The 72089-nt window shown below is 33.8% G+C and overlaps 1 long non-coding RNA gene across 1 annotated transcript; it reads right to left on the bottom strand.

Annotated features, from left to right (window-relative positions):
* Nucleotides 1-27501: 27501 nt before the first annotated feature.
* LOC119864402 lies at nucleotides 27502-43715 on the bottom strand. Its single transcript, XR_005373832.1, has 3 exons — nucleotides 43572-43715; nucleotides 35778-35892; nucleotides 27502-27547 (listed from the first exon to the last, which is right to left on the bottom strand). It is a non-coding gene; the product is annotated as an uncharacterized LOC119864402 (long non-coding RNA).
* Between the last annotated feature and the right edge of the window lie 28374 nt (nucleotides 43716-72089).

Here is a 72089-nt window from a genome sequence, read left to right on the forward strand (position 1 = left end):
CGAAGACAGGATGAGAGTAAATGATGCACTTCATGGGGTTGCATTACTTCTTCAGTACAATTCGCTGCGCTTAAAAGAGAGACAGAGAGACACAGAGAGAGACAGAGGGAGAAAAGTAATTTGGTAAATGGACTCTAGTGGCCTCAAAGAGTTAATGTGCTTCTTCCTGCTGGAAACAGTGAGCCATTTATATGTAGGCAATCCCTTTTCTCCTCCTGAGTTACATCAATGCTGCAGGAGACATTTTAAAATGGATCTTCACAGACTCCAGGGATGGCGGGAGAGGCTTTTATTCATTGTCAGTAGTAACTAGAAAATGAGTTTGTAATTTTTTTCTTATCTCCCTCCCCCCCCCCCCCACCTTGGTGTCACTCTGAGAAGGTGGTTTGAAAGTCCTGCTTTCTTACATTTGGAATCACTGTTATGGAGAGATTACCTCCTTGGCGTTCTTAGGCCAACCACACGACGACTTGAGGGGTTAGCAAATATGTTCTATAATAGAAATAAAGAACAACAGAAAGAGCTGATATGTCCTTCAAACATTTTGATAGATTTCCATTTGTCAGCTTCTCTCTGGTCCATATTACCAGTTCAGTTCTCATTGTTTAATATCGGTTTCTGGATATTTTCAACATATTTTTGCTTAGGTTGTTCTTTTAAAAATTATATCAGCTTTCTCTTTAGTCATAATTTAAATGAATATTAAATGCATCGCAACCTTTTTTAATTATAATTTTCTCTCACAAATTCATCATGCGTTATAAGATTCTGATAAATATGCTTTTGTGGTTTTTGCATTCTTTCCAAAGTATCTTTTCCCAGGGCCACCTCTTTTGGATTCCTTTATTTTCACAATATGTACATGTCTAAGTGTTTCCACAGTAAGTATTTTTTAAAACATTAAACATTTGCCCGCTTTTTTTTTTTTTTTTCAAATTCCAGGATATGATTTCACAAATCTTTTCCTTTACTGAGCACAAATCTGAGATATACTTTCTCCCTACCGAACAAGTTTCAACCCTGCAAAGGAAATTTTATCTAGAAGAAAAACATTTGATATTTTATTTTCTCTTCATGCCCTAGAGGTATATTTCAACATTCACAAAATACCTGACTATCCTTATTTTCCCTAATGTCTCTCCAGGCAGGATCTGCTGTGTCAGCTAAAACACTCACAGCTTTTCGCTTCCTGGGCTATCATATCTGTGCAATATTGAGGCCTCCCCCTCCTTATTTGGTTTCTAGTTTCAGTAAACGTTATCCTAACATTTTAAATCCTCAGTCATTTCCCTGACTCAACCATATCACTAGTATTTCAATAATATCATGCTTATCCCTGATACTCATATTCATACTTATCATCGATAAAGCTTTGATGTAATAAATCCTTGATATAATATCATACTTATCCATGCTATGAGATATAATCAAAAATGAAAGCAGAAATTTAAGATACAGAATAAAATATATTACTTGCCAATTTTCCACAGTAACTTTTCATCATTACTCCAAAATTACTTTTTAATGCAAAGAGTAGTTTCAATCACATTGAGGCCCACATGATTCAGATACTATCATAATCACAATTAGATTACATTACTGCAATCAGGAATGGAGATCATTAAGAGAAAGAATATAAATTGCTTTAGTTTTACAAGTACTGAGCTAGCAAAATTATAATTAATCTCCATTTATAATCTTTTCTTTCATAGAACTGCAAAGCATGCTACTTTTTTTAGGCCATCAATACAAATTAGAACTAAGTAATAAAGCCCTAACTACTACTACTGTGCTGCTCACAATTGAAGAAACTTTCACATTATGTATGAAGGCTTTTGATACCAACAGTGCCCTTAGAGTAGATTGTTTCAATGCCATAAGCCCAACTATTACAAGGTGCTGTATAAAAACCAGAGTGCTGCAGAAACTCTCTCTCCTTTCAGAATAATCAATTTGTGCATTCCATTTCTTAAATGAGATGATGCTACTCATGTGAGATGAAGAATTACTGAATTTGCAGTCACAGTGAACATAATCATTCTGGGCATCCCAAATTTTAAATATAGTCTTTTAAAAGTATAGGAAACAATAATATTAAAAATAAATAAAATAAAAAAATCGAGACCCTCAAAATGCAATCAATTCTAATTATTTTAATTGTTGTGTATTTTTTAAATGGATGAAGTTGTGTAATCCCTTGGTATTCCTTCCATAGTCTTATATATACCTTTTGGTTATTAGTCCTCAAAGCTCACTTTAAAATATACTAGAATATAGAGTATAGATGATAACAAATGTAGATTACCTAATATTATACAGGTTCACAAAACTTTCTCCACAATTCGGAAATCAAAACAGTTATAAAAATCAGATGATTTTTTGGGGACCATTTGGTGACTAATTGAACCCACATGAAGTCAAGTTGACATGAATTTATTTGGCATCAAGAGCCATGTGAATATTCTTATGACCCTGCTCCAGATCCCAATAAATAATTAAATAATATATGGTACACATACACCACATAACCTTTTCTAAATGGGAAAGATAGTTTTCTAAAAGGTATCTTGGAAGCATTTTAGGTAAACGGAATTATGGCCTCAGTGGCTACGTACAGGTAGGATACATAACCGAGACAAAACTGTCAGTGATAGTTGTTTTTTTTTTTTTTGGCCTGTTGCCTAGTTTCTTCTTTTGACACAGTCTTGCTCTCAGCCTCTCCCAGTTGGCTTTTCATCATCTTGTTAGGAATGGGGCCCAGCAATTCGGCCATGATTCTGATCTGCTCAGCCTTTGAAGCAACTGATAGGAACTGGGTAGCTGGAGCTTTGGTTGGACACCACCAGCATTGAATCTGCACATCCATTTACCCAACTAACCAGTGACCCCAGGGGGCTGCACAGATATTTTGATTTGTTTGTGTGCCACGACTCTGAAGATGTTGGGAAGTGTTGTTTTGGGTATCAAGTTTCTTCGAACCTTCTCCTAATTTTCACAAGCCAGGTACAGGCTGTTGATAACAGTGCCTGACATCATAAACAATGATTATTTGCTGAATATTGAATTTATAAAATGTTACTATTATTACTATTAAAATGTTTGCATTTTTTAATAGACACATAAATTTTAATTTCGGGAAACAAAGTGTAAGCCTGATCCTAAACACAGCCATTTAAATATAAGAAAGAAAAATAGGTCTAATGTTCTGCATTTGTAACAAATCTATTAATGGTAGAAAAATATGGCTGCATAGGTTTTTCTTGTTTGTTTTTTTTTGTGTGTTTTTTGGGGTTTTTTTTTTGCAGGATAGATTTTAGAAGTCATAACTTGTAAAACACCTTGACAGTTGACAAACCTTGCAAATTCCAGGAATTTGTAACGATCCTTTGTAAAAATAAGAATGAGGAAAAATAATAAGAGAAATACTTAGGTAGTCAACCCTCCTGGGTTCCCTACCTCCTCGGAGCTTTATACTATCACTTTCTATTACTCAATAAACCTTGCTTTGCTGCCCCCCACCCCCACCTCAAAAGGGTGCTTGGATGGTTAAGCATCTGCCTTCAGCTCAGGTCGTGATCTCAGAGTCCTGGGATCAAGTCCCACATCCGCCTCCTTGCTCATCAGGGAGCCTCGGCCTACCTCTCCCCCTGCTTGTGTGCTCTCTCTTTCTCTCTCTGTCAAATACATCAATAAAATGTTTAAAAAGAGAAAAAAAAGAGAGAAATATTTAGGCATACTATTTTAAATATAAAAAGAGAATAAAAAACAGAATAAAAAGCTTCACTTACAAATAATTGTTTTAGTTTAAATTGTTAAAAAGATGGATTTTAGATGGCTTTACACTGTACCTAATTTAATTAAACAACACGCACACTGCTGCCCAAGTCATATTTTTACTGTATATGTGAAATAGTCATAATTTTAAAAAACAAAATAACTATACTTAGATGCAATGAAATTAGTTTTTAGTGCTAATAAACTCACGCTCTGCAGTGATAATATTCTATGGCTGTCTGCTAGGAATTTTTAGCAAAATCCAAGCTTTCCAGAAATTTTCCTTGTCTGAAGGGAAAGAAAATCAAGACAGAAAAAGAAGTATGATCTCACCTCATCAATAATTATTGGAGAAATTATGGGTGTTTTCTAAGATATCCTATAAATGAGACAATAAAGCATCAAACAAATCATATTATTTGTAAAGAGTAAATCATCTCTCTTAGCTACAAGCTTAAACAATTATGAGTATAATGCATCGGTAGTGTATTCTCTCTCCCATCATTAATTATTTAATTAACCTCTGTGAATCAGATGATTGTAGGATACTCATATGAAAAGAGACACAGTAAAGAGCACAAACTAAATCTGTTGCAAAATACTATAAAAGAATAAGAAAATGTTATTACAGTTAATAGGAGGGGATTTGCTTCTGACAACAGTCAATAGAGAATATTCTGTGTGCGCACACGTGTGTGTGTGTGTGTGTGTGTGTTCTCTGAAGGCTAAATTTCTTAAACAAATATTTTAGCTTCTCTAATAGTTACTCTCAATCTGCATTTATATTCGTATAGCATAAGTTCTAACTAAATTAGTTTTCTTGCCAAGTGTGCTTGGAGGAAACCATGAAGGCCAACTGCATCAGGCCATGAATAGTATTTATCTTTGGGAACACTGGGGAAAAATCTTGTGTTAGCAGTTGGAATGAATTGGATGGTGAATGAAAGGTGAGAAGCAAAGCTTAAGCATAGAGGCGAGAAAAATAAAGACCTGACGTGGGAAGAGAAAGGAAAGGCTAAGGGAGGGTAAAGGATAACGTGTTGAAGAAAGTACTCCCATCCCCCAGAGAATAAGGAAGAGGGGCAAGTTGGAAAGCGAGCAGCAAAGTCCTGTATTGTTTTAAGTCTGTGAACACTTAGAAATGTAGTTCCATTACAGAATTAGGGAAGTGGTCCTGGGAACTTTCCTTGAAATATAAGAGAATAAAAGTGTTTTACTCTTTTTCTCCCTCTTAAAAAAAAAAAAAAAAAAAAAAAAGTCCCATTTTTCTTGATATAACATATAATAAAAACAAACAAAAAAATGTAGTAAGAAAAACACCCTAAAACCAAACCGAAATTTTGTGATATCCTCGCTGGGTATAATTAAATATGGAACAAAATGATAGTAAATGTTGGGAGCTGTGCACATCTCCTAAGACTCTATCAGAATTGAGCTCTCAAAATGGAAAGGCTGTGATGTAGGTCCAATCCCAATGACTTTTTTTTTTTTTTTTCAGAGTCAGGAGAACCAGAGATGTGACGAACAGCTCTCTGCAGAGCTCCAGTCAACAGTACAGGATTTCAGCAGAAAAGTTCCTGCGGGAGAAATTATGATTTCTGAACCATACCCGGGAAGCATGAGGGTCGTGAGAGACACAGCAGATGGTGCAGAGGAGTGTGTTTGTGTGTGTGTGATAATTAGACCAAAATGAAAACAACCAGTGACTTAAATAATCTTTCTATGCATCCTACCTGCATCATGAGGACAAAATTGAGCAAAAAATATGCTCCTCATACAAAGGAAGCAATGGCTTTCAGGAGTGAGGAATGAGAAAACCAAACCTATGTTAAAATTGGCTCCCCCCAACCCACCCTCAGCTGTGCAACAGTCATTAATGTTGCTGCCCAAAGATCGCCCGCACAGCACACATTTGTACTTCTCAACTCACTATAGTGACTTGGAGCCACGTGACCTGTTCCAGTGGATAAATTATGAATGTCAGTCATGAAAGATTTTTTAATTGCCCCAGAGATTACTTGTGGGGATCACTCTTCTCTTCCAAAGTACTGGGCAATGTCCTCTATAGTTTTCCATCTATTTTGATCATAGAGCAAGGAGGGTAACAGTATAAAAACAAGCTGCGGATGAGCTGCAATTGTTATATATCGTAAAATTAAGAGCTTTCGTTGTGTAATTTGGGTATTCCTTTTTACTACTTCCCAATTTAGCCTCTCCCAACTGGCACAACCTCTTTCTCCAAACTCAAATATGAGTAATAATCTGAGGAAAGGAAGCATTGTGATGAGAGGAGAAAAAAAGAAAAGGGACAAAAGCAACAAAAGCAAATCAATGCCTAGTCACATAAAAGGGAAAGCTCAAGGAAACTGAAGGAAAGCGACAAGAGGTAATTCCTAATTCCACAGACACCTAAAACAAGTAGAGATAATATGCTTTCTCTAAATCTTTTTTTAAGTGCAAACAATACATAAATTCAGACCAATATTATAAGCCCACCAAAGGAGATAAAAAATAGAAAAAGATATAAAACATTGTAGAAACAAACAAAAAAATCATACAAAAGAGTCCAGTGAAGCAGGAATATTTGAAAGCAGGAGTTTAAAAACGTTTTCAGGAAAGGGCCAGGAATTGTCAGTCTTTTAAATATAACCATTCTAGAAGATATAGAGCATATCACATTACAGTATTAATTTGTAATTTTCCTGTTCAATAAATATGTGGAGCAAAACTTCAGAGGAAAGTTGAGCTATTGTACATCTACTTTTGTGAATGTGATATTAAAATACTTGCCCAGTATTCACTGGACTGTTATTTGTGTTATTATTTTATATATTATTATTGCTTAATAAATAATTTCCCATATATTTCATGTATATACTATTTATTCCTAATGGGTGACTGGCTTTCACATTTTTTTTTTTTTTACTTTTAAATAGTGCTTTGAAGAGTAACTTTTAAGTTCATGACACCCAATCTGTCCTTTATCCTTTTCATGTGTTATTTTACATCCTTTCTCAGAAATGGTGGCCTCCTTCTAATGCGTGGAGTCTTCTTTTATACTTTCTTCTAGGAGTTTTATTGCTTTAGATTTTACTTGGGATCCATAATCTATTTTGGGCATTTTTGTTTGTTTTCATTTTTTTAGACTTTAAGAGTGGCTTTAGTTTCACAGCAAAGTTCAGCAGCAAGTGCAAAGACCCGCACATATCCACAGCCTCCTCATATGCACGGCCTCCTCACTGTCAAGATCCAGCACCAGAGTGGTACGTTCGTTACAACCAATGATCCAATCAATGGATTTTGATACATCATTATCACCTGAAGTCATAGTTTAGAGTTTGATCTCAGTGCACTTCATGGGTTTTAACAAACCCCTGTATATGTGTAATGACATACATCAACCATTATGCTACCATACAGAGTAATTTCGCTCCCTAAAAATCCTGTGCTTCATTTATCTCTCTTTGACCCCTAAACCTTGGCAAATACTGATCTTTTTACTTCATCCCTAGTTTCGCTTTTTCTAGAACAGCACAGAGTTGGAATCATCACTATGTAGCCTTTCCGGATTGGCTTCTTTCATTTAGTAATAAACATTTCAATTTCCTCCATGTATTTTCATAGCTTAATAGCTTATTTCTTTTCTGTGCTAAATGATATTCTACTGTCTGGATGTAGTTTGTTCACCTACTGCAGGATATCTTCGTTGCTTACAAATTTTGGCAACTATAGATAAAACTGCTGGAAATATTTGTGTGCAGATTTTCTGTGTGATATTTACCAACTTATTTGGGTAAATACCAAGGAGTACCAATTACTGGATCTTATTGTCACTCATTTTTTTCCCCACAACTTTACAGTGGTGTGATTTAAATACCATAAATACCATAACATTTCCCCTTTATAGCTTTATATTTCAATGAATTTTAGTAGATTTATAGGGTTGTGAACTTACCATCGCAACCGACTTTTAGAATATTTCCACCACAGTAAAATTTTCTTCTTCCAATCCCTAATTCCAGGCTATGTCTGTACTGACTTGCCTTTTCTGGAAATATTATACAAATTAACTTAATATGTTGTCTTTTATGTCTGGCTTCTTTTATGATATATATATATATTTTTTTTTTTCTTTTTTAAAATCTCTTTATTTGGACAAGAGAAAGAGAGAGGGTGTGTGCACGTGGTGGAGGGGGAGGGCAAAGGGAGAGGGAGAGAGAGTCTATTATAAAATTTAAATTAAATTAATGAACATACAGTATACTATTAGTTTCAGAGATAGAGTTCAGTGATTCATTAGTCTCATATAATATCAGTGCTCATTATATCACATGCCATCCTCAATGTCCATCACCCAGTATCCCATTCCTCCACCTACCTCCTCTCCAGGAATCTTCAGTTTTTTCCTAAGATTAAGAGTCTCACTCTCTGATTTCATCTTATTTTATTTATTCCTCTCTTCCCCTATGATCCTAAGTTTTGTTTCTGAAATTCCACATATGAGTGAGATCTGATTTATTTATTTCTTAGCATAATCCTTTCTAGTTCCATCCACATCATTGTAAATGGCAAGATTTCATTTCTGACGGCTGAGTAGTATTCCATTGTATATGCATACACCACATCATCTTTATCCATGCATCTGTTGTTGGACATCTGGGCTCTTTCCATACTTTGACTATTGTGGATATATCTGCTATAAATATTAGGGTGCAGGTGCCCCTTCAGATCACTACATTTATATCTTTGAGTAGATACCCAGTAGTACAATTGCTGGGTTATAGGGTAGCTCCATTTTCAACTTTTTGAGGAATCTCCATATGTTTTCCAGAGTGGCCGCACCAGCCTGCCTTCCCACCAACAGTGTAAGTGGGTTCCCCTTTCTCTGCACCCTCACCAACATCTGTCATTTCCTAACTTGTTAATTTTATCCATTCTGACCAACATGAGGTGACATCTCACTGTGGTCTTGATTTGTATTTCCCTGATGCTGAGTGATGTGGAGTATTTTTTTCATGTGTCTATTGGCTATCTGGATGTTTTCTTTGGAGAAATGTCTGTTCATGTCTTCTGTCCATTTCTTGATTAGATTATTTGTTCTTTGGGTGTTTAGTTTGATCAGTTCCTTATAGATTTTGGATACTAGCCCTTTATCTGATAAGACTTTTGCAAATATCTTCTCCCATTCTGTTGGTTGTCTTTTGGTTTTGTTGATTATTTCCTTTGTTGTGCAAAAGTTGTTTTATATTGTTGAAACCCCATCTGTTCATGTTGGCCTTTGATTCCCTTGCCTTTGGAGACTATCTAGCAAGAAGTTGCTCCAGCTGGGGTCTAAAAGTTTGCTTCCTGTGTTTTTCTCTAGGATTTTGATGGATTCCTGTCTCACATTTAGGTCATTCATCCATTTTGAGTCTATTTTTGTGTAAGGTGTAAGAAAGTGGTCCGGTTTCACTCTTCTGCATGTGGCTGTCCCAATTTTCCAACACCATTTATTGAAGAGACTGTCTTATTTCCATTGGATATTCTTTCCTGCTTTCTCAAAGATTACTTGATCATAGGGTTTAGGGTCTAATTCTGGGTTCCTTATTCTGTTCCATTGATCTGTGTGTTTGTTTTTGTGCCAGCACCATACTGTCTTGATGATTAAAACTTTGTAGTACAGTTTGATGTCAGGAATTATGATGTGACTAGCTTTGGTTTCCTTTTTCAACATTCTTTTGGCTATTCATGGTCTTTTCTGGCCCCACACAAATTTTAGGATTATTTGTTCCGGCTCTGTGAAAAAAAGTTAATAGTATTTTGATATGGATTGCATTGAACGTGTAGATTGCGCTAGGTAGCATAGACATTTTAACAGTATTTGTTCTTCCAGTCCATGAACATGGGGCATTTTTCCCATTTTGTGTCTTCCTCAAATTTCTCTCTTGAGTGTTCTATAGTTTTCTGAGTACAGATCCTTTGCCTCTTGGGTTAGGTTTATCTGTAGGTATCTTATGGTTTTTGGTGCAGTTGTACATGGGATTGACTCCTTAATTTTTCTTTCTTCTGTCTCATTGTTAGTATAAAGAAATGCAACTGATTTATGTGCATTGATTTTATATCCTGCCACTTTGCTGAATTCCTGTATGAGTTCTAGAAATTTCGGGGTGGAGTCTCTTGGGTTTTCCACAGAGTATCACGTCATCTGTGAAGAGTGAGAGTTTGACTTCTTTGTGTGTTTGTATGCCTTTTATTTCTTTTTGTTGTCTGATTGCTGAAGTTAGGACTTCCAGTATTATGTTGGACTACCATAGTGAGAGTGGACATCCCTGCTCTTGGCTTTAGGGGAAAAGTTCTCAGTTTTTCTCCTTTGAGAATGATATTTGTTGTGGGCTTTTCATATATGATTTTTATGATTTGAGGTATGTTCCCTCTATCCTACACTGTGAAGAGTTTTAAACCAGAAAGGATGCTGGATTTCGTCAAATACTTTTTCTTCATCTATTGAGATGATCATACAGTTCTTGTCCTTTCTTTTATTAATGTGGTACATCTCATTGATTTATTTGTGGATGTTGAACCAACTTTGCAGGCCAGGAATAAATTCCACTTGGTCGTGGTGAATAATCCTTTTAATGTACTATTGGATCTTATTGGCTAGTATCTTGGTGAGAATTTTTGCATCCATGTTCATCAGGGATATTGGCTTGTAATTTTCCTTTTTAGAGGGGTCTTTGTATGGTTTGAGGATTAAGGTAATGCTGGCCCCATAGAAAGAGTTTGGAATTTTCTTCAAATACACAACATAACCTTACTACTAAAGGAACTTGAGAAAGAACAGCAAATAAAGCCTAACCCAGCAGGAGAAGAGAATTAATAAAGATTAGAGCAGAAATCATTGAAACAGAAACCAAGAGGACAGTAAAACAGATCAACGAAAGTAGGAGCTGATTCTCTGGAAGAATTAATAAGATTAAGAAACCCCTGGCCAGACTTATCAAAAAGAAAAGAGGAAGGACTAAAATAAATAAAATCTTGAATGAAAGAGGAAACATCACAACCAACACAGAAGAAATACAAACAATTATAAGAACATATTATGAGCAACTATATGCCAACCAATTGGGCAATCTGGAAGAAGTGGATGCATTCCTAGGAATATATAAACTACTGAATCTGAAACATGGAGAAATAGAAAACCTGAGCATAACCATAACGAGTAAGGAAATTAAAGCAGTAATCAAAAATCTCCCAACAAACAAGAGCCCAGGGCCAGATGCCTTCCCAGGGGAATTCAACCAAACATTTAAAGAAGAATTAATACCCATTCTTCTGAAGCTGTTTTAAAAAACAGGGAGAGCAAGTCTTAAGCAAACTTTGCACTGAGTGTACAGCCCACCTCAGGGCTCAATGTCACACTCTGAGATCATGAGTCAGGCACTTAACCAACTGAGCCACGCAGGTGCCCCTATTGTTTTTGAAGTCCATCTATATTATAGGATATTTAAGTAACTCATTCTTTTCCATTGCTATTATTCCATGGTGTGGATATGCCACACTTTATCCATTTATCCACTTTCCATTGCTATTATTCCATGGTGTGGATATGCCACACTTTATCCATGGTGTGGATATGCCACACTTTATCCAATATGCCCTATTGTTTTTGAAGTCCATCTATATTATAGGATATTTAAGTAACTCATTCCTTTCCATTGCTATTATTCCATGGTGTGGATATGCCACACTTTATCCATTTATAAATAGTAGTTTTATCTTGGGACTAATATATATAATTCATAGACAAATGTTCTTAATTATCTTGAATATATAATCCATTTTCAGTATTTTTTGTGCATGGTGTGAGGTGTCATAGTGTATTCTCTTCCCTCTGTATATCAGTTAGTCCAGTACCCTTTGTGTAAAGACTATTCTTTCCAAATTGAATTAATTTGGCCTCTTTGTCACAATATTATCACAATTGATGATACTTATTTAGGTCTACTTCTGGACTTCTATTCTGTACTATCAATATATAGGTCTATATTATGCCAATGACACAGTTTATTGATTACTGTAGTTTATGATATATCTTGGTATTAGGTATTTAGGTACTCTTATTGTACTCTTCTTTTGTAAAATAGAGTTAGCTATTCTAGATTAATTTCATTTTCACAAATATTATAATTTAAGCTTGTAAATTCTACTGAAAAGAAAACACTGCTAAGATTTTAACTGGAATTCGGTTGAATAAACTGTTCAGTTTATTACCATTCACATCTTAACTGTATGGAGTCTTTTCAGTCCATCAGCCTAGTATATCTCTCAATTAGTTATTTTCTCCCATCAGTGTTTTGAGTATCATTGTACAAATATTATACATATTTTGCTTCATCTATTCCTGACTATTTCAGGTTCCGGATGCTATTTTAATGGTATTTTTATTTCAATGTCCAATTGTTAGCTCATACATAGAAATTTTATTGATTTTTGAATATTGACCTTATATTATTGCCTTTAGTACATTAGTACTAACATTATTAGTTCTTTTTTTAAAAGTTTTATTTATTTATTCATGAGAGACAGAGAGAGAGAGAGAGAGAGAGAGAGAGGCAGAGACACAGGTAGAGGGAGAAGCAGGCTCCATGCAGGGAGACCGATGCGGAACTCGAACACAGGACTCCAGGATCACACCCCAGGCCTAAGGCAGGCGCTAAACCACTGAGCAACACAGGGATCCCACATTATTAGTTCTAACAGCTATTTGGTAGATGCCTTAGAATTTTCTATGCAAATACTTATGTTCTATGTGAAAAAAGTCAACTGTGTTTATTCTTTTTCAGTCTTATGGGGTTTTATTTCTTTGTCCTGCCTTACTGCAAAGGCTAGGAACTACAGTGAAATGTTTAACAGAAGTGCTGATCTGAGGGAAAAAGCATTCATAATTTTATCATTAAATATGACATAAATTATTTTTTGTAAATCTTAGTAAAAAGTTGAAGTTCCCTTTTATTCCTATTTCTCTGAGTGTCTATATTACAAATGAAAAATTTTATTAAATGCTTTGACTACATATATTGATATGGTCTTTTTTTTCTGATTTATTCTGCTAATATGTTAAATTGCATTGTTCAGTTGTTACAATAAACTAATTTGTCTATTAGAATAGGTTTAGTTTTATCAGAAATCCATAAAGATAGAAGGAACAAAGATTTTTTCATATGCTTCATACCCAGTTTCCTCTATTACTAATATATTACACTGATATAAAACATTTGTCCTAATTAAGGAGCCAATATTGATACACTGTTATCTACTAAGGTCTACATTTTACTCATATTTCTTTCTTATTAGCTAATATCCTTTTTTCTGTTCCGAGATTCTATCCAGAATACCACATTACATATTATCCTCATATTCCTTTAAATCTTCTTGGCTGTGTTAGTTTCTCAAATTTTCCTTATCTGATTAAATTTGCAGTTTGAGGAACACTGGCAAGATATTTTGGAGAATATTCCTCAGTTGGGATTTATTTATGTTTTTCTCATGTTAAATGGAATTATGAACTTTTGGGTGGAAGACCACAGAGGTAAAATGCCATTTCATCACATAATATTAAAGGTATATACTATCGACATGACTTATCACTGTTGATGTGAAGCTTAACCACCTGACTGAAATACTATTTGTTATGTTTCTCCACTGTTAATTTGCTATTCTCTCCCTTTCCATATTTTACCTTTTGAAAGGAAGTCACAATACATGGCTATCTCCTAACGGCCATCTCCTTTAAAGCCACAATACATAGCCATTTCCTATACACACACAAACACACACACACACACACACACATATATTATACAAATCAAATAGACTCTTTTTATTTTATTTTTTAAAGCTTTTATTTATTTATTCATGAAAGACACAGAGAGAGGCAGAGACATAGGCAGAGGGAGAAGCAGGCTCCATGCAAGAAGCCCCATGTGGGACTAGATCCCGGAACTCCGGGATCATGACCTGAGCCCAAGGCTGATGCTCAACCACAGAGCCACCCAGGTGCCCCTGGACTCTTTTTTTTTTTTTTTTTTAACATGTAATTTCCTTAGAGGGAAAGAGTACATGTGCAAGCAGGGAGAGGGACAGAGGGACATAGAATTTCAAGCAGACTTGGCTCAGCCCTGAGCTTGAGCCAGACAGAGAGTGATCCCACGACCTCTAGGTCACAACCTGGCTGAAATTGAGAGTCCAAGGCCCAGCAACTGACCCACCCAGGGGCCCCTGGACTCTTTTGCCTAGGAGATTTATTTTTTTCCACAATTATTTACTATCGGGATGTACTCATTGATATTTATTTTATAGGTATTTTTCATCAATCATTTGTAATTTTTTTTCAAATAGATCCGATACTTATTACTAATAATTTCATTTTAATTTCTCCATTGCAACTGTATTTTTTTTAAGATTTTATTTATTTATTTGACGGACTTTGTATGCACATGCACAAGCAGGGGCAGCAGCAGAGAGAAAGGGGAGAAGCAGGCTCTCTCTGATGCAGGGCTTGATCCCAGGACCCTGAGCCAAAAGCAGACACTTAACTGAGTTCCCCAGGAACCCCTGTATGTTTTTTATTTAAATTTCAAATTCAGGGATGCCTGGGTGGCTCAGCGGTTGAGATCTGTTTTCGGCTCAGGGCATGATCCCAGAATCCTGGGATCGAGTCCCACACTTGGCTCCCTGTGGGAAGCCTGCTTCTCCCTCTGCCTATGTCTCTGCCTCTCTCCGTATGTTTCATGAATAAATAAATAAAATATTAATAAAATAAAATAAATTTCAAATCCAAATGGCACATTGGTGGTATATATGAAAGCACTGATTATTGTATATTGATCATGTGTCCTATGTCCTTGCTATCCTCTTTTACTGTCTCAGGAGACTATTATTATTAGATTTTGGAGGATCCACTAGGGGACAGCTATGTTACCTGCGAATAAAGTCTGTTTTCCTCCTTCCTTCCAGTGAGTACACATTTTATTTCTTTTTCTTGTTTCATTATACTAGTTAGGGCTTCTAAAAGTGGTGAAGGAGATCATCCATGCCTTCATTCTTATTGTAAGGAGGTGTCCAGTCTCTCACCCTTAAGTAGAAATTATAGATTTTCTGTAGCTGTTCTTTTTCATGTTGAGAAAATTCCCTATTCCTAGTATGTTGAGAGTTTTTTTTACCGTGTACAGGTACTGGATTTTGTTAAATACTTGTTCTGTATCAATTTATATGATTATAAGATTTTTCTTCTTTAATATATTGGTGCGATGATTTTTCAGTTATTGAACTCTTCTCATTCTTTTTGCATTTTGTAGATTTTTATTTATTTTTGCACACCTAAAATTTAATTTGGTTGTATGAATATGTTTATACACAGTTGTATTCAATTTGCTAATATTTGGTTGGAGATCATTATATCAATGTATATAGGAGAATTTGGTCTGTAGTTTACTTGTCCGGAAATGTCTATCTGCTTTTTAAATTAGGCTTATGCTGTCCTCATGAATGAGTAAAGAAGTGTGTCCTCTGTGACTATTTTCTGGTCAAGTTCTAGTGTAATGAACATTACTCTTTCCTTAAGTATTTAATAGAAATGTATATGTATATATTCACATATGTAAGAAAATGTACATACATATATTGCTGAATTCAATTTACTAATATTTTGTTCATGATTTTTTTGTTCTATATTACTGAGGAATATTAGTCTGTAATTTCCATTTATTGTAATATTTTTGAGCAATGCTGGCCTTATTAAGATAGTTTTAAATTCATAAAATAAGTTATTCCCTTTTTTCTGTTTTCTAAAAGACCTTGTGTAAGATCATTACTATATCTTTTTAAAAAATGTTTGATTATACCAATGAAGCTATTTGGATCTGGAGTTTTCTGGTAATTACATATTCAGTTTCTTTATATGCTATAGGGATATTCATGATTTTTATTGCTTTTTGTGTCTGTTTTTATAATTTAAGTCTTAAAAATGTATCCATTTCTTCAAAGTTATTAAATATATTTACATAAATATGTTTTATAATGTTCCTTTAATGTCCTTTAAATATATATAAGATCTGTAGTGATGTGTCCCTTTTCTCTTCTGATATTGGAGATTTTAATCTACTCTCTTTCCACTTTCTTTTTTTATTACATTAGCTATAAGTTTATTAATTTTATTGATGCATTTTGAAAGCATTTTGAATCATCCTGTGGTTTTATTTTTCTTACTGGTTGTTTCAGTTTCTATCCCATTGATTTTCTATTTATTATTTTCTTCCTTTTATTTAATTGGGGCTTAATTCACTCTTATTTTGCTATGTCTTTAAAGGGAAGCTTAGATCATTGACTTTATAATTTATTTTTTCTCAAAAAATATTTGAAGTATTAATTTTTCTATAAGCATTGCTTAGCTACAAACAACAAATTTTGAATGATTCTATTTTAATTTTCATTCAGATCAATATGTGTTCTGATTTATCTGTGACTTCTTCATTGTTCCATGTAGTATTTGGAAATTTGTTTTTAATTTTCAAATGTTTTTATATTTTCCAAGTAGCTTACTGTAATTAATTTTGATTTTCTTTGCTTTGTACTTAGAGGATATTGTCTACTTTATTTAAATATTTATAAATTTATGAAGATATTTTATGATACAACAGTCTATTTTAGGGAATATTTCAGGTGGACTAGAAAAGAATTGTTGTTCTGAAATTCTATAAATGCTAGTTAGATCAAGCTGCTTGAGAGTTTTGTTAATATCTTCTATATGTTTATCAATTTTCTCTTTACTTGTTTACCTCTAGATTAGCCTTACCCCAAGGATAGTTTGCCCCCACTCCTATGTGTAATCCTTCTGGGGTATCTATTCAAGTGACTATTATCCAACAAGATCTCTTTACTCTGAATGATGAAGAACCTAAATCTTTTCTTGTGGTTTCGGGTTCAGAGAACTGTTTGGCTTACAGCTCCCAGATAGTTGTATTTCCTCAAAAGTTTTTCTTTACACAGCCTTACGAAGTTTCATCCTATGAACTCACACAAATTCATCTTCAACCAATGAGGACTAGAGGGAACAACTCTACATATTTTTGGAGCTTTTATTTACATTGCTTTCTTTGCATCAGCATTGAACCCTGAAAAGTAAATACTCACAGCCTCTCCAATATCTGACTTCTGCCCTTTCATCTCATCAAGAATGATGGTCTCTATTAAGTTATTCCCAACCAGCACTGCAGTTGAAATCAACTTTATGCAGGAAGCCATTGCAATTACAAGGCTTCTATCATTTGTTTTCCTTTCTGCCAATGATCATAGCCCTGTGCTGCTTTTAATTCAGTGTCTAAAAGAGTTATTTTTAATATTTTGTTCAGCTTTATAATTGTTTGCAAATAGGGAGTAAGTCTTGCTCTTATTACTCTCTCTAATTTGGAAGAAGTTCTGTAACTGCTCCTGTTGAATGAAATATATCCAACATCTATCTTCCATCTAACCTGATGCTGTTTATAAACCTCATGCATTTAATTATCTTTTTCCACTTTGATATCTCTACTTAACTATTTTTAAGATCCAGTTGATTGCTTAATTAGTTGTTAAATTATGTTAGAAAACAATTCTAAATTATGGAAAGGGTAAACAAGGGTACTAATATTGGATGTTCTCTTGAGTGTGTTTCATAATATTGCTAAAACAAAAAAAATCACATGCTAGATATGGTGGTGACAAGCAAAGATTTTTAATTTTTATTTAGTTGAGGGTTTAAAAAAGAAGTTTGAGGCTACTCCTTTTTCCAAGGTTGGGCATTGATATTGTACATAAATTAGCTCAAGAAAACATAGATTTTAGAACATGATATTTGAATCATTAAAACAACTGAGCAGAGTCACTGCAGGGCATATAGGAAGAAATGTAGTGGTATATAATAAACTACAGTTATTCAGTCAAGAATTCTCAAGTTTTTTTCTTTTTTTTTTCCTTTTAGTTTCAATAGTAGTGTTAATTTAGGGGAAAACAAGGATTAATATAGTTAACTAAAAAACACTTTGATTTTAAAGGGAAAGTGAGATTAGAGAAATTACCCAATAACTGCATTACTCTGAAGGCCTCGGTGATTTCTTTATAAAATCCTCACTTTAAAGGACGCATGAAAAATGAGTCCCTGGGGAATCAGAGAGTGTTGAACACATATATCAAAATTGCTTCAAAGTAATTTAAGTAGATGAATAAAATTAAAAGTAATACCTAAGTATATCTCTAATTAGCCACAAAGAACTATGTGATATTGACAGTTTCCCCACCATAAACCCATGCCCTTCCCTTAAACATTCTCTAAGTATAAAGGGACAGTATTTAGATTAAGGAGATCATTTATTTATTTTTTTTGCATAGTTAATTGATTTCATAATAGATGACTTGGCTTTTCTGGCCATAGTGCTTTATTCTATTAATTTTGATAAAAACTTTGAGAATATAAATAATAATACATTATATATATTTTGAAAATAATAATACATTATATATATTTTGACTTTTCAAGTTTGATGATTTAATAAAATGATAAACAGGTTTACAAGTATCTAACACTGTATAAGTAGCTAAGAATTTGGATACTGAGTATGGTACAGATTTTAACTTGCTCATTTCCCCCAACTGAGTTTACACGTACAAATGCCTTTTCAACTGTTTAAATTATATTTTCTTCTTGCATGTATTCCATAAATGATACTATAATTATTCATTTATTATTAAAATACAAAAATTGCACTGATTTATGTCTGTAGAAACTCTGAAGTTCTCAAGACAGCAGTTCTGTCTTAATATTTTTCCCTTAGATAATTAACACTGTGACTGACAGTTTTTTTTAAATGTTGGATTAATGAATGCACCTATGAATGAATTAGTGAATGAATTCATAAACGTATTGTTATTGAGTGCTTTCCATATGCCAGACATTTAATCAAATTTAATTCAATAAATATTGTTGAGAATGTTTTATGCTATAGAAGCTATTCTAAGTGTTGTAGTAAGAAACATCTAGTAAACAAAAGAAGTCAGATAATTTTAAGATCTAATTCAAATAAAGAAGGGTCATTTTGTCCAACAAACCAGAATGTGTTCTTGCTAGATTAACAAAATATAGAAAAGTAATTCAGATGGAAAAAAAAATAAATTCTTATCAAATTTCTAGAACCAAAAATATATTTAGCTTTAGAATAAAATAGAATTCTTCAAGAGAAAATTGATTTGAAAACAAAATATGATTCCAAAAATATACATTAAAAATAAGATAAGCAAAAGACTAAGGCAAATTTACAGCCTGTATAATAAAGATCTCACATCATTGATAATTGATCACGTCATGCAAATTGAATGAAATCTACTAAAACAGGGACAAAAACATTTTCAAATGGTATGGATATGAGATTAAAGCAAAAATATAACTGGTAAATAAACTAGTGAAAAATTTTCAACTTAAAATCAAATATGTAAATTAAAACAAATAATGCTATTTTTAACACTAGCAAAATTTTGGAGGTAAAAAAGCTCTTAATTGTCCAATGCTGCCAAAGATGTAAAAAAATCTGCAACATTTGCAATGCATTTGGTATTATAAATTATTATGCTTTACAAAGAAATTTTGCATTTAAAAAAAAGAAAGAAATTTTGCATTTTGAACAAAAATAAAAGATATACATCACGTGATTCTCTAAAACCACTTATGGAGATTTTACTAGAAAATGAATTATACTTTATAATTTATTATAAATTTATCATTTATAATTATAATAAATTAGAAAAGCACATGTGATTGGGAAGATTAGAATGATAAAGGAATCATGTTACATACACATGAGGAACTATTTATTGGCTCATATATCATAGTATTAAAAACTGAGCTTCAGCATCAGATTCTCCTTATTTGAATCACAAATGAAGCATAATTATCAGTCTGACTTTATATATTTTTGGAACATTTCTGTGTTTATTCCATTGTGAAATTTGGATACAAAGTCATATATATATATTTGTGCGTGTGTGTGTGTATACACACACACACACACTCACATAAATGTACATGTGTTTGCCCATATAGTTGTGTAAATTCTAGGATTGCGAGATGGAGTTTCTCTGAATTAACTCCCTTAACTTTTTGATCAATAAACACCTTTTATATTTTTACACTATGCCAGATGCTCAGGATTCAAAGATGAATAAGAGACTGTCCTTTTCCTTAAGGGAAAGATGATTTGACAGCGTACATTCAGTGAAGAAGTGTACTTCCGTCAAGGGGACTTGGTGAGGAGAAGGGAGGGAGGAGTCAATTTTACCTGAGATATTGTTACTCTTCTATCAATGTGGAAGCTTTTTTTTTTTTTTTTTTTTTTTTCCGGTAACCTATATAAAACTTAACTTTCAAATCTTGTTAAAAAGAATACCTATTCCTAATTAGTTTAGGAGTTATGGTAGATTATCCACTGAAAGATTAATTACATGCTTTCCAGTGAAGTATTATAAGCCATAAGTTGAAAGTTGGACCAGATGCATTTCAGCCCTGAAAACTCATTAACCATCTGACCATGTTGCACATATGGTAACAAAGTGAAGAATGTATCCAGTCAAACACACATAAACACTTCTTCATCATCATAGGACAACTGCCTCTTAATGTCTGCCAGTAATCTTATGATTTCTCATACCTACAAATAACTAGTTTAGGAGCAGAGACGCTAGGAAGAGAAAGGTTTCAAATGGTGGACCTGTAAGCCCACACTAAGTATGTAGAAGTCCAGACTGCTGTCTGTACTCCTCTTTTGTTACAAAATTTGCCATTTATCTCTCTTAATCTCCAACCTGAAATGAGCTTTGGATTGGAAACATGAAATTCCACATTGGGAATGGACAACTTCTCTGTTGGGGAAATCACCTGCACTGATTTCATTGGCCAAATTATTTTAATGCCTAAATGTTACAGCTATTAGTTTACCTGAGAAGGACTGCCCTCCCCTCTCCCTCTTGGTCAGGTACCGAACTTCAGGGACATCCCAAATCTTCACAATTCCTGCTCAACATGATACAACCCCCGACAAAGGAAACATTCTTTGCAGTTCTTCCCTAGTCACAAGATGGCAAACAGCCTCACCAGCCTGAACCTTGTGATAAATGGGGTGGCTTCATGGAAAGTATTTGCCAGTTTCATGTGTGAAGCCAAAATATTTTTATCCATAAATATATCAGTGTAAGTAGTTTGTTCTTTGTTCTTTTAATTGATTTATTTTTTTTGCCAGAATATATTAATTTGATAGCTACTTACACATTAGTAACAAACACTAGCATAATGCTTGATCTATATTTTGATGAATTTTACTAATCAAAAAAAGTTTACAAAAGAAAACAATCTGTTAATACCTTTCTTTGAATGTGGATACTCCTTTTGAATTCCTTAACAATGGCCAGTTTACAATGTTATAATGCCGACAATATGTCTATATTGGCAAAAAAGAATTCTATCTAATACTATGAATCCTGAAATTCATCTATTTCTTCATTAAGTTTTCGGTTTTATTTTTTTTTAATTTTATTTTATTTATTCATGAGAGAAACACACAGAGAGGCAGAGATGCAGGCAGAGGGAGAAGCAGGCTCCCTGTGGGGGGTGTGATGCAGGACTCGATCCCAGGACCCTGGGGTCATGACCTGAGCCAGAGGCAGACGCTCAACCACTGAGCCACCCAGGCACCCCAAGTTTTCAGTTTTAATGAAAAATGATGGTGAGGGAACTGTCGTTTAGTTTGAGTAGACAGTTTAGTATGTGTTCTGGGTACAGATGGGCCTACAACAATGGTCAAGATCTGTCAAACAGATAACTTATTATTTTCTTCTCTTTGAATATGAAAACATAAATGGCAACTTAACTTATTATTTCTTCTACTTTTGAAATGTAATGAATAGAACTGATGATAATTACCAAATTTCTAAATATATGCACTAAGTTGCTTGAATGATTTTAAAAACAACCTGAGTTATTATCTTTTTCATGGGTATTTTTAGAATAACTTTTCTTTATTTGCTGATTGTGGGTGTTTATTTTCATGCAAGAAATTTAAAGAATGTGCAAGCACTGTTATTAGAATAAAATGTTGGAGAGAAACGGGACAATATAGTCTGCCATAAAACGCACGGGGAAAGCCATAAGCTTTTTTCATTAAATACTGTATTATTTCTTTTTCTTTATATTCAATTCAATAGTTTCCTGTCTTTATTAAGTTAGTAATAAAAGGTGGAAGTTTACCAAAGATTCGTAGACTGAAAAAACAGTGATAAGTTTTGGATGAGGGTTGTAGCATCATTTAACTTAATCATTAAATTATTTTAGGACATTTTGAGCAGTTATTACCTTCATATTACCGACAATGTACTAAAAGGTTCATATCACAAACACTTTATCACATACATGAATGAAGTCCTTGTGTGTACAGGTAGCAAAACAAATTAAAGATTAAACAGAAAAAAAAAGGAACAGTGATTAGAGCAGTAAATAAATAAAGGAAAAAAAGGAATCATTTTGGCTCAAGTTGTACTGAAGTTATACAGAAACAATAAGAGCCCACAGTTTGATGCTTCCATTTTAAATTTTGGTGTAGAAGTTAAAATAGATTTGACTGAATTGTTCATTTTTATCTCTATATCATTTTTAAATTATATATATATATGTATATATCAGCCATCAATTATAAAAATATGTAAATAAAAATGGAGGAAAGTGCAAGCAAGGGTAGAAGAAAATTAAAAATAAAACCACAGTAAGTTAAGGACCGTAACACATTCAATAATATTCCATATATTAGGCTGGGGGCTGCAAATCTGACCACAGTCATCCTTGCAGCCAGCACAAGGGAAAACATGATAACTTATTTCAGCAATTTTTTTTTTTTTCTAGAGAAACCCAAACAATTTCTCAGCACAACATTTTAAAGAGACCATATGCTCTGGAAAATTGGGATGAGAAATAAATAAATCCATGAATACAATCTCACAAAGCACCACAGATTCTGTTCACAATAATGGGTATTCTTCACATTTTTAACACAATAACTTGTTCTAGAGGGAAAAAAAACTGTTCGAAACTAAGAGAGAAAAATAAAATGTCTCTTAAAAATTTAACCATGAATCTTGACTACTATTATTATCTGATTTTAGTCCTTTAAAGCCTTATAGACTTGGTAGTTTTAGTAAATTTTGTAAATTTTTTTTTAAATTAAGATATCTACAATGAATATTCATCTTGTGTTCTGAGATGTTGTTGGCATATTATCTGGTGTTTTATCTCTCAATATGAATTTCTGCACTAACATGGAGACTATATATAAAATATATACACCATGGAAAAGTCGTCATTTGTTTCTAAGGTACAATATTATGTCATACTGAAATAATAACTTTTGAGATCTTCATGCCAGAAGCTGCAGCTTAGGGTTTTTGACTTTGAAATGGGAAAGTAGGTATAAACCAGAACATAAATAGGGAAGACTAGTAAAGACCATGGAGTATTTGCTGTGTATGTGACAGTGTGCTAGATAAGTTCATTTTGATTTTCTCATTTAATCCTTCAAGACAAACATAAACATTTATTTTTACCCCAGATTCTCTATGAGGACACTAGCATCCAGTGGATTGATTCTCTTACCAAATATTATACAGGATAAACAGGTAAACCTGGGTCTTTTGGCTCTGAAACCCTTCTTTGTATCACATCATGCTACCTGTAAGTAAACATGATTTGTAATCTTTTCCACTTTCCATTTCAAATCTAGTCCATGTATTTTGTTGACTGTAATTCTCCCAGCATCTCATTCTGAATCCTGTTCAATTTCCCATCCTGGTATCCCCTTCTGGCCATATCCACTGTTCCCCAACACCTTTCCTTTCCTGCCACTTTAAAAAAAATTGCTCACCTGTATTTCAGTAGGATCACATTCTAACCTGCAATTCCTCAAAAACTGGGGTAAGAAACTGACCAATACAGTGATATAACTATATAGATAGAGATGAATATCTGATACATATCGGTTAAAAGGCTAATTCAACACATATTAATGTCTTCTCAACTAGCTTTAGATAAATTATATGAATACCAAGATCTCTCATTATGATTTGTTTATTACGTTTTGTCTATTTAGTATCAAAAATGTATGTACCTTATGAAAATGTGGGGAGATTGGAACTTTTGTGCACCATTGGTAGGATTGTATAATGGTGCAACTGCTGAGAAAAAGAGCATGACTGTTCCTCAAAAAAGTAAAAATAGGGGCACCGGGGTGGCTCAGTGGTTGAGCATCTGCCTTGGCTCATGTCGGGATCCCAGGCTCCTGGGTTCGAGTCCCACATTGGGCTCCCCACAGGGAGCCTGCTTCTCCCTCTGCCCATGTCTCTGCCTCTCTCTGTGTTTCTCTCATGAATAAATAAATAAGATCTTAAAAAAAAAGCTAAACTAAAAATAGAACTTCCATATGATGCAGCAATCTCACTTCTGGGTATATGTTAGAATGTAAATAGGGAGGACTGGCTCTCAAAGGATTCAAAGCAGAGTCTTGAACATATAGGCACCCACATTCATAGCAGCATCATTCACGAAAGTGTAGAGGCAGAACTTGAAGTCCACTAACAAATGAACAGATGAAGAAAATGTGGTCAATACATTCGAAGGAGTATTATTCAGACTTCAAAGGGAAAGAAATGTTGTTACATGCCACGACACGTATGAGCCTTGAAGGCATTACACTAAGTGAAAGAAACCAGTGAAAGACAAATCCTGTATGATTTCCATCATAGGAAAATGATAAATACTAGTCACATTCATGGGGGAAAAAAAGTAGAATTTGGTAGAGTTTCAGTTTTACAAAAGGAAAAAAGTTCTGGAGCTCTGTTGCATGACAATGTGAATACACTTAATACTACCTCTGCTCTCTATGCTTAAAAATGGTTAAGATGGTAAATTTTACACTGTGTTTTTTTTTTTTACCACAATAAAAAAAAAACATATATGCCTTGCAAGAAATGAAAGAGAAACTTGTATTATTAAAATTAGGGCATGCTATATAACATAAATAAAATAGCCTGTTTCTATTAATGGCTTTCTCAGAAATGGTGAGTACATTTCTTTGAGAGTCTTTATGGAGCACTACCTTTTGCTAACATTCTGTTAATGTCCTTTGAGTTGGTTTTCATATGTTGGTTGTGGATATGTTATTCTGTAGATTAACCCCTAAAATAGTTCAGCCTTGTTACCACCTATTATTTATAAACTTCCGGTTATACTTAGTGATGTCTTCTGCTTTTCTCTTTGGTTCCATGTATAATGGTGACCAAGTGCACTTGGATCATATGTGATTCTAAGAGTCATTAAAGGAAAAGAAAAGTAGATAGTAGCCTGATTTTATATAACTGTGGTATTATCAGAAATAAAAAGTTGTTATCTATATTAAAATCATTACTGAACTTTAGATTCTATAAGGAATCCCATCATGCTTGGCCAAGTTAAGAACTATAATTTATCTTTCCTTTTCATTATTACACACTCAGCTATTACTAAAACCTTACTTTATTAGTTACTGCAAAAAAAAAAATTAAACCTTTATGTAAAACGATGGTTAACAGAGGTACTAGTATGTTTTAAATTATATCATATTTTCAAAGTTTATTCTTTCATTTCTCTATTAAGAAACTTAAAGTTGATTTAATTTTATTGAAATGAAATATACTAATAGTATATTATATAAATAATAGTTTAGATATACATATATTTATCTAGGACTTTTATCCATGTTTCTGAACCCCTCCATTCCTTTAAATTTCTATCCATTTTTTTCACAAAAGATGCTTGTCTTTTTCTGTATAATTGTTTTTCAGTTTTTATCCTTTTAAAAAAATAATTCCTTAGTGAATTTTTGTTTTTGAGTAGTTTATTGTTATGGATGATTCATAATATGAAATATCTTACATTAATCATAGGCAATGTTTCTTCCGCTTTAACCTTCTTACCTAATCAGTTTAACCTCCTTTCAGGAATGAAACTCAGTTTGGGTTCTTCCTATATATATTGTTAATTGCTTTCAAAAATTTATGGTTATCTAAAATCACCCAGCTTATTCATTTCTCTTTGCTTTCAAAATGGCATCATCGAGATAATTACCCTTAGCTAAGCAGTTATTATTCGTATATTATTAATATTTTAAAATAGGCAAGCAGTATTAAATTTGATTCTCCAAGTATGTTTTTTATATCTTAAGAAGTTCATTTTAGATACCGTTGACATTTATAACATAGCATAACTTTTAAATAGGTCACTCAAATTCCTTGATGAATTGTTGCATTTTTTTTTCCTAATATGGGGGTAACTACTTAATCACATAAAGGCAAAAAGGTATTCCTTCTCAGCATACATATTGGGTTCAAGGCAGTTCCGTGATTTAAACATTTCCCAATATTATCATCACTTAGCCTTTTTACAAGCTGCATTAAATTCTCTAGGTATATATTTCTATCAGTATGACTCCATAGATTTATAACATTACTAATTACTCTATTTAAAAAGTACACTCATTATCACTTGATTTGAATTTGTGTATCTTTACCATCACTTTGTTTAAAATGGAGAAATCTAAGTTGTAATTTTCTGCAAGAAAAAGCAAAATTAAGAAAATTTAGCAATAGATGCTTCAAGAACGTCTTCACTTGGTATATATGTTTGCTTCATTAATTCTGTGGTGCTTGAAAATACAACTTTGAAAAATCCTACAACCTCAAAATAGCAAAACACAGAGAAAACACCAAGAAAAAAAGAAAGAAACCCAAATACACATAGTGGTCATTAAAACGATTTCCCCAGTGATCCCCTGAATTAATGGTGCAGCATTCACACAGCTGAGTTCCTATTTCTTTCTCTTGTCTTCTATTTCTCAACCACACCTGGCATCATTCTTGGGTGGTTTTTTTCTTCTTTAACTATTTTTATAGACTTTTCCTTGCCAGAGGGGTGCCTGGCTGGCTCAGTTGGTATCGCACACAACTCTTGATCTCAGGGTCATGAGTTCAAGCCCCATGTTGGGCGTGGAGCCTACTTAAAAGTGAAAACAAAGCAAAACAAAAAAAAACTTTTCTACTTCAATTACCCTGTATTTGTTTTTCAATTTGTAGACCACTGTTTCTTCTGAATGAAAAAATATAGAAATTCAAAATAGTTTCCAAGATTCTCAGGTGCAAATTTCTGTCTGTTTACTGAAGTAGAAATCCTTACTAATTTAAGGATATTTGAAGAAAATCACTATGTTCAATTCCTTTAAATGGAAACTCGCACCTACAAAATGTTATTAGCTTAAGAATTGAATAATAGAAGCTACATATTATTCAAACTCACCTACTAAAAAAGAGCATATATTGTTTGCCTTTTGATTTCTATTTTGATGTCTTTTCAGACATGAAGCCCTCGTATGTGTAAGCTCCTCTTCCTCCACCTTGCAGCCACCATCACAGTCTCTGTTTCTATGAGTTTGACTATTTTATATCTTCATATAAATGGGATTATGCATTATTTGTCTTTTTTGCAACTGGCATAATGTCGCAACTTAGCATAATGTCTTCCGGTTTCATTCATGTTGTCTCACATGGCAACATTTCCTCTTTTTCCTCCACCTCTCCCACGTCCCCCTCTTTTTCCTCCTCCTCTTCTTGTTCTTCTCCTCTTCTTCTCCTCCTCCTTCTTCTGCAAAACATGGAGTTGGAAAAGGGAGTATATTAATAGTCTTTTTAGATCATTGTCGATATTTTTCTTTGCCACTACAACGAATCTCAACAAATAGTAGTTTCTTGAAGGTTAATTGCAAAGTGGAATCTGAAACCATATTGATACATTTTACATGTGCTGCTACATGAAAATCCCTTCATCTATTTGCACTTTGAAAAAATTAGTTTTACCATTGTATGCTTTGATAATGTATGTTTGGTAAGATATTGGTTTGCTGAGTTATGCATATCTTTTAAATATGCATATGTTTCATTATATAATACATTAAAATTAATATTTATAATATCATTATCAATCTCATCTGAAAGTGTTGGTGGCTGACTATAAAGTTTACATTAATAGATAAAAGTTTTCAATCCTTTGAATTTTTGCTTGAAAATTCAAACTTCGTGATTGGCAACAAAGACTAATGTTTTTCTTGAGGTTGTAGGTCATTTGGTTTATTCTTAGTAAATGTCCAGTAGCCACCAAATTCGAATTATTATATTTCCTTGTCAGTCATTTTTTCAAGTAAAAATAATGCTTCAGGGAAAAAGTGGCTAGTTTAGCTCACAACCCAAATAATTGCACACATTCTTGATGATTTCCTTGAGATAATCATCACACTTTGGTGTGCAAGAGAATAGCTCTACATGGGCTTCCCATTTCATCACACAGAATATTAACAATGTCTACTCAAGGGCATTCTTAAACAAAACTGGGTGTTGTTTGTTTTCCTTTGAGTGTATGAGAAAAATACAGTGGTTACTGATATTATTTGGTGCATCTAATGTTATTCAAACCTAAATACCAGCACTACTTTTGCAAAGAGTAAAATTCAATACAATGAAAATAATAAATAAGGTCTTGTAATTAGAAAAAAGCTTTGATTTTTTTTGGACCTCCCAGAAGCCTCTCAGGGATGACCCAGGAGTTCACAGACCATGCTTGAAAACAGCTGTCCAGACTTTACAACATGCATATTTAACACATTAAATTCAACTATCAATTAAAATCATTACCATGTCCCAGATAATGCAAGTACTTTAGAATACTTCAACTTCATTTACCTCTCTAATATGCCTCTTATGCTATTGCTAGCATATATCTGACTGTATTTCTTTGAAAAACCTATGAAATTGTTACTGCTTTGTACAGAAAACATTTCTAAAAATTTATCCACATGTTTAGCATTTCCATTGTTCTTTATTTTTGTTACACATTTGTACTTCTATCAGGAATAGTTTTTCTTTTGTCTTCAGTACTTCCTTTAGAAGTTCTCAGTGAACTCCAAAAAGTTAATTCCCTTCTCTCATGTGTTTGAACACATATTTATTTTGCCTTTATTTTTATTAGAGTATTTTAACTGGAAGTAGAATTTTAGATTCTCATTTATTATTATTTTATTATTATTATTACACTTTAAGGATGTCATTCTATTGCCTTCTGGTTTCTGTTATTTCTCAATCCCATCTGGATATTGACCCCCATCATCCAATGACTTCAAAGAGCTGTTTTGTTTGTTTGTTTCTTGTTTGTTAGTTCTGTATTTTATCCAGCTTTATTAGTTATTCTTGGCAGAGCTTTTTTTCTCATACAAGCTACTCCATCATAGCTGGGAACAGAATTCGTTTCTAACTCATTTTTTAATTATGGAGTAAAATAAATATGGAAAGAAATGTTATATCTAATTCTAATTGCATTTAAATTATTTTAAGTGTTCAGGTACCACAATATTTGTTTGACCTTGACTATTAGAAGACTTGAGGGGAAAATATCAGCTACATTTAATCTGTTCACACATTGCTTCCTGTGGTTATAAGGCAGAAAGCTGAAATTTGTCTTTGTGTCAGACTTTTGTACTTTGGAATGAATCATTTTGATAAACTCTTAGTCATGAATATGTAAGCCAAGTACCTTTGTATTGTGTTGGCAGCAGTCCCAAATATTTGTTGAGTAAGCAAAATGCCAATTCTTTATAAGAAGTTGGTAAGTATTTCCAGTACAGTGTGAAAGGCTATACCAGTTTGAACAGTGTCAAATAGGTAGCTCAGCAGAAGGATAATTTGTATAGTAAGGGGGGATTGTTAGCATCTATGGTAGAAGTCTGAGGAACTTGCCAAAAAGAAGTAAGTAGCTAAATGTGGAGGTAGCCATGAAGGAAAGGGACTAGCGACAGGGGGAAGAGGAGAAATAGCCAACAAGAACCTCCCAGTGTAAGTGAAAAACCAATGAACTGTAGGGGACAAGTCAGTTAGACAAATTTTAGTACACAGTCCACTTTTTCATTTTAATTCCTTTATGATATTTTTCATAGGAACTATAGAACTGACCTTCCAAAATATCATTCAATGCAGACAGTTTAAGTGGCACAGAAAAGCAGAGATGAGGCCACCAGATGTTGCCAAGAGGGGCAGTTCACAGCCAGAAATGAACAACAACAACAACAAAAAAATCAAGAGATTCCCTAGAGGTTGTAGGATTTACTTGAGCAAGTTATCAAACTTGAATTACTTTATTTGATACAAAAAGAAAAGAAAACCTCAAAAAAGATGTGAATGCACTTAAGTTTCAATGTCTACTGAAATAAGGACTAAAGTAGAGAATTACATAGAAAAAGTTTCATGGAAGGACATTTTATACTTGAAGAAGAAATCATAGAAAACCCGTATGTTTTTAAAGAATACTAAAATATGCAATACTGCACAGTGCCTAAATTAAACTCAATATTCTATTTTTAGTATCACTACCAGTGGTAGAAAAACAAAGGTTCTTTGAAGGCATGTTTTACCTTTACAAATAGTAGTTCATATCGATAAGCAGTCCAGCCGTTAATCCCAAGAACTGCCTAGAATGAACAGGCCTCTGGTTACAACTTCTAATATCTAAGCTAAGTAGATTTTTAGTTATGCTTCTTTCTGTGGAACCACAAAATGGCAAATCTCTAAAATTTGAAAACTTCAAAGCATTGTTGGAAATTGATTTATAGTGTAAAACTCTATAGATTATTAGAGGGAAAGGTAAGTTTTCTTCTCTTTCATTTGTTCTTCTTAGAAATGTCTGCAAATGTTAAAGCAATTTTTGTGGTTTGGAGAAATAGGGTGAAACAAAATAATAATAGCATTTTTTTTATTTACTCAAAATCTTCTACCACTTTCATATACCTATATTATCCTAAACCACTGTGGGAGATTTTTTTTTTTTAAAGTAGTCAATGAACTAGTTGTTTCAATCATCCATATATCTTTCTGTAATGATTTGGCTGTACTTTTTCATAAATGAATTAAAAACAGTTTGTTGCTTGGTGTAAAAGTATTATTTTATTCATTTAATTATTTTAATTTCAAAATAGAGAATCCTACTTCTCTTTCAACAAATATATTTGACATATGTGTATAAGTCAGATATGCATTCATTCATCTAAATTTATATATTTATACACCTATATTGCATATTAATACAATTAGATATAGACATAACAAAATGACTTCTATAGGTCCCAAATTTCTATAGTTTTATTTTCAGTTCAGAACACATGTACAATTCAATACACTTATTAATCAACCATTAGAAATGTGTTACTATGTTGAAGCAGCCATGGCCTTTGTTCCATGTCACTTGTGTTGGCTTAGGCTGACACATAGCTACAAGGCATGACGGATCAAAGTAATTAAAGTTCCAATCATTTACCTTTCTATGTTCAGTGTCAACTTGGCTAGCCTTCCCCCTGAGTTCCTAGTATTTTAATTTCACCAGATGTGTGTGTGTGTGTGTGTGTGTGTGTGTGTGTGTGTGTGTAGGTGGGTAAGCATGCACACATACCTGCCTGTGTATGTGCTCGTAAATAATAAAGAGCTGTCATTACTTTTGCTGTGTTTATAGAATTTCCAGCATTTTCGTTTAAAGTTTTCTTATATATTATTAAATTCCTTCATTATTGTAATTTTTTAAATAAAAACCTTGACTTACAATGAATTTACACTTCACGTAAATTTGAGACTCTCTGCCTTAATATGTAAGATGAGAATCATCAGTAGATAGAGGTTATGTCGGGCAGCCCCGGTGGCGCAGCGGTTTAGCGCCGCCTCCAGCCCGGGGTGTGACCCTGGAGACCCAGGATCGAGTCCCACATCGGGCCTGCATGGAGCCTGCTTCTCCCTCTGTCTGTGTCTCTGCCTCTCTCTCGCTCTCTCTGAATGAATAAATAAATAAATCTTTAAAAAAAAAAAACTGAATTAAAAAAAAAAAAAAAGATAGAGGTTATGTCTGTATATGGAAAGACAGATGCTGGGAGAAAGTTTGCATGATCCTCTGAACAATCCTTCTGCATTAAGCCAGATAAATACGAGTCCATCTAAAAAAATTGGATACATAATCAACTCCTTATAGAGTTCTCAGATGAAGACTTAGTTTACAATTTAATTTATGTCTCTAACAGCCAACTTTTCTAATTCAAGAAGATAAATTAAAAAAATTGGTTTAGATTAAAAATTGAGTTTTCCAACAGAAGTTCACTGCAATCACATGGTGTTCAACTACAGATATTAGCCAAGTTAATGGACTCCAGGCAACCTTTCTTGTTACTATTTAATAGTTTCTATTCTCTAGATGATTGCACCTAAGATTTTAGCCAGATTGACGTTTTAATGATAAGCAACACCATATTAACATTTACTATGGGAATCTATTCAATAATGCCAATTAATGATCACCCAGATCCCTTGCTTTTACACCTTGGTTTTACCTTGTTTGATCTTGCCCTAATACTTTTACTTAACTATACTACAAAAAGATATAAAAACTTTTGAGATATTGGTACTATTCAGTTCAATGTTATTTAACAAAGATCTCCACAATTTTAAAATCTTTTTTATTTATTATTTTTTGTTTGCTTGTTCAGTGGCAGCTTAGATAGAAAGGGAGTGTATTTCTAAAATATCTACTAAAAAAAGAACTCAAGCATTAGCCTATCTATTTGTATAACTATTATTTGGAAAGAATAGTAGATCAGTGGAATTACTACTTTTATAAAGTATATCAGTTAAAGAATTATGCCCGCAACAGAGTCATATTGATAATAATGCAGCCATTGTTAGCATTTGATTAGTGTCATGCATTAATCGTTTTTTGTTGATTGATGGCTTTAGGATAATATATTTGTTCCAAGTTTCCTACATGAAACATTCTTTTGATCCTGAAAGTTATCCTGTTAGGATCTCCCAGCCTCTGGCATTCAGTTGCTAAAAGCAGCATGTTCATTTAGCTGTGGATGCCATAGAACTTTAAAGCAGCATTTTGTCAACAGGACTCCAAGTCACATCTGATAAATTAATAAGGCAGGATTCTCTTCATAGAGGTACTTTGTCTTTTAAAGTCTTTCAAAGATTACCAAATGCACTATTTTTGTTGCTTACTATTACACAGAATTCTCTACGGATTCCCTGGCTTTCTGGTTAGGCTGACCTTTCTGGTCCATGAAAGGCAGTTGTAAAAGCTATATTTGCCAGACTTTTCATAAACCAGTTGAGTGTAGAGAGAAAACTGGATAATTGACAAATGTTATATTGTGTGTATGTGTCTGTGTCTGTCTATCTATATATGTTATCTATTTTTTATTTAGATTTGCAAAGTGTAGATATAGAAATAAAATTAAAATTTTTTACCTGATATCATTTTTCAAAAGATCAAGGACATTTTCATGAAACTTGTGTGATAGACTTAAATTCAGAATAAAAATACAGACTTTCTAAAGTATTGACAGTTGGCAAACTTACTCAACAATATATTTTAGAGTGCCTGTATTTTAAAATAAGAAGTCCAATGATATAATATTGGTCAGGGTATGAATTTGAAAGTATGTGAGTCTGTATGTGACAAAATAATAATATTACATATAAGCCTTACCTTTTACAATTCCTCTTTCATCGTTTTATATTTTTAAAAAGTCATATATAAATATTTGCTAAATATTAAAAACATTAGAAATTAAAACTATTCTGGGCCATAAAAAAAAATCTAAGAAAAAGCCACAAGTGACACATAACAGTGGCTCTTCTGTTTCTCCTTCTCTATTAATGGTATCTATATTTCTTTTTCAAGTCTTTATTACATTGACTAACAGCCAGCACTGTATCAAATAGCTATGTGATAATGAGGATCTTATTTTGCACATCTAGATAAAATTCCTATGAGATTTTGCTAGTAAATATAATGAAGCTCTTGGTTTAAAATAAGTTGTCTTTATCATCTAAAGAAGATTTCCATTCTTATTTATATATTTTTACTAGGAATGGTTGTTGAATTTTATCAAATGTCAGCTCTACATGTATTCAAGTGTTTATAGGATTTTAATCAACCTGTTACAAATCTATTAATAAATTTTCTTATGTTAAATCATCTTCATATCCCTAGGTTTAAGTTGGATTGAGTGTAATGAGATATTCCTAACATGGGAATCACTTTTCACCATCTTAAGTTTTAAGCGTTTATTAATATTAAAGATTGATCTATAGTATTCTCTTGGATTTTTTAATTTAAGGATTAAGATTATACTAATTCCTTATAATCCATAGGAGAGCTCCCCATCTTTTTACATACTCCTAAAGATGAAAAACCCTCCTTTTTCTTTCTCTATCATCTCAATTTTAATCCCTCTAAAATAAAGAATGGAAGATAGAAATGTGTGATAATATAAAGTTAAATCTGACTATAATGAAGAAATTGAGGCCAATTTAATAAGTTAAAACTTTCCCTGGTTGCACTTACATCAGCAACTAATACTCAGTACTGGTAGTCTTGATTGCTTTACGGTGTTGGTTGCTATGAAATAAGGAGCCACATCAATACATAATGTGAGGAATTAATCTGAGAAACAGTCCCAGATGACTTTCTTATGGATGCATGTTGTATCCTGGGAGTACACCAATTCTTCCAAATATCCATGTATATTTATTAGAAGCATAAAGTTTTGTGTAGGCTTCTGCATTTTCCATTGTAAAAGATGTAACACCCTATACAGAATTAATATTCATTATTTGTACCAATATATTATATCTGCTAAATTGTAATACTCTTTTAGGGGTTAAACCTGCTTACACATAACCAAAGGCATTGCATTTTAACCTTTTCTTTTCTCACAGACAACATTGAATATTTGAGGGAAGTTCTTCACCTTTTGATAGGAAAAATGAACAGAAACCTAAAATTATACATTAAATGCTAAGGTTTTTATCAATCTGTTATAACGCATTGAGGAGCCCTAAGTTAAATACATGTGACCTCAGAAACATTAACTACTTAAGTGGTCTTTGGATACTTTGGCCTTCAATAGGATTGAATGAGAGTAGTGCTTAAACCTTCATCCCAAATACACTTTTTATGCTACAGATAATTAATAGCATAGCTTTTATATCAAGTATATGAAAAAATTGTCACAGAAAGTGGCACCCTTTCCCCGATTAATATATTTTTGATCTTAGAGTACAATAAAAGTTCTCCTAGAATTATAAAGATAAAAATAACTATATCTTTTTCCTACTGTGTGATTTTATACCTCACTTAATCTCTGAAGTATTCCTGTCTTTTTCTAAGAATATATGCATGAATGTATGTATTTCTTTATCATGCTCCATGTTCCTTAACAACTAATTTGAAGTCACATTAAATAAACCTGGCTATGCGAAGGAGTATCATCCATGTCTAGTTTGGCCTCTTTTTTTTTTTAACCTAGAAAAATGCTGAGGTTCTACATATCTAATACATTAAATCTTGACTAATTTTTAAATTTAGGTATCAAAATTTTTGTTATAGATGTAATTTATGTCTATGTCTTCCATAAAATAACAAATCACATTCCACTTCTAAGTGCAGTTACCTCTCTATACATGTATCTCATTTTCAATGCTCTGTTTTAAACTCCTGGAAAAGAAAACATGTCGTTTTTATTTGTTTTCTGTGTGATGAGAAATATAATCCCTCTGATTTATCACCCCACATTTGTCCTGTTACAGGCACACACACACACACACACACACACACACACACACAGCTTCTGTAAATTCTGACATGTCTATGATACTTTCTATTTATAATTCTTGGCAGGTGCATTTTAATAAAGCTGCTAAATGCTGCGGAGTGTTGCTGAAGTTTGCAGAAGACAAGCATTTTAGACTCTAGAGGCTGAAAGTAGCAGAGAAGTATGCATACACACCTCAAATCCACAGAAATCTGAGTTTGGAGCACTTCATCTTCACCATGGGATTGGGAAACTCAAGATCTGAAACAATCTGATCTAGCGCTCTTGGGAAGGCAGGCCCAGATGACTCCTGGTTATGAAGGAGATATGTTTAATCTTCACACAATTTTTGATACAAGAAATCAATTTTCAGGTGTGGACATTTATGAGTTCTGTGCTACCACTTGATGTTTCTTACAGAACAAACCTTTTGCACATACAGAATCTCAATAAGTAAAACCATTTAAAGCAATAGATTTAAAGTTAGAAATACAAGTATTAAGGATGGTCATCAAGAAGTAGCTGGATAAGTCATTTTTTTTCAGTATGTTTACCAAAATCATTTGTACATCTCAAATAATTACAGCTTTTCCATTATTAATTGGTATACAAGCTCAACTTTTCATCATATTTTGAATGCACTTGCAAAAATTTGTATGTATACGTTATTTAAGTTTTTGATACTTTTATATTTTTTCTTTCTGTGTGTTTTTTGGGAGCTAAGATCTTCTGATGTGCATGGACAATTGGTCATTTGTTTCTTTCAATTGACTAATTGTGCTATAATGTTTCTCAAATCTTTGCATGCTTCAGAAAAAGGTCTCACTTTGGAAAGTGAATTTATATAAATGAACCTGGGAAAATCTGACATTGTTGTGTGTATGCACAAATAACATATTAATTGCCAGATTTTCTTCTGGTTTCATGTAGGAAAAATTCAATATTACATACAAATACAATATATATTTAAAATAGATTCCAATATGTTAGGCTCTTATATAGTTCTAACATATGTCACTCAGTATTCACATCATGAAAAAAGAATATTTCTTAAACTAATTTTCCATCTCAGGGATGTCAAAACTATAAAAGGGATAATGTTAACAAAATTATGCTTAACACCACTAAAAATAAAGGTGCAGGTAGTATTGTGAGCCATCTGGAACTCCCAATGGAGGGCTATGTACCCTCCCTCACACAAACACACAGACACTCCTTCCCTCTATGGGAAACAGAAAACATCTGTTTGGTTTTTTGAAAGGCTGCCAAGTATGCATTACAGCAGGTAACATCAGGTTAAACTGTGTAACCAAAACAAGCACTAATCGCATTTAGCATCTACACACTTTTTAATGACCATAATGTCTCATGTCAAAGGAACTTTTAAATATTGTTTTTGAAACATTAGAATTACATGCAATTGGAGCATCTTAGAAGGAAATATGCATTGAAATATTCAGAAAGCTGAAACTAGTAATTACAACTTTAATTAGATTCTCTGGATTTTATATTTTTATTCCCCTACTTTTTTTTTTCTTTTCTGTTAAATATCTATTCACTCAAACTCCCTTTTTTTTTACTTTCTTTTTTTTTTTAGATAATACTGGAATAAACTTTGTGCCAATATATTGTTTACCCTCTTTCTTCCACTTATTTGGGCAGTTAGTACAAAAAAGATAAATTCAGAAATCAATGGCACTGTTTCTTCAAAGTCTAATGACTATAAATAGTATCATAGGACTCAAATAATTATTGTCAAGGAAAGCTATGTAATTTAAAATGTTACAAGGAAAATTAATATGTCAGGATATTTATCGGAGTGCCCAAATGTGCAGCTACAAACTTATCTCTAAAAATATATTCATTTAGAAGGCTACACCAATCTTACAAATAAAAGAGTTTCTGATTGTTTTATGAGCAATTTATACAGTTCTCTTCATAAGTCTTCAGAGACCTGTACTGATATTTTTATATCTGTGGTTGAATCAGAATAAGAAATTTAGAATACTTGTACTTTTATTCCTTTTTACGTTAGCAACCATTCAATTACAATATTGTGTTTAACTATTATCATCATGAAGAGCCATAAAATATTCTATGAATAATGCTTATACTCTTGATTATATACTGTATTTTTATTTTAGTATAATTCAACATGTTAGAAACTATTAGAGGCGGTCTGCCATCGTCTGACATATCTTCTTTCATATTTCTACACTTAAAGATATTTCCTATCAGTGATTATTTTTAAAATTTAAATATGTTAAATTAAATATTATATACTAACCTATATTTCCTGTTAACCAAAGGAATTTTCTTTCACAGTCTTTAGTATGTTTGGACGCACCTCTAGCTTGCCTGTGTGATGAGCTACACGGATTTCTCCCTAGTAAAACAACCATAACCACTGAAAATTATATAAAAATATAAAAACGTATTTAAAGTCTCTGGAAACCGTCCTAAATGTCATGCCAGAAAAGAAGAAACATGGATTGAAGATAAGCTCCTAAATATCTGTAACAATGAGAGTCTAGGATTTAATCCACTCAACTTCTTCCTTTCCCTCCTCATTTTCTCTACTCACTGAGATGAAAGCTCTACTCCTGGTGGATGCAGCCAACAATTCAGGACACCCTCTCAGTCCAACCCAGTGTAGGGCTAAGGCATGTCTCTGGGACCGGCAGCCCAGAGGACTAAAATCAAGATGTGGGCCTGCAGAGCATAAGCTCGGTTTACTGCTCTCTGGGTCTGGTGGCCCTTGGAATTCTGTGGCTGGCCACGGCATCACTCCAGTCTCTGTCTCCATTTTCACTTGGCCTTTTCTACTCTTGCTGTGTCCTCTTCTTTTGTAAAGGCGTTGGATTTAGGATCTGGATCCTAAATCCAGATTCCTAAATCTGGAATGATTTCATCGTTAGGTCTTTAACTATTTACAACTGCAAAGATTCTATTTCCAAATACAGTCACATTCTGAAGTTCCCGATGGACATAAATATTTGGGGAAACTGTTCAATCCACTACATGCATGAAAATTTGGAAATTTTGGTGGTGGAAATTGCAGAAGTCAGAAACACTGGTTTGGCTTCTTTCCCATGATATACTAACTGTGGGATTTGGGGCAAAATACTTAAAACTGTGAATCTCAAAAATCTTACTGGGGATTAAAAAAATGATGATAGGGATCCCTGGGTGGCGCAGCGGTTTGGCACCTGCCTTTGGCCCAGGGTGCGATCCTGGAGACCCGGAATCGAATCCCACGTCGGGCTCCCGGTGCATGGAGCCTGCTTCTCCCTCTGCCTGTGTCTCTGTGCCTCTCTCTCTCTCTGTGACTATCATAAATAAATAAAAATTTTAAAAAAAATGATGATAATGATTTCTATCTCAGAAAGTAGTAAGAGGATTAAAAATCCCGCGTATAGGGGTACCTGGGTGGCTCAGTCAGTTAAGCATCTGCATTTAGCTCAGGTCATGATCCCAAGGTCCTGGGATCAAGCCCTACATTGGGCTTCTTGCTCAGCAGGATGCTGCTTCTCCCTCTCTTTCTCCTCCCTCCCCCCATTTGTGCTCTCTCTCTCTCTCTCTGTGTCAAATAAATAAATAAAATCTTTTAAAATGTATGTGTACAAAATGCTTTCATGCTCTGACTTAGAAAAAAGAACTTTTTGATAAGTGGGAATTTAAAAAAATCACACGTCAGAATGCCTGGGTGTCTCAGTGGTTGAGCATCTGCCTTTGGTTGAGGACGTGATCCCAGGGTCCGGGAATCGAGTCCCACATCGGGCTCCCTGCAAGGAGCCTGCTTCTCCCTCTGCCTGTGTCTCTGCCTCTCTCATGAATAAATAAATAAAATCTTTAAAAAATCACCTGTCAAAAGTAAAATTGTAATAATAACATGTGGATCAAGGCTTTGAATTCAAGTGTTCCTGACTCAAATAACTCGTCCACAGATTTTATGATTTTATTCTTCTGGTACATGTGGAATTGTATTAAAATGTTAAGTCGTTCTAGGGGGACTGCTCAAATGAGATCTTTTTAAGTAAAGTATGTTTATATTAATATTAGTTATGGTTTGTGGTTATTCCATTTAGGATAAGTTGCTAATGGCCTCTGATTCAACTTTTGCATAAACAGGGCAAAGCGCTTATCGTATGTAACCCAATTGGAGGATATCCAGAACCACAAACCATGAATGATTCTAAAGAATCTCTTACAAGGAAAATACACAGTCAAACGCTGATTAGAAATAACAATCAAAACAGATACACAATGTTAAAAATGGGAACCTGTATTATCCTATATTATTATTAAGTTAGAAAATTTTAAAAATATGTTTGTTCAGAGGCTGCAATTAAGGCAATTGAACTAGATATTAAATAGTTGTTTGAGAAAATTGAATTCAATTCATAATTGGGGACATTTATGGTGATTTCACTGATACACTTCTGAATATGCATCTTTTATAATTTCACTAATCAAACCACTTCACAATTTCCTTTGCTTTTTTACTCTTACTTCATATTCTCATTTTTAAAGAACATATTTGTTGAATTTTAAGATTAAGTAAAAGAGACTTTAATATTGTGCTTTTTCACATATTGAAATATAGTAGGGCTGTTCAAATGAACTAAATCAACATGTACCAACATGAATAAGATTCAGAAAATTAAGTTGAATGACACAAACAAGTTGCAAAAAGAATTATTATGTCTATTTAACAAGAAAGTAGCAACGCTACATACTCCTCATACTTACAAAACTATGTATTAAAAGTATGAAACACAAATGAGACTGGGCACAGCGATGTCACAGCAATAATTACCTCTGAGGAGGTCAGGAGAAAAAGGACTGGGTGTGTGTGAAACTTTGGCTGCTAATATTTTATTTGACATGGAGAATGAAAGAAATTTGAAGCAAATATGGCAAAATAGTAACTCATTTCTGCTGTGAAACTTTCTGTATATTTTATACATATGATCATTTTTAGTGTGACATGGATAGAGCCATCAAATTGAACTAGCAGAGTTCCTGTCTAATGAAAACAAAACAAGCAAAGCAAAATAATATGTGCGATAGTGCCAACCAAAACCCAAAACATCTCTTCTTGTGTTAAAAAATTACAAATGAGATAGCCAAATTCTTCTCTGCATTTTTAGAATAAGAGAGAAATGCCACCAATTTTCATACAGGCATGCTTCGTTTTATTGTGCTTCGCAGATACCCACTTTTTACAATTCGAAGGTTTGCAGCAACCTTGCATCAAACAAGTCTATAGGTGCCTTTGTTGCAACAGCGTTTGTTCATTTCATATATCTGTGTCATGCTCTGGTAACTCTCATATATTTCAAACTTTTCCATTATTATTATATTTGTGATGGTGATCTCTAATCAGTGATTTTTTTTTTAATCAGCGATTTTTAATGCTACTGTTATAGTTGTGTCAGACCACCATGAACCACGTCCTTGGAAGACAGCAAATTAATATATAAATGTTGTTTGTGCTCTTGCTGCTCCACACACTGGACAGTCCCCATCTCACTCTCTCACCTCAGGCTTCCCCATTTCCTGAGCTACAACGATATTGAAATTGGCTAACGCATAACCCTACAACGGCCTCTAGGTGTCCAAGTGAAAGGAAGAGTCAGCTGGTGCAGCAAACTTCATTATTTTATTTTAAGAAATTGCCACAACCACCTGGTCACTCGGCAGCTATCAGGGACGAGATAGGACCCTTCACCAGCAAAAAGATTGACTCCCTGAAATTTCCTGAAATGATGGCTAGCATCTTTTAGCAATAGAATATTTTTAAATGAAAAATGTGACCTTTTGAGATTTAATGCTGTTGCACATTTAACAGACTACGTATAGTGTAAACATAACTTTTATATGCACTGGGGAACCAAAAAACTCATTCGACTCACTATTCCTGTGGTCTGGAGTCAAATGTGCAACATTGCGGAGATACATCTGTCGTCTTTCTGTTCCTTCTTCTTTCTCCTTCCCTGGTCATGTGGTGTCTACTCTTGCTTTGAACAGAAGCTGAACTAGGACAAGCCAAGCCACTGGCACCACTGATGTCAGATGTCATCACCTGAACTCAGTTGAGCTACAGCTTCACATGAGAAGCTTCACATTAGTGTAGCATGGTTAGTAGACGGGTCCCTTCCACTCACTTCTACAGTGCGCAAGTGTGTGTTCACACAAAGCAACCTGCTGAACTTCATCTGTGCACATGAGCCTTCCTTACAATGAACGGTTTTTGTGAGAAAGGTGAAGGGAAGATGAGCCAAATGGGGAAGTGAAGAGGTTTGCCCAGTGTGGAACTGGAGAAGTCATATGGACTGATGTTTGTGTCCCCACAAAATCTGCTTGTTGAATCCCTTCTCACCAATTTATGGTATAGATGGTGCGGTCTCTGGAGGTAATGAGGATTTGATAAAATCATGAGGATAGAGCCCTTACAGGAGTCCAAGTTTTTGCTTCTTCTCTTGGCTCTCTGACCTGTGATGACACAAGAAGTCAGCACTCCACAGCCTGGAAGAGGGCTCTCACCAGAACCCAACCATGGTGGCCCTTGGACTCGGATTACCATACCCCCAAATTGTGAAACATAAATTTCTGTTCTACAAAGCTGCGCCATCTATCTCTGTCATAGTGGCCCAAGCTAAGACCAGAAGTAGGAAAACTATAAGTATAATATCTACATTCTAATTTCAAACAATTTCAATCAAATATCTCTCATTTTTGCATAGAAATAAATTAAAGAATAAAGTTTATAATCTTCTAAATCCATTTAGACTTGAAGAATCCTATTTGGAAACTAAACCATTAAAGGAAAGTTGATTATAGAAATTCTATTTGCTTAAATATTAGAATAGTAAATTTAACTATTAAATAAATAAGTTTAAATGTTAATATAGTAAGTTAATAACTATATTAGAGAGTATAAGATCCATCTTCCTGGCGTGAATTTGGGTGGCAAAGCTAATAACAGGCTGTGAGCTTTCACTTCAGAAATCATCCTGCAATTGCAAACCTACATCCTCACTGCTGGGAACGTAAGTCTGAATTATAACTTAACGGATGAAACAGATAAGGTTATTTCCAACTTCTGACTCTTCACTGTTAGTTTACTGTTAACAAAGAAGAATTTGTTCAAATTTAGGATATCAAATTTATTTTACACTACTTGTTTAAAAATAATTGCCTGTCTTTTTTTGGTGTATTGATCCTATGCAGAAAGAGGTGCCCACATTTTTTAATTAGGCGTTCATCTGCAGCTAATAGTACATATATGTACGTGTGTGTGCATATGCATACTTTTATATATAGTGTTATATTTATAATGATATGTCTTATATGTGTGTGTGACATACAATTAGTTATGTTCCACCTATTTTGGATGACTAATTTGCTTTTGTCATTTACTATCTGATTCAGAATTTTAACAATGATGTTTAAAAACTTAGTTTGATTAGTATTTGAATTAAGGCTCTAATATCATTGAGTCGTTTTAAACTGAAAAAAGAAAGTATTACTAATAATTGAAATAAACCTAAGGACATTTAGAGACTAATCACAATATCTAACTTAGAATGACACTGGATTAATTAATTTCCACATTTTCTATGTTTGCTAAAAGCTAACCTCGTCCTAAATGATAGGGAAGAAAAGTAGGGGAAAGTACAGAGTATAGCTTGGCCACTTTGGATCCTTGGGGAAATCTAGTGAGCTAATGAAAATGTTTACTAAGCCAGCTCTAATTTCCTTCAGAATTGCTTTTAAAGATGTTTTCTTGAACTACTGCCTATCAAACTTAACATTTTGGAAAACCATTTTAAGGCTATTTTCTGAGGATTTTTACCTCAAGCTCCCATCATGTTTTCTATTTTTTTTTATCAAATACCATCACTTATGTACTATGAAATATGCCTGATAAGCCTATAATTTCTAGATCACTGTTATTATTGTAGCATTTTTTTCTTTCCTTACCTTTTTTGGAAGAATCTTTAAGGACACCCATACAGGGACACCTGGGTGGCTCAGTGGTTGAGCGTCTGCCTTCAGCTAAGGGTGTGATCCCAGAATCCCGGGATCGAGTCCTCTATCAGGATCCCTGATTCTCCCTCTGCCTGTATCTCTTCTTCTCTCTCTGTGTCTCTTATCAATAAATAAATACAAATATTTTTACAAAAAGCACACACACATATAATTTGATAGTTATTTCATGGAGATTTAACTTTTTATGTTTAGTCTAAGGCATTCTAGTAACAAACAAATTTAAATTTTATATCGCTTTCTATGTAGGATTAATAAATTAGCTTTAGAAATGACACTCGGCTATATGAACCAAAAACATATATTAGAATTTTAATTTTACAACCGAAGGACATCAAGACAAGGAAACATGACAGAAAGGAACTTGATCTCCTCGGGCACAGTACTAACCCTGTATTTCTCCCCCTTTCCCTTTGAGTTCCTCAAACACAACAACTCTTTCCAGTTTTAGACCTTTCATATTTGCTCTTCCCTCTGCCTGGGATACTTTTTACATGGCTCAATATTCTTGTTAACCCATTAATCCATCACTTCACACACACGGCCACCTCCATCGACACTTAGATTGCCCTTAGATGCCACTTCTTCTAAGTAGACCACCATGACCACGTGTCACTTGTCACTGTCTGAAATTATTTCTTCATATACTATTGTAAGCCTTTCCTTCCTTTCAAACTCCGCTGCCCTGTCCAACTAGAACAAACTTAGTAAAAGCAAGGATACTGCTCCTTATTCTCTACTTCCTTTCTAGTAACTAAATGATGCTAGGCATATACCAGGGGTCAATAAATCTTGTTGATTTCTGAAATAGGTTTTAAACAGGAATACATACTATTATGAAATGAATGTAAATATGACATCTTTGGTCTACTTATAACAATTTGTTCAGTTTGCGTCTATATTTCCTTAATATTTTTTAAAGATTTAATCTATTTATTTGATGGATTGAGAGAAAGAGAGAACAAGTTTGAGTAGAGGGAATGGCAAACAAAGGAAGAGGGAGAAGAGGGCTCCTCAGGGAGCAGGGAGCCCAGACTCGGGGCTCGACTCCAGGACCCTTGGTCATGACCTGAGCCAAAGGCAGACACTTAACAGACCTAGCTAACCAGGCACCCTCTATATTTCCTTATATATAAATTTAAATTTAAGCAGGCATTTAGCCAACAAATGGTGTTACAGAGATTCTACTCTATCTACATTATGAGTCATGGGAACAAAAGATGAGATAGTACATTATATTTTCTTTAAAATTATACCAGCTAAACTCAAATATGAGACTAGAACTACACTCTCTATCAGTCCTTTATTGTTTTCATAAAACATGCTGAAATCTAGTTTAAAAGCTAAATGAGGGACTCCTGAGTGGCTCAGTGGTTGAGCATCTGCCTTCAGCCCAGAGCGTGATCCTGGAGACCTGGGATTGAGTTCCACGTCCGGCTCCCTGAGTGGAGCCTGCTTCTCCCTCTGCCTGTGTCTCTGCCTCTCTTGCTCTGTGTCTCTCATGAATAAATAAATAAAACTCTTTAAAAAAAATCTAGAATCATGCTTAAAAAAAAAAAAAAAGCTAAATGAATCTTTCAGCCTGTTTTGAAAATAAGAAAAGTCAAATAGTAAAAATGACATTGGATTCAAAAGAATTGACTTTCTCTGCGGCATTTCTTACTAGCAGTATAATCCCATGATATTTAACTATTCTGAGATTCACATGCTGTAAATGGAAATCATACCATGGGTTTGAGGCTTACGTATGAAAATATATTCAAAGTACCAGATAGAGTCCCTGGTAATTAATAGTCTCTCAATATATGTTATTTTCAGTCATCAAGTTAACTAGTGAGATAATCTGCATGGTTCTCATGATTCTAGCTGATTGGCATCAAGAATTGCCACATTGTCTTCCCAATCTTTTCTCTATTACAAACTGGGAACATTACCCATCAGTGCCTCAGGTTATGCCATTTGAACACTCATTGTTACCTCCATGGCTTCATTATAGCACCATGAAGTCCTTAAATTAAATAGAAGTAGAAGGTATAAAGATTATTGTTCATTAATTACTTCAATTCCTGTTTATTAGCACTTTGTTTTTGCCTCATTAAATTTCAATCAAAACTTCGACTGATGGGAAGAAAAGGTAGTGGTTCCCTTTCTGTGAGCAACTGGAGAAGGCTACTTGACCAAAGTCTTTCTGATTGTCTGAAAAAAGGATTGAGAGTTAAGAGAAAGAATCCTCCTCCTTTATTCTAGAGAATTTGGCAGGGCTTGCATTGCTAGTTCTTCCTCAATCTTCTCGACCTTTAAACCCCCATTAAACGCTGTTAAGTATTGAGTAAAACCTAAATCTTTTACACAAAGAGTTATGAGAACATCATCACTTGATAAATTGCTTCCTAATTATGCAATACTACTATTGTCTCTTTGTTGGACCAGGAAAATATACGGTCACAATGGACATGAATTAAAGTAAAGTGCAGAACCAGTGAATCTCAAAGATGCAATATTTAATATGAGCTTCTGAATGTCAACGTGACGCAAGTATTCTGACACTGTATACAAATACCTAGAATAAAAAAATATATATATTTCTTTTTTTTTTTTTTGCCATGCTCCAGTATATTCATGACCTTCTTCCTCTTAAATGTCTATATCTCTTTTATTTTATTTTATTTTTTATTTCTTTTTATTTTTTGGCCTATGTGGTCATGTGTGATGTTCACACTGGCAAGATACGCAGTGGCCTGTAACTGCCATTAGCTGATAAAGCACTGATTTTAATTCAAATTTTCTGAATTCAAGGCTCATGGGATAAGAGTAGTTTTAAGTTTGGAAAGGAAAGGAACAACAAGCATTGTAGGTAATGATTTAGTGCAATTTACTTGGAAAGTATTTAATTAATGATAGCCGTGGTATAATTTTGCTTTTCGGATATTTAATGTGAGGACTTTGAAGTCCCCCAGCTGCCCCCAAAGCCTAACATCCAGCTGCTGGGCTGCAGCCAGGCAGCATTCAAAGACCACTGCTTCAATTAGCTCCCCCCTACTTAGAACAGGTACTTATTGCCAGTAGTGATAAGTTAATCAACTAATGAGTCGATTAAAGAAGTAATTAAAGTGTAAAACAGCAGGAAGGGACTTGCTTTTAAAAGATGCTGTAATACTTAAGGTTAAGTCAAATCAGCTTACTTATATTACACCAGGTCTGTCTAAAATAAAATCTTCATGTGGCTCTCCGCACTGGTGAATTCTGCGGAATTAGTTAACGTAATCTGTGTGGCTATTTACTGTTGCCGTAGAGCCAGGGAAAATTTACTCGTTTTAAAAAATTCTCTGTAAGGGCCACTATGTGTCAGGAACTAAAAGGTATGCAAGGGGGAAACAGATTTAAAGTGCCCATTGTTTTAATAATTGTGCCAGGATTATGTGGATCAATTGTACATTTGACCAACTTCCCTTGTAGCAGCATTGTGCAGAAGAATGAATGCACGTAAACTCTATTTTGACAATATCTGCATGTTCTTTGAATGGTTCTTAAGTTTGATGTTTATTATATCTCTGGGGCAATCCTTTTATTTGAACACAACTTTGAAATTATAATGGAAATCAATGGACCTGTATGATTAAAGGCACAGGTACTCAATGACACACATTTTGTAGAATGTGTATTTGTGGTCACATTGCTCAATGTAGTACATTACTACTTAGAGGTTGGAGATGTTCTTATGCTAGTTCCTTGTTCCTAAAAATGTTTAGACAAAGTGAAATTAGTTCCCATTTTAAGAGAATCTTTCACTTTATGTCTTTATTAGTTCCTGTAAGGACAACAATTTTATATTGTTATCCCACTTTTCAGATTAAGAAATCTGAGGTAAAAGGTAATCATGGATCCTGCTCAGGCTAACACAATTTTTTTTTTTTTAATATTAAAACCATGGTGTGTTTATTTTTTATTTTTTTTTTATTGGTGTTCAATTTACTAACATACAGAATAACCCCCAGTGCCCGTCACCCATTCACTCCCACCCCCCGCCCTCCTCCCCTTCTACCACCCCTAGTTCGTTTCCCAGAGTTAGCAGTCTTTACGTTCTGTCTCCCTTTCTGATATTTCCCACACATTTCTTCCCCCTTCCCTTATATTCCCTTTCACTATTATTTATATTCCCCAAATGAATGAGAACATATAATGTTTGTCCTTCTCCGACTGACTTACTTCACTCAGCATAATACCCTCCAGTTCCATCCACGTTGAAGCAAATGGTGGGTATTTGTCATTTCTAATAGCTGAGTAATATTCCATTGTATACATAAACCACATCTTCTTTATCCATTCATCTTTCGTTGGACACCGAGGCTCCTTCCACAGTTTGGCTATAGTGGCCATAGGCTAACACAATTTTTAACAGGCTTAGAAAGAGTCCATAGACTCATCTTAAGTTACTTGTATATACTATTAATCTCTGGGTTCTAGTGTTAGCCAAACCCTGAAAATATCACTGTGAGGAAATTTTCGCTTTAAAAAAATATTTTTAATACTTTGTAGTAAAGGGTAACTTTAATGAGGCAGAGAATCTACTCACTCCTTTCTGTCTGGGTAGAATAGAACACAGGTTTGCTGGAAGTTCCTTTACCATTTCACGTTATTTTAGCAGGCCTGATAGAATATGTGAAGTTTCCAGTCCCTTTTCTTAAGATCAATATTTAATCTCTATTACATCCAGCGGTCATAGTGATTTCCTCTTGGCACTGTCTCTCTTCCTAACCATGACACAGTTACTTCTATCAGTAAATCAACCAGATAAATCTCATCATGGCCAGAGCAGTGGCTCTCAAATGTGATGTGCATCACCATCACTTGGAGTGCGTGTTGAAACAGACTGCTGGGCTCACCTCCAGGGCTTTGGAGTTAGGAGGCTTAGAATGGGGTCTAAGAATTTGCCTTTCTAACAAATTTTCAGATGATGTTGGTACTTCTGGTTGAAAGAGCACACTTTGGGGAGCACTGATGTGTAAAAAAGAGCAAACTCTTTGGAAAAGCAATGTCTCAGAGGTGAATCTTATATTTATGACAACATATGTATAATTTGGGGTGAGACACTTTATTTATGTAAATCTCAGTTAAGTTTTTAGATTTACTTATTTATTTCTTTATTTGAGAGAGAGAGAGAGAGAGAGCGCACAAGCAGGGGGAAATGGCAGAGGGAGAGGGAATGCAGGCTCTCTGTTGAGCAGGAAACCCAACATGGGGCTTGATCCCATGACCCCAAAATCATGTCAAAGGCAGAGAGACTGAGCACACAGGCACCCCAATCTCAGTTAATTTATTATAAAAATCTAAATCTACCTTACATTCTTCTTAGAAAATTATAATCAATGTATAATACATGGCATTTCAAGGGTATTCAGATATTATCTTTTGGATTTCTTGCTTTAGTGATATTTAAAAACTGTTTGGGTCTATTAAGTATACTCACTCTTCATTCATTAGGCTGCATAACCTCTTTGAAGTTTGTCATCACTATTTTTATTATATTAACCTCTTGTAATATTAAAGATATTTTAATGATAGTCTAAATCAATATATTCCCTTTTTTTTTTCCTTTATGAGTTTACTGAAGAAGACCTTTACTTTCAAAATAATGATGCTTCCTCAGCCATGCTTTTTCAGGAAATGAGCCCTTTGATGGATTTATTTGTCTCTGATATGGCAACTTTATAAACAACATTTATGTTAGCTCTTCCAGTAGTTTCATATCAGTGCTGAAATACCTCCTCATGTCCTCTACCTTTTCCACTAGATTTTAAAAACATATTATTCATTCACAGTTATTTTTAGAACCCTGTTTGATAGATTCAATATTGGGGCCATTGCAAGCCTCATAATAGATTGCTTTATCTCTTGACAGTGAGTTGTTTTTCTTTTCTGTCTTGTTTTTTAAGGTGTGCTTTTTACTTCTTGATTAAACACTGACAATCATTTTTAGCATGATATTTAAAAAAATTGGGAACATCTCTTCTCTTAGACCTTTAATGTGAGACACTGAGTCAATCTAGATAGGAATTGCTTGGGTTTGGATTATCTATCTCTCTCCTTCCATACACGTGTGAGCCCACACACATACACACACAGAGCACAATATCTATATTTTGTCAGATTGATTAAAGAATAAATATCAAGATAGAGATTAACTAAAGGTGATGTGAGTAGATATTTATCTTATATTGAAGATAGGTAAAAAACTAATGTGAAACATGAAGATAATAGTGTAAAAAAAGTGAATTCAAGAGCTGTGAAACATTCTAAAATAGTCTAAGCTACAAGTAATTGTAGTTACAGAAGAAAGAAAGAGGTAAGGTAGGAAAAAATTTGAAGAAGTCATAAATGAGGATTTTCCAAAATTAATGAAAGAAAATAAGCTATGCATCCAAGAGCTTTTGATAACCCTATCAAAACCAGATTTTTTTTTAGAAAAGTAATATCATAGTCAAACTGCTGAAGGGCAGCCAAAGAAAGTCAGGGGGATAAGAAACTGCATTCAGAGAAGCAATGATAGGAATTAGAGAAAATTTTAATTTAATTTAATTTAATTTAATTTAATTTAATTTAATTTATAAATTAAAATTTTAATTTAGATGATGCAAGCCAGAAACTTATGGAATGACATATTTATTGAAAGTAAAATACTACAATAAAGAAAATTGTCAACTCAGAATTTTATACCCATAAAAAATATCGTAAGGCGAACTCAAATGAAAGACTTTGTCAAATACATAAAAGCTGAGAGAATATATTTACAACAGATTATACTACAGGATATGCTCAAGAATTTTCTGAAGTTGGAATCACTATAATTTCATATTAAAATCTTGATTTGTACAAAGAAAGTAAGAGTGACGAAAAGGAAAATCAATAAAAGAGACGTTAACTCCTTCATTTTCATTGCTTCAAAAATAATTCATTGTCTAATGCAAAATAGTAATAGCTTACTGTAGGGTTAATTAATTTATTAGAATTAATTAATTTACTGTAAAATTAGAATGTGTGATAAAAATGACAATTTATGGGAGGGTAGGAAAGGAAGCTTTTTAAAATGTGAAGCTGTATAACATAGATTTATATTTATGTATTTATATATATTTTTATGTACTTAGTACATATGCCACATATAACACATATATGTCTATTCGTGATATTAGAATATAATAGATATTTCCTTTTTTCTGTTGAGACATTAATTTTATTTTTTTAATTGATTAATTTGAGAGAGAGATATCATGGGGGGGGGGAAGGCAGAGGGTGAGGGAGAGAGAATCCCAACCAGACTCCACAATGAGCATGGGGCTTTCTTATGATTCTGAGATCATGACCTGAGCCAAAAAAAGAGTGGATTGCCCCATTGACTTTGCCATGCAGAAACCCCAAGAAATTAATTTCCCAAAAGATGTGTTAAATTATTTATGTATATGACAGTTCATTGCTTTTATTCAATTTCCCAATTTAAATTTCATTTCGAATTTTCTTTCATATCTTTTTTTTCTATATTTTTATTCTTTGAATAGACAAATACTTCATGTTATGCATGCTGTTGTTATTGCATCACTGGTTGTATCTCACATTTCAAATGTATACTTACTATTTTCCATATCTTTTTTTAAGCATATTAATATTTATATCCTCTTTCAAATAAGAAAGCATCTTTATGCATAGTAGCTGTCTTTATTCTTCTTTTTCTGTCCTCGGTGTTTCCTTCTGAAGTTTAAATGCTGTATTACTAGGGTAGAGTTCTTTTGTATATTTTTAAAACTAGTTCTTACTTGAACAGTGAACTTTCCAAGGTAGTTATCTACCATTCTTCACTATAATTAATGCTTTTCCAAAGAGTACATCCTAAAGGTCCAATTGTGTTTTCTTTTCTTTTTCTTTAAATTTTTCCTCTTATATATCTTTTTTTTTTATAGCTTATAAGCCTTTTGTAGCTGATGCCATAATGTTTCTTTAATTTTATGGTATCTTCAGTTAGATTTATTCAATTAATTTTTATCCTTATCATATTTTTTCTTTCATTTAGGAACTCTGGTGATACACATATTGGCATTTCTAAGATTTTATTTATGTATTCATGAGAGACACACAGAGAGAGGCAGAGACATAGAAGAGGAAGAAGTATGCAAGCATGCTCCCCTTGGGGAGCCTGATGTGGGACTTGATCCCAGGACCCTGGGATCACGACCTGAGCCAAAGGCAGAGATGCTCAACCACTGAGTCACAGAGTTGCCCCATATGGTGCATTTCTAATTCTACTTTTTGTTTCCATTCTTTTATTTTTTAACAATTTAATTTCTTTCTTATTCATTTTTGGCAAATTCCTTGACTTGACTTTACAGCTTACCCATTTTACCATTTGGCTATATCCATTTAACTATTCAAACTACCTAGTGAGTTCTTTATTTCAATAAATATTTTTATTTTAATACTCAGATATCTGTTTTGTGTCATCTTGAAAATTATATAATGTTATTTTATGGTTTTCTTTAGGATATTGTCTATTTTAAATTTCTGTCTTTTCTGCACCATTAACTCTGCTTCCATGATGGTAGGTTGTTCAGTGAGCTCTCCGACTTTTATAGTCTTTGTGATCCTGAGATGTCTTATTAATGTACTTTATGACTTCATGCTATCCTGGGAGTATCAGCTATTTATATTACCAAATGTTGGGATATGGGGAAGAGAAACTAAGCTTTGTTTGGACTCACCCCTTCTAGAAGAGTTAGGGAAATAAATGGGTATGGGGAATCTCAGGCAAAGTCTTACTGTTGTTGTAATATCTGTTTTTCCTCTTCTCTTTTATACCCCACCAAGTGGCTGGGTTCCATGGGCACATCCCAGAGCCTCTGCTCCAGCCGCAGGTATTTCCAAAATCTTCAGTGCATTGCAATATAGAGCACCTGATGCAGGATGAGCATTGGGAGGAGAAGGTACTCAGAGGCTGAACTCCATGCATGTTTTTGATAACATTTCTCCTTACCCCAGCTGAGTTTTAGTCTTTAAAGGTGGCTAATGCACTTTAGCAAATCTGGACTAGCATGAATGCTTGTTCTGTGATAGAATAGGACTAGCAGCATTCAGGCACTAAAGGGCAGAGAAAAAGTCACAATTACCAAGCTCTTCACCACCTTATCTTTTGCTCCTGATAGCTGCCTATTGGCTATTTGAGCTGTTGTCACCATAGTACATTGGAGCCTGTCTTGCATCTATCTTCCTTGAAGATTTTCATGCTAGCATGTGACTTTGATGTAGATGGCTGATTCCTGCAAATATTTTTGAAGTCTCTTGTTGAGGGTTTAGTATGTTTGTGCACTCTCTTAGTTTTATGATCTGTGAAGAAAAGCTTTCTTAATTTTCCAGAGAGAATGACAAAAGAAGAAAGATTAACAGCATTAAAAAAAAAAAAAAGAAAACAACAGCATTTTCCCCCAAACACACACATGCATGCACATACACAATTCTATTATTCTCACTGTTACATGGGCAATTGCACTGTTAACATAAGTTGTAAACTGCAAGTGTTTTGCTATAAGAATGTCACTATTAACTTCTGCTACAGACAAATGGAATCCATAGACCATTTCCTTTTAATATATTACAAATAGCATTGTCCAATTTAAATTAAGGCCTGCATATTTAATATTTTAAATTATTTTTGAACTACCTAACTATAATTGTTAATTTAATTTTAATGGGCATTTTGGGTATTTAATCAAGATTTCCATTATTATGCAGTATAAAGTCTTTGTTCTATACCATTAAAATACCTTTTGAAATTTGTTGTTTGAATAACAAAGAAAGTTTTGTTATCAAAGCAAAATATATCTGATTTATTATAAAAATCAACTTAAGTGGGGAATAAGATACCCTAAAATAGCCTTTAGCTTGACTGGGATACCACTGTTGTTTTAAACCCAACATAGTTAAGGTTTTGAATTTTTTTCAACTTTTAAAAAGCTTTACAAGCATGTATACTGAATTTCAAATTATATCTCTGTGTGTGTTTTAAGGGCACTCCATTTTAATATACCAAATACATCTTATCCTAGCTTTTGAAAGCATGTTTATGTTCATGTAAGTTATACTAGCACATTTCTTACACACACACACACACACACACACACACAAAAGCAACCCAGAACTTTTTCTTGGATTTACATATAACCATTGTTTGTGAGTTTTTAATGATTTTTCCCCCAATTAATTGAAATAGTAATAAATAGGTCAACCTGAAAAGAAAATTGACCTCTCACATACTTAGAAAGAGATTTATTACATCTTGTGGATACTGCTTAGCTGTAACTGTTCTCTCAATGGGAGGGAAAATTTAAAAACAAGAATTATCTTCTCTCAGAGAGATGTGTTAAATGAAATGTGCTAAGAGATGTGGTAAAGAATGTGAAGGATTAAAAATAATGCTGGGCTGTTACTGTTTTCTTCCTACTTTTGTTTACTCTTCCTGAATTATGCTTGATATTATTTGGGTATCAAGTTTTCTTATGGGTTGCACTGAAGTCAAAATATATTTTACACAAATAAAAGAAAATATGGGGGGAAAGGCAGTGAAAACATGGCTCAGGGATAATATCCAAAGCTTATTTGTTTGTGAGATTTGAGGGCTTTGTAGTTTAGAAAGCTCCTCGTGATGTATTAATTAACTGAAAACAGGAACGTATTGTGTCCAAACAGTGCATATATTGCGAGGGTGCCATGTGCTGGGAGGCCTAAGTAGGCAATTGTGTTGTGAAACCACAATGAAAAGACTTAGGCAGAAAACAGCTTTCTGAAAATTGCACCTTTTGATGTGTTGGTGACATGAAATTGATGGAGTTAGGTGGAATAATGACTTTAAACATTAATCCTTCCTTTTCTCTGACAGGCAGTATCTTGAGGTACTCATTAGGTCTCATATGGAAAGAGGATTTAGCAAATTCCTTTTTTTTTTTTTTTACCTTTCACAAAACTGCTAAGTATTTTTGATATACAAGATTACTCTGCTTGGGAGTTATCCAGAGCTGGTAAATCTGGGAAGAAGCTGATCAGAATCACACTGCTTGACTCCAGGAGAATCTATACTGTGAGATGCTGCATAGTGTATGGTACACACTAACTCAACTCTGACTGAGCCTATGCTATCAATTTAATCTCAAAAGCAGGCTTTTAGGTTTGATCCATGGCCTTTTCTTCACTACCTTGCAGCCAAAAGCTTTCTTTCATAATGGCTGTGATTCTAGGCTCCTGGGGTGCTTCTGATGTCATGGCTTTTAGAGGAACACCAACATGAATGGTATAATGCAGAGAAGTACAAAGACAATGCTTTCAATTTGTGTACATGTACTAGTAGTTGCCAAGAGTTTTCAGATCAGCTTTAAGGAAAATTGGTATTTGTTTATTGATAATGTTTCCCCAGGGAATTCAATTTTCTTTTTCATTTGTAGCATTCATGAGAAAGGTATATATGTGCCAATGACCTCTCCTAAATAACAAAGATTTCATAGTGTTAAGTGAGTCAACATCTCATCAAAGCCTCCATAATGAACAACTGCATGTTTGAGCCTCATGACTTTCCTTATACTGTGGTTTTAACTAATATCAATCACAATGGATGTTCGAATAAGAAAACCACTTGTGTGTGTGTGTGTATGTGTGTGTCTGTCTGTCTTTGTGTGTGTGTATGAATTCACTGATGCAAGATTCTCTAATAAAAAGGGTCATCATGCAGTACCATCCACCATCTTAAGATTAATATAGCCAGACCTAAGAATTGATTTAGTGGTAGAGTATATGAAACTGGGTGGAAAAGAAAGGCTTTAAAAAGCTGACTATCAAAATGTAAAAATCTAAAGGTTTTATTAGGGACTAATTTTTAGATTGCTGTCTGTGCTTCCACAACAGTAGTAAAATTTTCCTTTCCTCAGACCTTGAAAGTGACCCTCCCCAGACAGAGTTTGGGAATAAAAGTTTCAGGAGTAATCTTTCCATGAAGAAATGGCCTATCTGACCTAATTGTGGGGCTTTTCTCTCTCTTTTTCTCTTTCTTTTCTACCACTTGGAGAAAAGCTGCGTGGGAAGCAAAAATTCCTCTTCTCACTATGTTTTGCACATTGTCAGAATTTATTAACACAGTATTTTCAAAAGAATGACAGGGTTATTAGACATTTCATGGCAGAAACTCAAAAACAATTTTGCATCCTGTTTGGTCAAAACTTGTAAAATTTTCAAGAACCGCAGAAGCAAAAGTGGTCTTCCAATGCATGTGTTAAAGGCAGATCTGCCAAGATGATAGAACTTGAGATTGAAAGAGAAAAATGGAAAGTCAAGTGTATAAAGTCCTATTATGCATTAGCATGTGTGGGATAGATGCTATCATAATTTACAATAAAGAAAGGCTCACAAAAATACACAAATACTTTCATTTAGAAGGCTTACCCTATGGGCAACCCATATGGAACATGATCTGTGTCTATACCATGCCAGAAAAATCAGCTAAATATTTTTAAAATAATAGACATAAATTTTGAAAATGCACTCAGTAAATTGATATATTTTTTCCCCCCTTTGGTATATACATATATAAGAAAAAACTCGCCTAACCTCTTTTTTTTTCTTTCTAATTTTGACTAATAGTTTCATTCAATCAATTTGGTTAATATGTTTATTGTTCAACAACAGGGATACAAAATAGAATATTTTGGGGCACACCAATAGCTAAAGAGCCTATAATCTCAACAGAAGCTATTGTAGTTCTTCATCTGAAAGACTATCGCTTAAGTTTTACAGTTCAGCTTTCTTTTTACTGGGTTGCTATGAGCTCCCAGTGAAACTTCTCTTATCTTCTATTCTCTGGTGTCAAATTTGTTGCTTTAAAAACATCTATGGAAAAATTAATCTGAAGAAAACTAAAACAAGTTAAAATAGGTAAAAAACAGGTGACAATTTAGCTTGATGAGGAAAGGAAGAAATACTTGTGTATGTATATTTCTATGCATATTTACATGTTTCCCAGGTTTTAATTAATTCACTACACTTTTAGGAAGGACTTATTTCTCTTACCACAAGGTCTAGGCACTGACAGATATCAGGAACACAAGGGTAAATATGACTTGGTCTCTCTCATCAGAGAATATGAGGCAAACAGAAGGAGAAAGATAGAAAAGAGATTTGGGGAAAGAAGTCCTAACTTCAGGACAGAAGTCCATGTGAATTCATGTGAGGTACAAGAAAGTAGTGAGCAAGTTCTCTAGGACTCCTCAAGGGGAGAGCTGTCAGAGACACTACAGTGATGGAGTGTCTTGTTTGATTTTGAGTTGAAATCTATGGAAGTATATGACAGACCAAGAAAAGGCCCACTAGGGAACCCTGGGTGGTGCAGAGGTTTAGCGCCTGCCTTTGGCCCAGGGCGCAATCCTGGAGACTTGGGATCGAATCCCACGTCAGGATCCCAGTGCATGGAGCCAGCTTCTCCCTCTGCCTATGTCTCTGCCTCTCTCTCTCTGTGTGTGACTATCATAAGTAAATAAAAATTTAAAAAATTAAAAAAAAAAAAGAAAAGGCCCACTAGAAAAAGTCAAGTGAGTTTTACCATTACGGTCTGTAGCAAAAAAAATAAATAAATAAATAAATAAATAAATATATATATATATATATATATATATATATACTTACACCTGTAGGATGAGATAGTAAGAGAAATACAGAGGTAAGATCTGAATATAGAATGATAGCTTATGTCTGCAGCCAGGAATAATCATATAACAATATTATTAAATAATTGATTTTCTTTTGTTATCTAAAACATTGATCTCCTGGTTATACTCACCATTTATGCCAGGAGTCCAGAATTTCATGCTACCAACTGTGTTGTACTCCGTCAGTCCCCTTCAGAATTGCTTGCTTCTCTCTCCATCTGATCTCTTCTACTTTGTGCTCCATTGCTTCTCACTTAGTGGTTGATGAAAAGCAATCTGATAAGCTAATTCTTAGTAAGGTTTAATTACTTAACAGCTTGATTATTAAATCTCTAAGGGCATTTGGATTTTGAATAGAGGACTATTGGATGTTGTCTTAATTCACTACAATTAATGAGTGGAATTTTTTTTTTTTTAGCAAAGGAAGACATTTTGTTGGGGCAACAAAAGGCAACAGAGATGAGTGTTCCAGAAATAATTTGTATTTTCAAGGAATAGCAAGCTCCAGCAAGCTCCAGCTTGCTATTCCTTGAAAACGTATTATATTTGGAGTTAAAATCCCATACATGCCACCATATAAATTGTTACTTTGGTCAAATCACTTTGTCTTTGAGTCTCAGTTTTTTAAACTTTATAATAAAAATGATAATAGTTATGCTACCAAACAATGCTAGGATCAGATGAGAAGTAGGAAATTTTTTATGAGATACAAATGCATATCATTATTACCTCATTCAGAAAAAAGAATAGATTTACTTACATTAAAACCATTTATTATTCCCAAGGTTTTCCTAATTCAATCAAGTACCTCTAAGGACAGCTACTGAAGAGAGAGCTGGATTGGTAATTAATGAAGTTTATCTTGTGTACATATAGATGAGCTTCCTAAATATACCATTTGCATCTTAAAGCTTAAAAAAAAAAACCAATAACAAAACATGGAAAGAGGAACATGTGAATAAGAATGAATTAAGAAATAAAAATACGATATGGCTCTAAGAATGATTCTAGGAGGATTAAAGATGCAAATACATTGATAATTATAAAAACACAAAAGGAAAGTAAATGGGAATTTAAGTTGTTTAAAGAATCAAAACACATGTATATATTAGCATATATACATATATATATAGTATATATAGTATATAATAAGAAGGTAATTATTTAAAATCCAATTATCAAAGATGGAACAAAAGAATACAACATTAATGCACTATTATAGGTAGAATAAAATGGTACAATCTGCAAGGCAATCTTGAGAGTACTGATAAAAATTTAATATGCGTGTGTGACCCAATTGTGTTTTTTTTCTTTTTTTCATTAATTTTTTAATGGGTTTCAAATTCTGTGATAGATATTTGATCAAGTTGTTTCCATTAAAAAGTACAGATTTTATTTATTTTTACTTTTTTAAAAGATTTATCCACTTAAAAATGAGAGGGAGGGAACGCATGAGAAGGAAGGGCAGAGGAAGAGGGAGAGAGAATCTCAAGCAGACTTCCCACTGAGGGTGAAGCCCAACATGGGACTCGTGACCCTTAGATCACCACCTAAGTGGAAAGAAAAGTTGCTCACCAGTGAGCAACCTTTGGATTGCATTTCAACAGACTTTTTTCTTCAGTTATCACAGTGACTAGAGCAAAGGTGACTATGATGCCAGGTTTAAAAACACCAGTCTCCACCCAACCCAAGGGGACAGTACCAATACCGCTAATTTTGTAGATGTTATGGAGAGGCAGACACAAGGGCTTGTCAGTTGGATACGTTGTTGGCAAAATGCAACCCAGAGCTTCAAGTACCATGTTTCCATTGGCATTGCCATCTTTATGGATGACCTTCCATCCCTTGAACAAAGGCACGTTAGCGCTTGGCTCTAGTATGTTGTCACCATTCCAACCCGAAATCAGCACAAATGCTACTGTGTCAGGGGTTTTAGCCAAACTTCTTAATGTAAGTGCTGACTTATTTAGTGATTTCTTCATATCTCTTCTGGCTATAGGGTGGCTCAGTGGAATCCATTTTGTTAACACCAACAATGAGTGTCACACATTTTCCAAAGTGTAAACCAGAAGGGCATGCTCATGCATCTGCCCATTCTTGGAGGTACCTACTTCAAATTCACCAATACCAGCAGAAATAATCAGGACAGCACATTAGCCTGAGATGAGCCTATAATCATATTTCTTATAAAGAAATAAAGCTTCTGTGTCCCGGGGCACTAATGATGGTCACGTAATACTTGCCGGTCTCGATTTTCCACAGGAAGATATCAGTGGTGATACCATGTTCATGCTCAGTTTCAGCTTATCCAAGATCCAGGCATACTTGAAGGAGCCCATTTCCACCTCAGCACCCTCCTTCTCAATTTTTTTCATAGTTCATTTGTTGATCCCACTATATTTGTAGATCAGATGGCCAGTAATGGCCAGCTTGCTTGAATCTATGTGTCCAGTGATATGCGTCTTTCCCTTTCACATTTGTTTTAAGGTTTAGGCTAGTTTTCTTAACACCTATGTTCTGGCAGCAAACTTGTTGCAAAAAACTCCTTTTCTTTCTTTCTTTCATCTTTCTTTCTTTCTTTCTTTCTTTCTTTCTTTCTTTCTTTCTGGCGAGCGGGGGCTGCTGTTCTTGATTTTTATAGGAGGAGTTTTGTTTCTTTCTTTTTCTTTCGGAGGGAGGAGGGTGAGGGTTCTTTGTCTGGGAGGGCGTGGGGTGCGTTTACTTGCGTGAGGCTGGTCTTTCGGGCTTCTTTCTTTCTTTCTTTTTTCTTTTTTCTCTGCTTTCCGTCCTTTCCTTCTCCGCCTACCTTCTCCTTCCTTCCTTCCTTTTTCTTTCTTTCTTTCTTTCTTTTTTTCTTTCTTTCTTTCTTTCTTTTTTCTTTCTTTCTTGTATGTGAGCACACAGGGCCGCTTAGTTTTTAACAGTAGTTATTTAGAGACAACTGAATATCTATCTGTAAAGAAATGTTTAAAACTCTCTCCAAACTGAAAAGGTGAGAATGTGACAGATAAAGTGCTGGTAACAGAGCAACTACCTCACGCAGAGCTCATGGTTTCCAGGCAGAGGAACACTGTTCATGAGCACGCTGAAAGGTCACACAACAGGAGAGTCTCCATAAAACACATTTTGAGAATCATGGAAAATGAGAGAGAAACTGGGGAGAAATGGGGAAGAAAGAGACCACTGGGGAACCACTTTCATTTACATAAAAAGGGGACCTGTGGATTCTAGATTCAATAAGCATAAGAATGAGGGCTATTCCACTAAATTATATCATGAATTTTCAAAGATGTATGTTGCTAATGTTTTCATAGGTCACTAAGACATTTTTGTTTAAAGTAATGTGATTTATTTTCTTGACAGATTTGTTAAACTGGTGGATCAAAGAAATGCCACACACAGTTTATATTTTCACTCAAGCAAAGCATTTGGCAACATCTCCAATTCTCTGGTCCCACTGAGAGTCAGGACTTACCAATCACTTAGGAAATACCTTTGGAATGTGAATGTAGGATGCAGAGATAACATCACTGCCAGCAGAATGGGCGGAGTGGCAGCCACAGAGAGAAAAGAGGCAGTGAGCTAGCACCTACACTTTGGAATCAAACCTGAGTAGGAACCCAGGCTCAGAAATGTCCTGCCTATTCAACAATTGGTCAGTTATTTAATCTCTCCAGGCCTCAATGTTTTTCTTATGTGATTTGAGAATCAAAATATTGCCTACCTTAATGTTGTTGGGAGAATTCAAGAGGAGTTAAATGAAAGGTATTGAGTAAGATGACCAGCATCAAGTCTTATGATATTAAAATGAAGACACAGAAGTTGTAAGTAATTAGAGGCATTCAGCCAGAGTAACGGTGAATCTTTCCACAGAAGTAACAGCAGACACAGAAAACATTTGAGTTACCATAACATCATATTATATTCTAAGGAAGAAAGGAAGCTTTTTACAAAAAGGATGGTAAGCACAGGACATTGTCCTATCAGACTAAAGAAGATTGTAGCTGAGACAGTTAAGCTATTGAATATCTACAGAAACCTTCCCTTTTCCCTAAGAGGCTTGTTGTAGAACTTCTTGGTTTTCCACCTCACATTTTCCTCCAGTACGCTTAAAATAAACCTTCAATATCTAAGAAAAATTCAGAATATGTGTTTCTTGTCTCCTAAGAGAGGCTAACATAATTACAAAATAAAAACTCAAAAACATGAGTTGTTCCAAAGTAACAAAATAAATATAAAAGGGTTACACGTACTGATGCCACATCTTTAGGCATTGTCCTCAACTTCTTTTGACTTTCTAATTGTTGTTGTTGTTTGTCTGTAGAGATAATTAGGGCTATGATGATTTTAAATAATAAAACCAAGGTGAAATACATAGTGCAGTCATTGGCCAATAATGAACAATCATGAAAATATGGTTATCATCCTTATCAGATGAGGACATTGTTAAAACCCAATATTTGGAACTGAGAGGAATGATTCCTTTAAAACCCCCTAGATAGGGGATCCCTGGGTGGCGCAGCGGTTTGGCTCCTGCCTTTGGCCCAGGGCGCAATCCTGGAGACCCGGGATCGAATCCCACATCGGGCTCCCGGTGCATGGAGCCTGCTTCTCCCTCTGCCTGTGTCTCTGCCTCTCTCTCTCTCTCAGTGTGTGCCTATCATAAATAAATTTAAAAAAATTAAAAATAAACAAATAAATAAATAAATAAAACCCCCTAGATATTGTCAATGATAAGGGCATTGAGATCCAAGAGGATGAAAAGATCATGGGATCATTTATTGCATTAAATGGACAGTATTGCGTTTTCATTAAGATAAATCGTTGTTTTACTTTATAGACTTAAGATATAATCTACAACATTTATTTCTGGTAGCAATATTTTAAGAACAAACTATAAGGCAGCCCGGGTGGCTCAGTGGTTTAGCACCACCTTCAGCCTGGGGGTGATCCTCGAGGCCCAGGATTCAGTCCCACATCAGGCTCCCTGCATGGAGCCTGCTTCTCCCTCTGCCTGTGTCTCTGCCTCTCTCTCTTTCTCTCTCTGTGTGTCTCTCATGAATAAATAAATATAAAAAAACTATAGAGGAAGAAACTATGTGTATATATACATATATATATAGTATATACACTGTGTGTATATATATATATACTATATATACTAGCAATATATAGAAATATATATATATATACATATATTATAGAGAAAGAAGCTGGAGCAATTAATGACTTGATTTGGAAAAGGGAAATATCTAAAGGGAAAAAGAATGCTAGTCTTCTGATATGGAAAAAGTTTTCATGCTTGAAGTGCATACTGGGTTAAGATTAAGTGGAGAAAGTTATAGGAATCAGATTTTGAACAAATATTAAGAAGTAGATCTGTTTTGGGGACATGGGTGACTCAGTTAGTGAAGTGATTTACTCTAGATTTTAGCTCAGGTCATGATGGGAGGGTCCTGGGATGGAGCCCCAAGTAAAGTTCCCTGCTCAGTGGGGAGTGAGCTTGTCTCTGGATCACTTTGCCCCCTCCCTCCCCATCACATGCACTCTCTCTCTGAAATAAATAAATCTAAAAAACAAAAGGAAGTAGATCTGACAACTCAGTGATGTTTTAGGGATTGGAATCGTCATTTCTGACCAGTTTTTAGTGATCTTTAAATTCATACTAAATAAAGGAAGGCAGTACAGCATGCTTGCTATCAGATTCCCATCCTGGACCTAAGACATATATTCTCAGCCAGCCAAGGACTCTTCCTCACTGGACCATAGGTATCCTTTAATCTATGATATAATCCTCTAAATTTCATTTTTAGACAGCCACTGCCAATCAATTTGTGTGCCATTTCTGTCCAAATGATCTGTAAAGTTCTATAAATTCTAATAGCTAATGATATTAATGTATGAACTATATTTTATCATCTAGAATACAGAGCATTATGTCCTCCATTTACTTATACAAAAATAAAGGGAGTAAAATTTTCAACCAACATTGTAATGTCTATTTCTACCAATAAATGATTTTGAGATAATTCTCAAATCTCAACAGAACCACCAGATGGTATGTTTTCTAGACAAGTCATATTTATAACAATGTATTTTTACATTTTGCAATACAACATAAAGCCTAATAATAAGATCTGAATTCTGCAAAAACTAGACAAATCTGCAAGTATAACATTATTCTCTCCTAGTGAACATCCTGTGAATTCATAAATATTTACATATTACAAGTTATAATTATGTAGCACTGGGGAAAAGGGAAAATGTAACTGTATATTTATATCTATAAGAATATAAAAGAACATTCATAAATTACAAATGTGCATTGTTCTCAGAAGAGTACCTACTGAGCTTTTGTATCTTAAGGCTAATACATAAGACAAGTTTCTACATCCCCCCATCAGTGGAATAAAAAATTATAATTGTAAGTTTGAATGACTATTGATTGCTTATTATAGTTTCTATTAATAGTCATAGATGATTATGCATGAGCACATCATTGTAGGTATTTGATAATGTAGAAGGGAAAGTTTGTATTGCTACAGGGATAATCCTCCTTAAGAAACTGACAAGCATGATTATAAAAAATACTGCAAAGTATGTATTTGCTTTAAAACAATTACCTAAAATAGTGCAGTTAAATGCTATCTTGTTCTAGCTTTTTATACCAGTTAGTATTCCACAGTAAATTCTATATCATAGATTCATCTGCACGCTAATAAAGTTTTGCTAAATAAAATAGAATCTTTTACAAATCTGTTGTGCATATGTTAATTCTGAGTTATCCCGGAGCTTTTAAAAAAATGAAAACCGGGATATGGTCCCTACACTTCTGCATTGTTTTCTACAGAAAATATCATTTAGATTCATTTTTAAAATTTTCATATTCTCCGTTTCTTTCTACTTTCACTACAAAATATTCCAACAATTTAATTACTTCATAACTACTTTTTTATGCATATCTCTGCAGGTACATTTATATATTGGAGTAAATTCAGCTTTTAAATAGTCTCACCTCTGAGGCTTACAGCCCCTTATGTAGCAGTGACCTCCAGTCATCTGATCAAATTTTGGGTTACTTACTAGCCATAATCAAATATATTCTCATCTCTTATTTGAACAAATCATACAGAAATTGAATACAATTTTTATGAACACTAGCAATATGTTCACTTCTCTGATAATTTTGACATTAAAATTCCATCTTAATAATCCCATCCTTCAGGCTTTGCAGACTCTTAAGGTATTAAAGCAAAAATTATCCTAAGCAGTTAGATTATAATGTATTTAAAGATTAGACATTTCATGTTGAATATTAACTGCTCCACTTCCCAGGAAAAGAAAACTATGCTGATTTTCTTCTTCTATAATTTATACATTTCAAAGACCAGCTATCCAAGTTTCAAACCATATTGCAGGAAAACATATTTCAAATGGACTTGAAATCTGCATAGAGTTTCAAAGGTATGTACAATGGCATATTAAGATACATTGGAAACATTCGCAATAATTATTTGAATTTATTTCCAAATAACATACTGTAAAGTTATTAGAAAATTATAGAAAATTCTTCATAGAAAAAAGTTAACTGAAGTGGCTAAATTCTCTATTGAATAAAGTAAATATGCATACTGTTAATGTCAGATAATAGGTAAGTTATTTATTAGGTATATTCTTATTATGTGGAATGAGACAAATTAAGGACAAATGTGAATTAACAGATGAGAAAATGATCTATTGTTTCTCAGGCTTAAAGAAATTATAAAATGGCATCTATTATTATTTTTTTCTTACTTCTGGAAATTATGCATGTGACCTGTTCATAAGGATGGAAGACTGACCTATTTTGAATTTCTCTGAAGAACAAAATTTTGAGTCCATACCCATTTCAAAAGTGGTAACTTAAAAGTCAAAAATCTTTTCTTCTTAAACCTTGTCTTGTTTTTATGGCTATTGTTCTATAAGGTCTGGTGCTTCAGTATGACCAACATTTACTCATATGCAATTTAAAGAAAGAACGTGCTATGGCCTGAATGTTTGTGCTTCCCCCCAAATTAATATTCATACATTGAATCCTAACTTCTGAGGTGAAGTTATGGTATTTGGAGGTGGGCCTTTGGGAGGTGACTAGGTCATGAGGGTGGAGCCCTTATGAATGGGATTAGCGCCCTTATAAAAGAGACCTAAGAGAGCCCCCTCCCACTCCTACTATATGAGGACACAGCTAGCAAGTGGCATCTACAAACCATGACATGTGTCCTCACCAGATACTGAATCTGCTGGAGACTTGATCGTGAACAGTCTTCAGAACATGCAAAAAGTATTTCTTCTGTTTATAAACCATCCAATCTATGGTATTTGGTTATAGCAGCCTGAGTGGACTAAGACAGAGGCTTGCAAGATAATAAAGAACATGTTTCCAATAGCCCATATTTCCTGCTTTTACCACTGCTGATAAAAGGAGAGAAATAAGAATGAGAACTTGGACATAAAAATGGATAAAAATATCTACAACATATACCCTTTTGCACAGTACATGTCAATGCCATTATCTTATTTTCTACCTATTAGCAAATGACTTCCATTCATCAAGCTCTCTTTCTTACCCCTCAAAAAAGATAGAGATAATTCCTCATGTTTTTTTTTTTAGCTTATAATGTGATGCATGAATGTGTGACAATTATATATTTTATATTGATTTGGCTTTATTTCAACATTTAATTATATTGTTTTGGTTTGGGCTTCCCTAAAGGTAAATTCTAAAACTAGATTAGAGTGCAGGTTCTCTGTTTGGGAAGTCATACCAAGAAGCACCTGCATGACAGAGGGAGCAAGAGAGGAGGAAGGAAGGGTATTTTAGTCGTAGTTTACTGTGCAGCAAACCAAAGTTAAGGGCTTACTGCCATTTATTATATCTCACAATTCTGTGTGTTGACTGAAATCGGCTGTTTGATTTTTTCAGCTGGTTTCACTTGGGACTTCTCATGGGGCTGCCATCACTAGTGACTTCTGCTGAGATCTCAGGACAGCGCAGGATGAGGAAGCTGATGCTTTTACTCTCTGTGATCTTAGAGCCTCTTATTTTTTTTTTTAAGTATTTTATTTAAATTCAATTTGCCAACATATACTATAACACCCAGTGCTCATAACATCATATCGGGCCTCTTATTTTTGATATGGCCTCTCTACTTGGTGTCTCAATATAATGTTTCCAGTAGTGTGTTGTATAGTCACACTTTTCTCATAACATCTCAGGATTCCCAAAAGTGCTAAAGAGGAAGCAGACAACATCACTGTAAGATGCAGGGTTCAAATTGCCAAGTGTCGCTTCCATTACTTGAAGTGAGAGGAGACCACTCAAAGGCATGAACACTAAGAAAATCAATTCTTTGGAAGCTGTCTTTGCAGCCCAGTAGTCACAAAAAGAAAGTCAGTACATTATCGCTAACTGAAGAGGTTGGCTGTGGGTAACAACAGGTTGAATCCTGCTGGGGTTAACTGGAATATGGATAGAACTACCTTAGAATTTCCTCTCTTGAGAGGTGTGGAACATCTACCAGTTCTTATTGGCCTTTGCTAAAGTAATACTTTTGCAGAAATTAACTTCCTGGTACCTCTGGCCTGCCGCATAGGTAGGTGGAGTTCACAGCTCATGCCAAAGAAAGCCCTGTCGAAAATAGTTGCAAGAACTTTCAATAAGAAGTTGACAGAAGGCATGGGGATATGAAGTCCAAAGGGGATAAGAAATAAATGTATATCTATACAGCCTACAAATATAAAAAAATGAACACTCAAACCAAGGAACAAATTTGATTTATCAGTTTCTTAAATGTCCCTGTGTTTCTTCTTTCTATTCATAGTTCCTCTCTAACCCCCCCCAAAAAACAAAAAATAGCCACTATGCTAAAATTCATTTTAATCCCTTCCTTGCTTAAAAAAAATTCTCCAACAAAATTTGTATTTGTAAAAATTACATTACTTAATATTATCTATTTTTTAAATTTATATAAATGGAAACATCCTGGGTGTATCTTTTTGCAACATTCCCATTCAATGTCCATTGTTCTTCACATTCATATGTTTATACTTAAAACTGAAGTTCATTTGTTTTATTTGCTCTGAAATATTTTATTATATATATCCATTTTATTGGTGAGCCACGTTTTTGCTAAATCCCACAGTGATAGAAAAGCATGCATTGTGTTGCTTTCTTGGGAGGTGGAATGTAATCCTCTGACAGCCCCAGTGTTGGGGGCAGCAAGTGAGATAGGAAGGAGGATAAGCAGATGACATTGGGGCATAAAGAAAATTCATGCAAGATGTCTCTAGACATGTTGAAAGTTTCCTCTGCCCTTCAGAATGATATGTTGGGAAATGGAATAGGAGGAACAAATAATTTATCTACCAACATCTTCTTATTACCCTGAACATTGTTCAGAATTTACCTCACAAGGCATTAACTCCATAGAACTTCTGAGTTTGGGTCTTTGTTCCCTACAGAAAGATGCTGAGGGAGCCAGATTTTAAACTCCACTGGGCACATCCTCCTCGATGGTCAGAAGTAGTGATAGAGTTCATATCATGGAATATGTTCAGTTGAGCTTTGATTCTAGAGATTTTATATTGCATTATTAAATAAATGCCTGCAACAATTTTTAATAGATAGCTTCCAAAAAGTTAGGGCATTTTCAGTGTATTTGTAGTTTGTTAACGTTTTTATCTTAAAGGTATACGTATTATATATATAGATATAGATATAGATAGATATATAGATATAAGGATATATAGATATATAATCAAAGAGTTTTATCCATCTATTGACAAATTAAATATTTTTTCTTATTTAAGATGTGAATGTGATGAGTTATATTATTCCAATTTTAACTTTTGAAAGATCTCTGCATTTTTTGAGGTAGAATAAATTTGGATATGATGTGTTCCACTTTTAGTAAATAACTGTATTTGTATTGCTGATATTTTAGATTATTGCTTCTATGTTTGTGAGCGGGATTAACTTCTATCTTTTTATTTTACTGTTATTTTAGCTGGAGTCAAGTTAAGTTAGTCTCACAAAAATGAACTTATTTATTTCTGCTATTAGAAAATTTGGTAGAACTCACTCTTGAATTTATCTAAGCCTCTGTGTTTTCTTGTGGGAAGATTTTTTTTTTTTTTTTACCCATCTTAGCTGATTTCAAAGACATAAGAATACTCATCTTTGTGTTATTTCTTATCTTAATTTTGATAAATTGTATTCTTATAAATTATCAATCATCCTATTTTTTTACTTTATTATGTAACAGTATTATAAAATTAATCCCTATATTTTCTGTAGTTATGAAACCTCTCTGTTATTAATATTGTTTATTTTTTCTTTCCATCATTTTCTTTTTAATATAATAAAGTTTGACATTATTTAATACCTCTGGAAGAATCATTTTTCACTATTGGAAAATTTCATGCTTTGTTTTCCATTTCATTAACTTCTGAATTTATCTTTTATTACTTCTTTCTACTTTCCTGGATTTAATCTGTTGCTTTTCTTAAAAATTTGTGAAGAAATTAAATACTTAGTTTATCGTTTTCTAGATATTTTGTTGTTTCTAATTTAAGCTTTTAAGAAAATAAATTTTGTTTCTAGCATGTTTTAGCTGTATCTTATAAATTTAGTCAAAGCATTCTTGTTAGTATAATTGTTATAAAATTGTCAATATAACTGTATAATCATTGGTTCAAATTAATTTCTAATGTATTTTATTGTTTTTATTAGAATCATGATTTTTTCAGAGATAGGGTTTTGCTTTTCCTAACATAGGTGTCTTTTCCTAACATAAATGTCTTCCCTTGTTATTATGTATCAAAATCTCCATTTTAATGCCAGTATGAGCAAATAATGTGTTCCATATGCCATTTAAAATTTGTAGGGTAAGATTAGGTTTACTTTTTATACATATTGCATACATATAAAATAGTACATATTATATAATGTTTGAGCGTAGTTTTATGAATGTCCATTTTATGATGAATATTCATTATACCAGTCAGCTTTTCTATATTCTTAGCCATTTTTAGTCAATTTGCCCAAACAATTATTGGGGGACTATGGCAAATCTCTAACAATGATGGGAAAGCACTTAATTTCATCTTGTGATTACATTGGTTTTCACTTTATAGATTTTAAGTTATATTATTGTGTGCATACAAGTTAGAATTATTATAGCATCTATTCATCTATTAAGTTGAATATTTTATCATTTTGTAATATCCCTCTTAATCTCTAATAATGGTTTTTGCCATGAGTCCACTTTGTCTGGTGTTATTACAACTTCTACATTTCTTTAGTAATTGCTTGACCTGCTTATCAGTATTTTGACGCCAAATCATCTGTGTTTTGTTTTAGTTGTGTCAAGCTTTCCTTTCTAGAATGGTTATCCCAAGTCCATTATATTTGGTTATTGATATATTGGGATTAAAGTACATCAAATTACTGTGTATTTTCTATTTGTCTTGATATTGTGCTTCTTTTTATTCCCCCCCTTTTTGGTCTTCTTTAGACACTTTTTTTCTCATTCAACCATTCTTTTACATTTTTAGAAGTTACATGGTATATCTTTTAGTTATTAGCTATTTCACAAGCATACTTAATCAATTTTAAAATGAATTAGTTTTTGTATATATGAATGGTATTTATAGATTATGCTATATATATATATATATATATACACACACATATGTGACATTTCCTATATGATTTTGTAATCTATATACATAACTGAAAATTTATTACACAGAATAGCCTCATGCGATTATGGTAGGTAAGAAGTCGAATATCTACAGTCAGTAAATTGGAGGTTTGGGACAACCAATGGTATAGTTCCCAGCCTAAGCCTGAGTCTAAGAACCAGGAGGGCCAATGTTGCAGGTTCCAGTCTGAGTTCAAAGACCTGAGAATCAGGAGAGCTGATGGCCTGAGTTCCAGTCCAAATTCAAGTCAAAGTTAGGAGAAAACTAATGTCCGTGGTTGGAGACAGTCAGGCAGAGAGAGTGAACTCCATTATTCAGGCTTGTTATAGTCAGGCCTCTAATAGATTGAGTGAAGCCAACTCACATTGGGGACAGCAATCTGCTTTACTCAGTCCACCAATTTAAATGTCAATCTCATTCAGAAACACCTTCATGGGAACCACCAGAATAATGTTTAAGCAATACCTGGCATTTTGTGACCCAATCAAGTTGATATATAAAATTCTTGTATGATATAAGGATCTTAAAATACTCTAGTTAGGATTATCCAATTTCATATGTTACTCCTGACCTCAATTTATCTATATATTTCTGTTATCCTTGAATAAAATATTGTTCTTTTTAGTTTAAATAGTCAAAGTTTCTTTACGTTCACAAACAACACCATTCACTCATTTCTATATTTCTTATGAATCATTTTTCTTTTGTCTCTGATCCTTATTTTTGAATTCACATTAGTGAAATTCTCTTGGTGGTCAATTATTTTATTTTATGTTTTATACTAATATTGCACACTTGTTCTTAAAGATATGTTTTTCTAGGTATGTAATTGGAAACACCAAGTTTAGCTTTTGCTTTATATATAAATATAAATATATAAATATAAATATAAATATATAAATATAAATATAAATATAAATATCTGTATGTTCTTTTAGCACAATAAGGCGCCAAACATCAATTTAATTCACATTTTATTGTTTTATCAGTCTGTCCTTAAGATCATATTATTATTAATAAAAGTATTTTAAGAATCTTCTCACTTTGTTTGCTGATCGCTATCTATGTATGAATTTCCTTCATTTATGTTGTTTGTGTTCTATTTGAATTTCTGAATAGTGGGTTTGTGTATTTCATAATTTATGAGCAATTGTTAACCATAATTTATTCAGATATTGCCTCCTTCCCTACCCATTACTCCTTTTTAGAACTCTGGTTATGCTAATGTTTGAGCCATCTCATTCTGTCCTTCACATCTCTTAGACTTTTTCCATATTTCTTCCTCATTATCTCTCTTGGCTATATTCCAGACTATTTTCACACTATTTCTCTCTTTATTGTATCTAATATGTCCCTTGAATAATTTATATTAGTTATAATGTTTTTGTTTTGTAAAGAACTATTTTTAATCTTTTAATCTGTGTCAGCATCATGCAAATTTTCAAGTTTCTATGTTATTTCCTTAGACATGTTATATAAAATTGTTTTATAATCTATATCTGATAATTACAATATTTGAAGTATTTACTAGTATGTTTTCTATTGCCTGCCTTTGATACTCCTCTCATTCACAGTGTCCTATTTACATGTATGTATATGATGTTTTTTATAATTACTGCCTGAATATTCCTTTGGCATAATATCCTGGACAGTGTTACCTGGGTTGAAATTGAGTTCATCTACCCAATATCTATTTTCATTATGCTCTTCCCTTGGGGGCACCACTATGTCAAGGTCATTTTAAATTAAATCATTTACTTGAGACTTCTCGGGGTAAATCATGAATTCCGAAAACAAAGCTGCATGAGGGCCAGTTTAAGATTATGAATTCTAGGAGAATAGTATTTCCTAACAGCCAGTGTCAAGTTAGAGACAGGTAACTAACTCTCTTTGCTGACCCTTTCTTTAAGACTCATCCCTCTTTCTCATCTAAGTGTGGCACTTCGGATCCCAGATTTATATTTAGGTATCTTATTAGATT

This window comes from Canis lupus, chromosome 19 (assembly GCF_011100685.1).
Source record: "Canis lupus familiaris isolate Mischka breed German Shepherd chromosome 19, alternate assembly UU_Cfam_GSD_1.0, whole genome shotgun sequence".
In the NCBI taxonomy this organism is placed as follows: domain Eukaryota; kingdom Metazoa; phylum Chordata; class Mammalia; order Carnivora; family Canidae; genus Canis; species Canis lupus.